Source organism: Sander lucioperca, chromosome 21 (genome assembly GCF_008315115.2).
Source record: "Sander lucioperca isolate FBNREF2018 chromosome 21, SLUC_FBN_1.2, whole genome shotgun sequence".
Taxonomy (NCBI): Eukaryota; Metazoa; Chordata; class Actinopteri; order Perciformes; family Percidae; genus Sander; species Sander lucioperca.
In genome coordinates this window covers 19,651,098-19,723,038 of record NC_050193.1, presented here as the reverse complement: position 1 = coordinate 19,723,038, position 71,941 = coordinate 19,651,098, and the positions used below count along the sequence as shown (strand labels likewise).

General features: G+C 41.3%; 5 protein-coding genes across 5 annotated transcripts in view; 1 reads left to right on the top strand and 4 right to left on the bottom strand.

Annotated features, from left to right (window-relative positions):
* Positions 1-5, bottom strand: part of LOC116060865 (nuclear factor of activated T cells 2 interacting protein) — a 14,588-nt gene extending 14,583 nt beyond the window's left edge. Inside the window, exon 1 of the mRNA XM_031314625.2 lies at positions 1-5. This exon is cut by the window's left edge and continues 72 nt beyond it. The gene's annotated coding sequence lies outside the window, so the exon portion shown is untranslated.
* A 3,388-nt stretch (positions 6-3,393) lies between these two features.
* LOC116060873 (NLR family CARD domain-containing protein 3-like) lies at positions 3,394-9,788 on the bottom strand. The gene is made up of 6 exons (XM_035996542.1): positions 9,752-9,788; positions 7,797-9,594; positions 6,210-6,383; positions 5,241-5,414; positions 5,067-5,113; positions 3,394-3,994 (listed from the first exon to the last, which is right to left on the bottom strand). The coding sequence occupies exons 1-6, from the start codon at positions 9,786-9,788 to the stop codon at positions 3,462-3,464; spliced, it is 2,763 nt and encodes a 920-aa protein (XP_035852435.1). The 3' UTR covers positions 3,394-3,461.
* A 7,658-nt stretch (positions 9,789-17,446) lies between these two features.
* Positions 17,447-40,544, bottom strand: LOC116039038 (protein NLRC3-like). The gene is made up of 12 exons (XM_035996531.1): positions 40,477-40,544; positions 38,823-38,945; positions 38,586-38,735; positions 28,867-28,989; positions 28,605-28,709; positions 28,359-28,437; positions 27,969-28,197; positions 26,060-27,821; positions 21,768-21,941; positions 20,761-20,934; positions 20,587-20,633; positions 17,447-18,926 (listed from the first exon to the last, which is right to left on the bottom strand). The coding sequence occupies exons 2-12, from the start codon at positions 38,909-38,911 to the stop codon at positions 18,391-18,393; spliced, it is 3,468 nt and encodes a 1,155-aa protein (XP_035852424.1). The 5' UTR covers positions 38,912-38,945; positions 40,477-40,544; the 3' UTR covers positions 17,447-18,390.
* A 387-nt stretch (positions 40,545-40,931) lies between these two features.
* Positions 40,932-48,942, bottom strand: si:ch211-106h11.1 (volume-regulated anion channel subunit LRRC8D). The gene is made up of 5 exons (XM_031295129.2): positions 48,667-48,942; positions 46,725-47,084; positions 45,013-45,591; positions 43,225-43,475; positions 40,932-41,432 (listed from the first exon to the last, which is right to left on the bottom strand). The coding sequence occupies exons 2-5, from the start codon at positions 47,055-47,057 to the stop codon at positions 41,051-41,053; spliced, it is 1,545 nt and encodes a 514-aa protein (XP_031150989.2). The 5' UTR covers positions 47,058-47,084; positions 48,667-48,942; the 3' UTR covers positions 40,932-41,050.
* Positions 48,943-71,142: 22,200 nt separating this feature from the next.
* The window catches only part of LOC116046750 (zinc finger protein Gfi-1b-like), a 10,909-nt gene continuing 10,110 nt past the window's right edge, over positions 71,143-71,941 (top strand). Inside the window, exon 1 of the mRNA XM_031295156.2 lies at positions 71,143-71,349. Within this exon, the coding sequence (XP_031151016.2) occupies positions 71,265-71,349 (85 nt within the window). The 5' untranslated portion in view covers positions 71,143-71,264. The remainder of the gene's footprint in view (positions 71,350-71,941) is intronic.

Sequence of the window (71,941 nt, the reverse complement as noted above, 5' to 3'; positions counted from 1 at the left end):
TCATTACATTTTCCACTGGATGTTATATTGACGGATTTCATCCATTGTAGTACCGTAAGTGGATATATTCTAAGCCGTCCTTTGTATGGCTTATAAACGCTGTAAGCTGTTCCTAAATGTCGTTTTTCTTTTCTGTAGCCTTTTTGCTTAACGTGTACTTTTTAACTAATACACCCTTTTTTGTTTTTGGGTGTTATGTTTTGTTTATGTGATTCTTTATCTGTCATGTGCAGTGACACCGTGTGTATATTTAACCTATTGATCCATATTTTCTTTCCTCTACGAGCGTTTTGTATGTTTTCTTATGAAGGATTTTTCCGCTGTCGGGTGTTGCGTTCAGGTACTATGGGAAAATACTAAACACGAATGAAGGAGCGACGAGATGTTTCTTCTTTAGGTTTTATCGGCGGTTGGTGAACCAGGTTATAGATCCATCACCGCCAGATAATGAACTGGAGTTTGGAGCAGAAAAACTAAACTAAACAAATAACTTAATTCCATCTCTACTACTCTTAAAACTGTGTACTTTCCATGATGTTTTTATCCCAGCAGATTCCCTAATGTACCAACGAGAAGTTTGCAGTTGTAGTTTATTAAGTACATTTACTCAAGTACTGTACTTTGTAAAAAATTGAAGGTACTTGTACTTTAAGTATTTCAATTTACTGCTACTTTATACTTCTATTTTTTTTATTGAAATAAATCTGAGGGAAATGTACGCTTTACTCCACAATAGTAAAAAAATAAAAAATAAAAAAATATTTCACTTCACATTGTTTTTATTCCGCTCATGGAAACAGACACATTTTGTAATCAAAACACAGATTATTTGCTATATTATTATAGTATTAATATTTGTCACTAGAAACTGAATTTAAATCATTTAAATTTGAATTGTTCAACTTAAATAATTGCATTTAAAAACTAAATCTGAATGGCACAATTTGAAATTAGTTTGGAACTGAATTGCAGTAAACTAAATGTAATTATTAATTAAGAAATGTAATTCCATAACGATTTGAAAATTAAACATTTATCAGTAAACTGTAAGAAGGGAAAATAAATGAACCTGTAAATAATGATATAGAGCTTTTCTAGTTTTAAGGAGTACTCAAAGCTCTTTAACATAGCACTGAATCCATTCACACATTCATACACTGTGGCTGAGGTTCAGTGTCTTGCCCAAGGACACTTCAACACACTTCAACTGCAGGGATCGAACCCCCAACCTTCCGACTGGCAGTGGACCACTCAACCACCTGAGCCACAGCTGCCCCAAAAAGCAAACGTATGAACAGGAATAAGTGTTGGAAGAAGTACTCCTTTATTCAAGTAAAAGTAATAAAAACAACAATGAAGTAAAAATACCAACAATACAGCAATGTAAAATTCTGTAAACAAAGTAAAAGTCCTGCAAAATGTAAAAAGTATTACAGTAAAAAATATTGCTGTGTGTTGCGGTAACGTTTCAACACTGACAGGCACTTACAAAAATCTTAATCCTCCTGTTGTCTTCCTAGAAATCTAGACCACCCTAGTAGCAGCAAATGTAATTTGCAGCCAGGTTCGTCTAGCAACTCTCCGTTGGCTTGCGAGCTGGAAAAACCAAACTCTAGTCAGGCCAATCACATGGTGTATAGAGTGGGTGGGCGGGGCTTATGGCTGCTGCTGCTGGTGAACAGCGGTCTCTGGAATCGTCTTTGGCCGCGACTCTGGAAGACTTGGAGTTCAGCTTTTCTTTGAGAAAAGAACAAAGAACGGCTCTGAGGTCATTCTTAAAAAAGGAAGACGTGTTCAGAGTTTAAAGTTGAATCTATCAACTAGCGTTGCTCTGATTGGTTGGAGAGCTATCCTATTGGTGCAGAGGGAATTTGAAAGACAACCATTTATCCCACCCCTCGGATTGAGCCCTGCCAATGGGGAGTTCCCAGACCCAACATCTGGATGTGGGGCTGGCTGGTCAGGCTAGTCTTTGGGTTAAATTTGACCCATTATCAAAAAGTGTCTATAACAGAAATTTGGGTTTCTTTCAACCAAATTGCCTAAAATGTACATGGATGGTTCCATTTAACCCTCTTCTCAAGTAAAAAGAAGGATCAGTTCACTACTTTCATTGAATTTTATTTTATAATTTTATTCAATTTTATAACATATTTCTGCTTTTTATCTAATAATTAGGTTTATTGACCGTGAATTCCAAGAATAAGTGTAAAACTCGTGGTATAAGTTGGTAGTGGGAAAAAAGCGTCAAACAGAAAAGAAACAAAAATGTTACAAGTGGGAGTACTCCTCATCGGCCTTCAGCAGTCTCTGCTGCTGCGATCCTCCAACAGAGTAACCAGCTTCTCAAGCAAGTTGTCCTGCTCTTACCATCACTGGGCTGGGGGACGGAGGGGATGTCTGGGAGGTCTGGGGGACGGAGGGGAGGTCTCGGGATGGCTGGGAGGTCTGGGGGACGGTTGGGAGGTCTGGAGGATGGAGGGGATGGTTGGGAGGTCTGGGGGACGGAGGGGATGTCTGGGAGGTCTGGGGGACAGTTGGGAGGTCTCGGGGATGGCTGGAAGGTCTGGGGGACGGAGGGGATGGTTGGGAGGTCTGGGGGATGGAGGGGTGGTCTGGGGGACGGAGGGGATGGCTGGGAGGTCTTGGGGATGGCTGGGAGGTCTGGGGGACGGAGGGGTGGTTTGGGGGACGGAGGGGAGGTCTGGGAGGTCTTGGGGATGGCTGGGAGGTCTGGGGGATGGCTGGGAGGTCTGGGGGATGTAGGGGTGGTCTGGGGGACGGAGGGGAGGTCTGGGGGATGGAGGGGATGGTTGGGAGGTCTGGGGTACGGAGGGGAGGTCTGGGGGATGGAGGGGATGGTTGGGAGGTCTGGGGAATGGATGGGATGGTTGGGAGGTCTGGGGGATAGAGGGGAGGTCTGGGAGGTCTGGGGTACGGAGGGGAGGTCTGGGGTACGGAGGGGAGATTTGGGAGATGGAGGGGAGGTCTGGGAGGTCTGGGGGAGATTGTCGACCTCACTACCTGAAGATGACGTTGATGATGAAGACTGGAGGTGGGCTAGGTGCAGGTGGAATGTGTTTTTTCTGTCTTTTTTTTAATATTTTAGCCTCAGTTGTTCTGACTTGAATATAAAAATTCATTACAACACAAATCTGATATCAGAGAAGGTCTTAGTACAGCTTCTATCCATGGACACCGATTTACCAAAAACTTAAAGTAACATCACATTCACTTTGCTTTACACAGTGTATCCTCAGGTAAAGAGAGTCAGCTGATGACAGGAATCATAAAGTGTTTCTAGTTCAACAGTTTAAAAGAGATGAAATCAGATAAATGAATGTTTAGTGTTTGAGTCTGAGACAGAATTCACAGAGCAGATTGTGTGTGATGGTGAACAGACTGAACTTTGATTTCAGCAGCTGATCTTCAGTCAGTGTTTCTGTCCACAGGAGAGACTCTCAGTCCTGCAGAGGACACAGAGACACTGAGGAACCAGACCAGACCATAAACCCAGGATAGAGAGGCTGAGTGAATGTGGTGTTGAAGGTGTGGAGGTGGATCAGTGAGTCAGAGGAGACTGAGTAGAAGGACAGAGAGCCAGCAGGACAGTCCACATACACTGCTACTCTACCAGAGACAGAGGAGGAAGTGAGGGCTGTTCTTCTGTTATTGTGCCAGACAAAGTAACCTTCATCATAGCACCTCAGACTCCAGGACTGATCATTCCCTCCAAACACACAGTCTTTACTGTCTCCTCTCCTGCTGATTCCTCTGTAACTCACTGATATATAAACCACTCCTCTCGTCTCAACCTCCCAGTAACAGCGACCAGTCAGACCATCTCTACACAGCAGCTGAGACCAGGAGTAAAATCTGTCTGGATGATCAGGATATGATTGATCCTCTCCCACATTTGTCACCTTCCTGTTGTTGTCAGACAGTTTGAGGTTTCTGTGTACTGTGTTTGTGTCCAGTTCCAGTTCACAGACATCTGATGGAGAGAACAAGACACAATACAGCTGCAGGTTATCATCTGATGATTTATTAACAACTTTACTGACAATTACTGAAAGAAAAACATTTAAACTTTTATTTCATATTCAGCTATGAATGATGTTTAACAACCTTTTACTTCAACAATCCAGTTATAACAATTCATTCAGTTTATAAATCAATCTGATGGTGATTTACATATTTACAGCTGTGTAGACTGAAAACACACAATCACAACAAACAATGTTTTATTATTAAAATTCTGCCTCTTAGCCTGTTTTCCATTTCCACCTGATCACCTGCAGCTGGCTCTAAAACCATGTGTACGCTGGTCTGAAGTCAGTGTGACGTGTACACCTTCTGTTTATAGAAATAACAGTTTATGTGTGAAAGTATTTGTAGTATTTGTGCGTATGTGTCATACATCTGGTCCCAGTTCTCCATTCAGGGAGGAACTGGAAGGTAAATCCACCTCAAAGTCAGTTTGGGACAGTGATAGTGCTATTCAACCGTGTCAATTTAATTTAACTTTTCTCCACTAGAGGGCGGTGTTTACCAATGTAAGCCTCTATGTAGAATATTCAGTGGCAGTTCACGTCTCACGAGCTGGGTGTCTCGTCTCACCCTAGTGTTTCCCAATGTAAGGGGGCTGCATAGACAATGGAAATTAATTTAATTAATTAAGCTTCTATGTAGAATAATGTCACTGCCATAACGGCTTCCTATTGTGTTAAAGTATTAGTGGATGTGTTTGGTTTAATATGGCTAATGTTCATACCAAGAATCAGCAAATACAGTTCATTAAACTTCATCCAGTTTAATAACAGTCAAAAGAAACAAAGTTAGCTTTCTGTTGGATAGACTGTTAATGAAATATATTTATTATTTCTGTTGGCTCACTTTGTTCAGTTTGTTGCGTTTGTGGATTTTAAATTGATTGATTGATTTTTCCAGCCACACTGACAGAAAACAGATCCTGACTGATCGTCATCGTACTTCAGTCAAGAAACTATAAAATCTAGTGTAACATGCAGCTGAGTTCTCATGAATCAAACATTAAACACACTCACACTTCCTCAGACCAGGTCTCAGCCACTGCAGTCCACCATGGTCAGTCCTGCAGGAAGAAACAAAGTCAAAATCAACTTCATACACCGTCACTCAGATCCTCCATTAAACATGAACCAGAGTTCATCAGTTAGGGACAGAGAAACAGTGGGAGAGCTGCTGTTGTCTGTCCATACCTGAGAATTTCCAGTCTCCAGTTTGGATCTTTAAGTCCAGCTGACAGCAGCTTCACTCCTGAGTCTCCTGGATGATTGTAGCTCAGGTCCAGCACTCTCAGATGGGAGGGGTTGGAGCTCAGAGCCGAGACCAGAGAAGTAGAGCCTTCCTCTGAGACCAGACAGCCTGACAGACTACACACACACACACACACACACACACACACACACACAGGTCACACCTCTAAAAATGTTTTCAAATGTTTCATGTTAGTCGTATACAGCTGTCCACTGTTTAAAATGACTGTCACCAACACTAATGGAGCGTAGTGTTGGTTCAGGCAGATCTCTTTCCCATAGAAACAGATGCACAGCCTGTTGACCAAATGCATTGGTCCCTGCATAGTCCATTCAACATAACTGTGAATACTCTGAAATTGCACTGTCAGCACATAAACATCAGTTAATTTAAAATGTATTGCCAAATACCAAAATGGTGTCATTGTACAGTATATATACATATGAACCTTACTGTATATCCAAGTCCAGTTAATGTGCCCTGTTGCAACTATTAGGTGTTTGAAACCATTGCACCTCCACAGTGACATCATGCCACCAACACATCCGTTCTCAATGAACTGACTACCTGGGGGTGGAGTTATGTGTCTTACTATGAAAGGTTTGTACATGCAGAGTCATTCAGTTAGTGTGTCCATTAAGAAAATAAATGAATGATATAGAGCACTGCTGATTCTGTCTTCATTGAACCAAAGATGTTTAGCAAAATACCGTGAACCAAGACAATACACTGTTGCCACGCTCCTGAGTCATTAGAGGACTAGAGGACTGGGAGCTGAGAACTGAGAACTGAGGACAGAGCTTCACATCTTCTCTCTGAAAGGTTGGCCTGTAGTCAGTCCATTTAATAACACATATATAGAGAAAATAACAGCTCAGAGGGTCATGGTTTTCAAATAACTGAACACTAACCTGAGGGTTTCCAGTGTGCAGTGTGGACTCTTCAGTCCAGCCGACAGCTGATTCACTCCTGAATCCTGCAGGCTGTTGTTACTCAGGTCCAGCTCTCTCAGACTAGAGGACTGGGAGCTGAGAACTGAGGACAGAGCTTCACAGCTTCTCTCTGACAGGTTACAGCCACTCAGCCTGAAGAGGAATCAGCAATACATAAGAAAACAATTACAAACAATGTTTGTTTTAATAAGGAAGACATCAGATTTAACCCATAAGAACCCGGACCTATTCCCCCTTAAAGGAAAATTATGGGGGGCATAACACAGACTTAATAGACCACATAGAACACATTTCTGAGATTTTCTTTTAAATAACCCTGTGTAGTGGCAGGGATCTGAAATGTGACATATTTGTCACATTGGGCTTAGTAATTTTTTTCCTCATTTCCCCTTTCATCAGCTTGTCTTTTTGCTTAGTTTCACAGATTTGTCTTTTAATTTGCTGTTTCACAACATATCTCAACATTGTAACTTTACTTACTTACTAGAATCTTAATGGGTGCTTATGGGGGAGAGACGTAACTTCAACTTTATAATACTGATGAAAACACTGTCTGAATATTTCTTTTAACATTTGATTTGACTTTATTTATTGTACACCAATGCAATCAAATTAAGGATCACGTTATGCTTAACATTATTATACCTCAGCATAGTTAACATTAGGGGTCATGTTGATGATGTTGTTCACCTTTTAAAAATGTAACGCAGTAACAGTTACTCAGAGTACATTTATACTGCCCTACTTTTTATTTGAATTTAACTAAATTTGTACAAATGTATTTTGAATGAGTAAAATGTCTTTATTAAAGTAACAGTACTTTTACTTGGGAACTATATTCTAGTACTCTTCTGACTTATACATGCAGACACAAATAAACAGATGCAGCTTCTTGTCCAAATACTTGTCCCCTTAAATATGAGGTCCAGCCATAATTCCTGCATAGTCCATTAAACATAGCTGTGAATACTCTCAAGTTGAAGCTGACAGTCTGCACGATAAGCACATAATCATTGTATGTTTTCAAATCCAGAGCCAAAATAACAAAATGTTGTCATTGTCCAAATACATTTGGACCTCACTGTATATCCAAGTCAAGTTTATGTGCTGTAAACCAAGACATTACAATGTTGACAAGCTCCTGAGTCAGCTCTCTCAGACTAGAGGACTTCTAAACCTCATTCACTCTTTTAATCTTGTTTAGTCAGTCCACTAAATTATTAACATACAAAGAAAATAACATCTCAGAATAACTGAACACTAACCTGAGAGTTTCCAGTGTGCAGTGTGGACTCTTCAGTCCAGCCACCAGCTGCTTCACTCCTGAATCCTGCAGGTTGTTGTCACTCAGGTCCACCTCTCTCAGACTAGAGGACTGGGAGCTGAGAACTGATGACAGAACCTCACAGCTTCTCTCTGACAGCTTACAGCCACTCAGCCTGAAGAGGAATCAGCAAAACATAAGAAAAGAATTACAAACAATGGTTGTTTTTTTCTGAATGAAGATGAACTCTATTTAATCTGGATAGTTGTGTGTGCACGTACAGAGTTTTGTTGGAGGCTTTGACCACTGGCAGCAGCCTCAGAAGAGTCTCCTCTGAAGCAGAGTATTTCTTCAGGTCAAACACGTCCAGATCTTTTTCTGATGATAGTAAGATGAAGACCAGAGCTGACCACTGAGCAGGAGACAGTTTATCTGTGGAGAGAGTTCCTGAACTCAGGGACCGTTGGATCTGCTCCACTAGAGAACCATTATTCAGTTCATTCAGACAGTGGAACAGATTTATGCTTCTCTCTGCAGACATATTCTCACTCATCTTCTTCTTGATGTACTCAACTGTTTTCTGATTGGTCTTTGAGCTACTTCCTGTCTGTGTCAGCAGACCTCGTAGGAGACTCTGATTGGTCTGCAGTGAAAGACCCAGGAGGAAGCGGAGGAACAAGTCCAGGTGTCCATTTGGACTCTGTAAGGCCTTGTCCACAGCACTCTGATAGAACTGTGATGGTTCAGGTTTGTTTCTAAGTAGAAACCACCGCCATGATATTGTTTGTTCTTCTGTCAGCAGGTTGACTCCAGAGTTGGTGAATGTCAGATGGACATGAAGAGCAGCCAGAAACTCCTGAACACTCAGATGGATGAAGCTGAACACCTTGTCCTGGTACAGTCCTCTCTCCTCTTTAAAGATCTGTGTGAATACTCCTGAGTACTTTGAGGCTGCTCTGATATCGATCCCACACTCTGTCAGGTCTGATTCATAGAAGATCAGGTTGCCTTTCTGCAGCTGCTCAAAAGCCAGTTTTCCCAGAGACTCTATCATCTTCCTGCTCTCTGGACTCCAGTGTGGATCCGTCTCAGCTCCTCCATCATACTTGATGTTCTTCACTTTGGACTGAACTACCAGGAAGTGGATGTACATCTCAGTCAGGGTCTTGGGCAGCTCTCCACCCTCTCTGGTCTTCGACACGTCCTCCAGAACTGTAGCAGTGATCCAGCAGAAGACTGGGATGTGGCACATGATGTGGAGGCTTCGTGATGTCTTGATGTGGGAGATGATTCTGCTGGCCTGCTCCTCATCTCTGAATCTCTTCCTGAAGTACTCCTCCTTCTGTGGGTCAGTGAACCCTCTGATCTCTGTCACCATGTCAACACACTCAGGAGGGATCTGATTGGCTGCTGCAGGTCGTGTGGTTATCCAGAGGCGAACAGAGGGAAGCAGTTTCCCCCTGATGAGGTTTGTCAGAAGCACATCCACTGAGGTGGACTCTGTAACATCAGTCAGGATCTCAGTGTTGAGGAAGTCCAGAGGAAGTCGACACTCATCCAGACCGTCAAAGATGAACACAACCTCTTCAAACCTGCAGATTCCTGCTTCTTTGGTTTCACTAAAGAATCGATCAACAAGTTCCACCAAGCTGAACTTTTCCTCTTTCAGCACATTCAGCTCTCTGAAGGTGAATGGAAATGTGAACTGGATGTCCTGGTTGGCTTTGTCTTCAGCCCAGTCCAGAGTGAACTTCTGTGTTAAGACTGTTTTCCCGATGCCAGCCACTCCCTTAGTCATCACTGTTCTGATTGGTTCATCACTTCCATGTGGGGTTTTAAAGATGTCTTCTCGTCTGATTCTTGTATCTGGTCTGTCTGGTTTCCTGGATGCTGTTTCAATCTGTCTGACCTCATGTTCATCATTGACCTCTGCAGCCCCTCCCTCTGTGATGTAGATCTCTGTGAACATCTGATTCAGAACGGTTGGGTTTCCTGCTTTAGCAATCCCCTCAAACACACACTGGAACTTCTTCTGCAGGTTAGTTTTGAGTTTACGCCTACCACCTGCAGCAAGACTTCCTGAATGAACACACAACAAAGAAGATTATTAAGTCAAAAAACATATTTCAACATTTCTCAGAGAATGAGTATATGAATATATTTTGGTCCATCTCTTGAGACATTAGTAAACGTCCCATTTATCCAGCATGTTAAATCTTTAGAGAAATCCTCTTACTGCTCTGCAGACGGTCAGCCAGCTCCTCCTGCTTCATTCTCCTCAGGAAGTGCAGTGTGATCTTCAGAAATGCCTCTCTGCTGCTCCTCCTCTGCTCTTCATCCTCACCGTCCAACACCTCCTCATCCTCCCTCTGACTTTCTAAGCATTCTGGGTAATCTGGACTCAGAACCTTCTGGATCTTCTTCAGCTCATTCTTCACAAACATCCCGATCTCCTCCTCCAGCAGCTGGAACAGAAGATTATATGAATGACAAATCAAACTGAAATCATAGAAGCAAACATCAGATCCATGTTGGACAGACTGGTCTGAAGAGTGCAGCATGAAGACGATTGTGAACAGAATAGATGTAAAAGTAGTTGTTGTTCATGTCCAGACCATAAATATGGAGTCCAGGTGTGTTTGATGCTGCTGGGCAGACTGACCACTGGGAACCTCTGAGCTCTCCTGGTCCACTCTGTGGAGGAATCAGGAAGAATTAGCGTAATTCCTCAAATAAAAGCCGGGGCCTTTCTTTACCAGAACTGCAGAAGGTACCGGGCTTGTATTTGAATCAGGCTTTTATTAGAGGCAGGCCTTTATTTCTAATTCCCCTGTTTGATAAGTATAATTGTTTTAAATGAAAAGCCATAGCGTTCCAGTGGACAGAGATCATTCATTTTTTAAGAAACATTTGCAAAAATATCACCATATATATATATTGACGTACTGTATATACAGTATATATCTATGACCATATACAACAACAGCCAGAAGAGCGACAAAGCAATTTGGCTCATAATTAATCACACCATTGTGTCAGTTTGAACCCTGTAAATGTACCAGGTATTTTTTCAAATACAGGAACTTCGGTATTGCTGGTAGATTACAATAAAAGCATACAGTAGTTTTGTAAAACACATTGCTGGTTTGCAGCACACCAGTATCTGATTAACGTTACAGACGGTAGCTATTTGTTTCTAGCTCCAGGCTAACTTTTTTCCTTCCACCTCCAGCTAGCTAGCTCTGCTCTTGTCAGCTAATCTTGTTAGCTTATCCTTCTGTTTCTTCCAGTATCGGATTCTCCTGGCGTCAATGTCAAAATGTATTGCAGCTTTTTCACCCGAGTTTTCCTATGCATACTTTAAAACTCTTCGTTTTGTTGTTGAAAAGTCCGTCACTAGCACCAGAGCCCGTCATTCTCTGCTAGCACTAAATGAGACCCGTGTTACATCCAATGTAGCTACTGCCATCTATTGGCACCTGTACGTTACTACAAACTACACCTGGCTGAGTAACACATACAGCCATATTAACTAAAATACCGGTAGGACAATAATACTTTACATGAGTAGCATAATCCAGAAAAACTAAGTGTGGAAAAAAGCATGAATATATTGTTGAATCTGTTAAATTATATTGCTAGAAATGTACATTATGATGAACTTGAATGCACGTTATATGAGATTATCCACACAAATATTTCCCCGGCCGTATTTTAAGGCTGGCCTTTATTTGTCCGTGTTGTCCATGCCTCCGGCCACTATCAGAGGCCCGGCTTTTAATTGACTACTGGTTTTTATTTGAGGAATTATGGTAGCTCACATTATGTCTGTCCACACAGAGACAAACACAAGGTAAAGGTCCATGAAGTGACGTTTGGACATTAACAGTGAATCAGAGGACTCCCTGTAGTGGTAAACGTTTACTAGTCCTGCTGATTATCAGTTTGAAATCCTCACCTTTGATCAACAGAGTGGCGTCCATCTAAAGGAGGACCCATAGACCAGTCACTCTTCATGGACACACAGCTGGGTTCAGGTTCTTCCAGGTTCCTCCTGATAGAAACACAAGATAAATTCTGCACTGGACCCACAACACACTGAGACAAAACCTGACAGTGGTTTAATACATCGTCTGTACAGTATATTTGTATCCAGGTAGTTCTTGTTAACATTGTGTATGATCCATGATCAATATTTAATTTAGACATGTTTTATAGCTAGGGCAGCACAGGCTTGAATATGATGCTGTGGGGTGACCATTATGGTGGAATAGTAATGCTAATGTCTAATAAGAATAATATATGCGAGGACTTCCAGATGGTAGAACTAGATTGGTCGCCCTTGACAGTATTGTAGCTACTTAAGATGTGTTTTGGTCTCGTCTTCTCACAAAGGATTTTATTCTACGACCGGTCAAGACTAAATTGCCTAAATATTTTCTGATACATTTGTGTTTACATCAACATTAGCTAATGTCAGCTCCAAAATGTACCACCAAAATGTACCAAATTAGGGCCTTATTAACTATTAGCATCTTTCCCTGGTATATATTCTGTACATCACTCAGCACTTTACTGATTTTTGCACTTCTGGTTAGAAGCTTAATGACATTTTGTTGTCTCAGTACCGGTACTCTGTGCTATTACAATAAAGTTGAATCTAATCTAATAATAAGAGGAAGAGATGTTGTCTCAAAGCAGCGAGTTTCAACTGAGAGTCCTTTTCCTATATTTAGGTTTCAAGTTATTTATCGTCAAATGCACAACGATGACAGTGAAGCAGTCGTTGGCAATAAAATAATAAAAGTTCTCAGGCTCCCTCCAGTTGTGCTCAAACAAATATGTATAAAAAGAAAATCAAAGACATAAAATAGGGCAGTTAATGTAAAATATAATATATATTGTAGAAGACAGGTGTACACCAAAAATAAACAACGTGAATAAACTGTAATTTTACATTTGACTATTTGTTGTAAACTCTGAAACTGAGACTGAGTTAAAGTGAGCTGACAGGACACATGCCGTCACCGTCCATTAAAAGACTTTTTAAAAACATCTAAAACCCAGAGATCTCACAATAAATAACAACACATCATTTTGTTTTCATCATCAGTTTGAAATCTTCACCTTTGATCAACAGAGTGGCGTCCATCTTTGAAGTCTAAAGGAAGAACCATAGACCAGTCACTCTTTATGGACACACAACTGGGTCCAGGTCCAGGTCCAGGTCCAGGTCCATGTTCAGGTCCAGGTCCAGGTCCAGGTCCAGGTCCAGGTCCAGGTCCAGGTCCATGTTCAGGTCCAGGTCCAGGTCCAGGTCCGTCCTGCTTCTCTGGGCTGAAGCACAACACACACAGAGCTTTGAGTGTGAATAATGATGGTGGAGTGATCTGATTGGTGGACAGTTAGAGATGGTCCTCTCACCTCTGAGCTTTGATCTGGCTGTCATGTTCCCCACACAGAGTGGCTTTAGAGGGAGGGACTCCCTCCTCTCTGTCCTCACACTGACTCATAGCAGAGTCCACACCTTCATCTGGAGAGGAAACACTGAGAGCAGCAGTCCAATCATCAAAAAAGCTAAATATCAGCAGCTGGTGCTCTGATTGGCTCCTTCTCTCTGTGTCATATCAGTGTCAGTTGAATCCTTTTGGCTTGTTGGACTGTTGCTCAGACTAAAGAAGCAGTTAGAAAACATGACTGAACTCTGGGAACTACTGAGGGCCTTTTCTCATCACTTTATCACATTTCATTCACTCAACACAGAGAACTGATCAACACATGGATCAATAGTGGTTTGTTATTGGACAGAGAAGATGCTGCTGGTTCTCATTGGTCAGTGGTGAGGACGAATCAGAGCAGAGGAAGCTGACATCAGCTGCTCTACTTCTATCAGTCCACTAGATGGCCTCATGGAGCTGTTTGGAGGATTTTACTGCTTCATGGAAATCAGAGCTGAATGTCACTTTGTGTGGCGGCCATCTTTGATCCTGACATTTGGATGATTTAAGAGAATAAATCAGAGAAGCTGCAGAAATCAGCTGGAGGAGGTGGAGTTACTCACTGTGACCACTGGAGGTATTTCCACTATTTTTACAATCCATGGGCTGAATGTGCTCTAGCTGTTTGCAATCTCCCTTAACATTTCCATGGTAACAGTGAGCTCCACCAATTAGAGACATCGCTGATACGCTTAGGATTGTGGGTAGTGTAGTACTTCTCCATGACATCATGAATAAAACATGTTTTTCTTAAAACTTGGTTGATTTCATACACACTTCTGGCTTCTACGGTAGTATAAACCTCCGTTTCACAATCTCACAGCTCGTGGTCAGTCTACCTCGGATGGTTTAGACATTATGGCTGATAATCTAAATCCTTACAGAGAAAATCAATGGGACTTTCACTTCTGGAATCACACTGTTGACATGTGAACTAACCGCAGACAGTTGGCTGTCCTGCTGTTATTACAGACACGTGAACTAACTGCAGACAGTTCCCCCAATGCTGTGGTTCCCAAAACTTTTTCACATGAAGGACCCTTAAACTGACTCAGATTAGACCACTGACTGATAGAATTTTTGCTTTTAGATGTTTAATTACAGAACGTCTATGAAATCCATAAGCATAATAGTCACACATACGGTCATTGTCTTACTTATGGATAGAGTTATAGTTCAAATTCATTATTCCCCTTTTTGCTGGGGACCCCCAGAACCTCCCTCAAGGACCCCGGACCCCACTTTGGGAACCACTGGTCTAATGGACTCACAGCAGCGCTATTATAATATTATATAATTAGAAATACTGGAACAGATATTTGTTCTTATTTTAAATAAACAGGAAACATTTACATATAAACATACTGCCAATTATATTAACTAATATTAATATTTACTTATTAATCAACATTGCTGGATGGCTGTCTGCAGTTAGTTCTGTTCTTTAACCCCTGTATGACTGAACTTTATGATTATTATTAAGGCTTGGTGTAATGATGCCCCACTACAACTAAATTACATTTTGTTAAAGAACAACAATGACATGTAATGTAACAAAAAAGGTAAGAAGCAGTACTTACAGTTTACAGACGTCTCTCTGTTGCTTTAATGTGTGTCATGTTTCCTTCTGTGATCAAAATCAAGTTTTTATTCTCAGTTCCCTCTTTCCATCTGGGGCGCGCCCACTAACACATGATTAAAGCAGGACACTCAGACAGCTCAGACCTCTGCCAAGCCATGATCTATTTCACGATGTTAACCCACTTGAGGGGAAGTTCACATGACTTCCCTCAATTTGGGAAAACATTTTTTTTTTATTGCTCCGACACCAGATGAATGCAGCACAATGCTCTCTCATCTCGCAATGTTATTGAAAGTAACAGAATGTTTGTATCCACCCCGTTATTCGGGTCCTCTCCAAAATGTAATGGGTTCTTCCTTGGCCCATGCTCCACCCTTAAAGGAACACGCCGACTTATTGGGACTTTAGCTTATTCACCTTAACCCCCAGAGTTAGACAAGTCGATACATACCCTTCTCATCTCTGTGTGTGTTGTAACGCTGTCTGATGGCCGGAGCGGCAGCAGGCCAGCACATAACATGCAGGTGAATAGTTCCAGTAATCCTACTGCTCCGAATTGTGACAAAAGTGACAAAATAACGCCAACATGTTCCTATTTACATGTTGTGATTTGTAGAGTCACAGCGTGTACAAATAACAAGGTCACATGACACACAGCCATCTTCTAACTGTAAACAAACCGGGAACTATATTCATTCTGCTACTTGGGCGGAGTGAGACAGGCTTGATGCAAAGCAAATCACTCCGCCCAAGTGGTAGAATGAATATAGTTCCTGGTTTGTTTAAGGTTAGAAGATGGCTTTGTCTCATGTTGAGGGCGGGAGGGCTGCGGACCGCCGGAGCTGGGACGCAGTCGGAACGCAGCCGTTCCGTAGTCAGTGGAAATACACACATTATACACACAATACACACAAATACACACATTGACTTTAATGGAAACCTAATGACTCCGCCGGCGTTCCGGAGCGGATCCGCAGCCGTTACGCATAACACATTACATATGTTAAATATGAATCTGAATTGTTTTTATTAACAAGTATCTTTACACAGGCGAGTGGAATTGGTGAAATAAAGAAGGTATTACTGCGTCTTCACGTCGGGTGAAGTCCTACTTCAGCACGCAGTCATTTTAAATATACATAGAATAAAACATCTACTCTTTTGATGGTCAAAAAACACAAACAATCACAAAACTCAAACAACTAGTTAATACATAGATCATTAATCAGCAACTATTTGGCTTATTTATTTTAATCAGTGAATTTAAAACAGGTTCATGAACATATTTGTTACAGTGTTTAACATGTTTTTTGTAATGTCTACCAAAAGAAACCAACGATCAGCAGAACCATCAATGAGGTTAATTTGTTTCTTTGCGTGGCCGGGTTGGCTCAGTGGGTAGAGCAGACGCACATATATTTAGAGGTTTATGCCTCGACGCTGAGGTCCAGAACTTGACTCCGACCCGTGATGATTTCCTGCATGTCTTCCCCCTCTCTCTCCCCTTTCTCACCTGTCCTGTCCATTAAGCCACATTTAGTTCAAACTTATTACTTTAATTCTACTTGAATTCATGTCATGGAAATGTATCTGTACCAAACTCTTGCATTGTAAATTGGGTCTGGACGGCCTGTCCATGGTGAGTATTTATAAACCTAACTCACCCTTCGTGTTGCTCTTTTATTTTTTTAAGGTAACTTCCCTGTTTCCTGTCCAGCCAGTGTGGCTAACTGTGGCTAGCTTGGTGCAACTCTCCTTCTGCTCGCCGCTGTGAACGATGTTCTTTTTCTCCAGAGACATTTCCAGGACAGGACACCGGGCAGCAGCCGGGACGTATCGACTGCTTGTCCGGTCAAGATGAATATCTTCTTCTCCCATTACGGTCCTGAATGCTGCGAGATAAACACTGAAACATGTCTGTTTAGTTCCATCTCCCCCCACCAAACTCCATTATACATCTAACAGTATAATGTTGCTGGACTTACAGGCATGTGTAATCATTGTTAAACATGACAAAGGAAGAATTATGACCAAGAAAGTCATAAAAAATCAAGTCCAGGCACTCAATGTTGGTTACAAAAAGTGATAAAAGGCCTTTATTAAATAGGGAAAGACATTAAAAAATACACCAATGTGTGTCGGCTTGAGCTTTCCTCAGGGTGTAGTGACACAAAGGGAACATCAGAGTGATTCTAGCTTGCAGGTGTGTATAGGTGAGAGCATGATATGCTCACCCTGGCCTCCAGGGGCATAACACCACAAACCCAATACACAACACCTGGTACACAAACCCAATACACAACACATGGTAAACAATGCAGCACTAAGGCCCCCATCTTCTATCAAGCAAAATGCAGAGTATAGCCAGCAAAACATGGCAACATAAACTTCAGTGTTTTTACAAACATATAAAGGAGGATGGATGGATGAATTAGGAGGATGAATTACAAAAAAATTGTTAAACATGAATTTAAGTTTTTCTTATGAATCGTTGCTGCTTTCTGATAAATTCTGTCACGGGTACAATGTCAGACTCAAATGCTCGACTCAACACGGAGTAGAAGGTGAGTTTGTTTATTAAAATATAAACAATCCAGGCAACGGTACAAATCCAACAGGCTGAAGACGTGGTCGAAAATACAGGCAATAGATCAGGAAACACTGGAAACAAACACTAGAAAACGCTGGAGAGTGAGACACACGAGGAGTAACAACAATCTGGCAAAGGGTAAGTGGACAATATATATATATATATATATATATATATATATATATATATATATATATATATATATATATATATATATATATATATATAGGGGGAATGGGAAGACAACTACACACAGGTGAATCACCTTACAGCGGGGGCAGATGAACATAAAAGGCGGGAAACAAACAAAGACAGGAAGACAAGTGACCAGGGATGTAACCAAACAGTGGATTTCAAAATAAAACAGGAAGTCCATGAAAACAAACAGAAAACATGAAACCAACTAAAACACAGAAACTTGACAAGGACAAAAACATGACAAATTCAGCATAGCTTTATTTAAAGAACACTTTTAACAGATAGAATCATAATGTGCTTTACATCAAAACATACAAGAAAATACATATTCAAAACTAAGTAACACAAAACAAAGGGAAGTACAAGTAAAGAGTAATTCATAAAGAGCAGACAGTTTAACTGCTGTACTTCCCCAGGTCTTGTCTTTATAATCTGTATTTTGTTTGTCAAAGAGGACACTATGCTGCGAGGTCTAATAGAGATAGATGGGCTCGAATGTTTAAATTGACATGTGATTTATTGGCAAAAATGATTAATGTTTGGTCTGTAGTGTGTGATGGTGAACAGACTGAACTTTGATTTCAGCAGCTAATCTTCAGTCAGTGTTTCTGTCCACAGGAGAGACTCTCAGTCCTGCAGAGGACACAGAGACACTGAGGAACCAGACCAACTCACTACACAATACATGGTACACAATGCAGCACTAAGGCCCCCATCTTCAATGAAGCAAAATGCAGAGTATAGCCAGCAAAACATGGCAACATATACTTCAGTGTTATGTTTACAAACATATAACGAGGATGGATGAATTACAAAAAATATGTTAAACACAAATTTAAGTTTTTCTTATGAATCGTTGCTGCTTTCTGATTAATTCAACATAGCTTTATTTAAAGAACACTTCACAAATAGAGAATCATAATGTCCTTTACATAAAAACATACAAGATAATACATATCTATATATCTATCTATAACTTTCTGTCTTTCTGTCTACAGGAGAGACGCTCAGTCCTGCAGAGGACACAGAGACACTGAGGAACCAGCTGACCAGAGCAAAAACCCAGGATAGAGAGGCTGAGTGAATGTGGTGTTGAAGGTGTGGAGGTGGATCAGTGAGTCAGAGGAGACTGAGTAGAAGGACAGAGAGCCAGCAGGACAGTCCACATACACTGCTACTCTATCAGAGACAGAGGAGGAAAGGAGGGCTGTATAGCTGTTATTGTGCCAGACAGAGTAACCAACATCATCGCACCTCAGACTCCAGGATTGATCATTCCCTCCAAACACACAGTCTTTACTGTCTCCTCTCCTGCTGATTTCTCTGTAACTCACTGATATATAAACTCTTCCTCTCTTCTCGACCTCCCAGTAACAGCGACCAGTCAGACCATCTCTACACAGCAGCTGAGGACAGAAGTAAAATCTTTCTGGATGATCAGGATATGACTGATCCTCCTCCACATTTGTCACCTTCCTGTTGCTGTCAGACAGTTTGAGTTTTCCGTTTAATGTGTTTGTGTCCAGTTCCAGTTCACAGACATCTGATGGAGAGAACAAGACACAATACAGCTGCAGGTTATCATCTGATGATTTATTAACAACTTTACTGACAATTACTGAAAGAAAATCATTTAAACTTGCATATCATATTCAGCTGTGAATGATGTTTAACAAACTTTAACTTCAACAATCCAGTTATAACAATTCATTCAGTTTATAAATCAAGCTGATGGTGATTTACAGATTTACAGCTGAAAGTGATTCAAAGTGATGCAATTCAACCGTGTCAATTTAATTTAGATTTTCTTCACTAGAGGGCGGTGTTTACCAATGTAAGCCTCTATGTAGAATATTCAGTAGAAGTTCACGTCTCGTGAGCTGGGTGTCTCGTCACACTCCTAGTGTTTACCAGTGTAACGGGGCTGTATAGGCAATGGGAATTAATTTAATTAATTAAGGCTCTATGTAGAATATTGTCACTGCCATAACGTATGGAGAAAATATTTATTCATAATTCAAATTGAAAGTCCAAAGAGAAAACGAAGCAAGATCAAATTAAAAATATTATTATTTTACTATGCTACTTGGAAAAATCAGGCCATAATTAAATTTAAAAAAGAAAAAGGAAACTGAAAAAGCAAAGTTGAAATGTAAAATGATAATTTGAAAATGTAAAGTTCAATTTAAAAAGTCAAATTTAAAATGCAAAGCTTAAATATAAGCTAAATTTATTTTTTCTATTTGAGATAATGATAATAATAATTTAAGTATTTCTATTTAAGCTTTTCCATTTCACATTTTGAGTTTCATATTTGATGTTGTTGTCATTCAATAAAAGATTTCAAAGATTTCAAGTTTAAGCATTTATATTTAAGCTTTGCATTTCAAATTTGACTTTTTACATTGAACTTTACATTTTCAAATTATTTTACATTTCAGCTTTGCTTTTTCAGTTTCCTTTTTGTTTTTTAAATTTAATTATGGCATGATTTTTCCAAGTAGCGTAGTAAAATAATAATATTTTTAATTTGATCTTGCTTCGTTTTCTCTTTGGACTTTCAATTTGAATTATGAATAAATATATCCTCCATAATAATGGCTTCCTATTGTGTTAAAGTATTAGTGGATGTGTTTGGTTTATGATGGCAGCCTTTGTAAATGTATAATACTATGATATTATGGCATTTTGAGCACTTTAGTTTGATATTAAGGTAAATTGAGTAACTTAGTTAATTTGTTCAGTTATGAATATGTATAATTGTATCCTAAGAATGTGAAGCATACTTATTGTTGGATTGTATTTAATATGCACTAACTTTGTGCTTTCATTTCTGTTTGCAGAGCCTCAGGTTCACAGATTTAGTCTGAAGTGAATAAGTTCCCTGTGCATTGCTGTGCCTTCAACCTAACACAATAAAGTGCAGTAAACTGATACTGGGGTCCTATCAGATGCCTTCTGACCGATGTACTGAAGCTAATGTTCATACCAAGAATCAGCAAATACAGTTCATTAAACTTTCTCCAGTTTAGTGACAGTCAAAAGAAACAAAGTTAGCTTTCTGTTGGCTAGACTGTTAATGAAATATATTTATTAGATCACTTTGTTACGTTTGCGTATCATCTTACTTCAGTCAAGAAAATGAAAACATCTAGTGTAACATGCAGCTGAGTTCTCATTAATCAAACTTTAAACACACTCACACTTCCTCAGACCAGGTTTCAACCACTGCAGTCCACCATGGTCCGTCCTGCAGGAAGAAACAAAGTCAGAATCAACTTCATACTCCTTCACTCAGATCCTCCATTAAACATGAACCAGAGTTCATCAGTTAGGGACAGAGAAACAGTGTGAGAGCTGCTGTTGTCTTTCCATACCTGAGAATTTCTAGTCTCCAGTTTGGATCCTTAAGTCCAGCTGACAGCAGCTTCACTCCTGAGTCTCCTGGATGATTGTAGCTCAGGTCCAGCACTCTCAGATTGGAGGGGTTGGAACTCAGAGCTGAGGCGAGAGAAGTAGAACCTTCCTCTGAGACCAGACAGCCTGACAGACTACAGACACACACACACACACACACACACACACACACACACACACACACACACACACACACACACACACACGTCAGTACTCTAAAATTAGTTTCATGTTAAGTCATATACATCTGTCCACAGTTTAAAATGACTGTCGTCAACACTAATGGAGTGTAGTGTTGGTTCAGGCAGATCTTTTTTCCATATAAACAGATGCAAACCAACTAATGCTTTGGTCCCCTAAAATATGGGATCCGACCATAATCCCTGCATAGTCCATTCAACATAGCTGTGAATACTCTGAAATTGCACTTTCAGCACATAATCATTAGTTCATTTAAAATGTATTGCCAAAATAACACAATCGTGTCATTGTACAGTATATATACTGTATACATGAACCTAACTGTATATCCAAGTCCAGTTTATGTGCCGTGTTGCAACTATTAGGTGCTTGAAACCATCGCACATCCACAGTGACATCATGCCACCAACACATCCGTTCTCAATGAACTGATTACCTGGGGGTGGGGTTATGTGTCTTACTATGAAAGGTTTGTTTATGTAGTCCTTCAGTTAGTGTGTCTATTAAGAAAATAAATGAACGATATAGAGCACTGCTGATTCTGTCTTCATTGAACCAAAGATGTTTAGCAAAATATCGTGAACCAAGACAATATACTGTTGACATGCTCCCTGGTCAGTCCTAGAGGACTGGGAGCTGAGAACTGAGGACAGAGCTTCACAGCTTTTCTCTGACAGGTTGGCCTGTTGTCAGTCCATTTCATAACAGATGTATAAAGAAAATAACAGCTCAGACGGTAATGGTTTTTAAATAACTGAACACTAACCTGAGGGTTTCCAGTGTGCAGTGTGGACTCTTCAGTCCAGCCGACAACTGCTTCACTCCTGAATCCTGCAGATTGTTGTTACTCAGGTCCAGCTCTCTCAGACTAGAGGACTGGGAGCTGAGAACTGAGGACAGAGCTTCACAGCTTTTCTCTGACAGGTTACAGCCACTCAGCCTGAAGAGGAATCAGCAATACATAAGAAAACAATTACAAATGTTTGTTTTGATAAGGAAGACGTCAGATTTAACCCATAAGAACCCAGACCTATTCCCCCTTAAAAGGAAATTACGGGGGGCATTAGGGCTGCACAATTAATCCAATTTTAATCATGATCACTATTTTGGCTTCCCACAATCAAATTCACGTGATCGAGCGATATTTAAAATGCGTCATTCCATTCATAGAACGCTCCGTATCAAAGTTTTTTTTTTTTTTTCTGTTTTCTGTCTGATCACGTGCCTCCATGAGCCAATCAGAGCTGTTCCCTGTACTGCACAGATTAGTTTAGATGTAGACAGTCACAGAGGACAAGGTAACGTGAGGAAAATTCCACAACAGATAGCAGTCGGTCACGAGGTTTACCAGTTTACCAGTAAACGCAACATTTTGTCCCATCACAACAGCAGTGACAAGTGCTAGTTTGAGTCTTTTAGCTCATAGCTTTAGCAGCAGACTGTTGTACGTCCCGCTGTTGGAATCCTCTACAGTGAAATACAGTCACACTACACCATTTAGCTGTCAGCATTTTAGCCGTGTTTAATCCTTAATCCAGTTACTACTGTAGCATGTGGTAGGCTAACGTTACTTGCTGTGTAACGTGTTATTAGTGTTTCGATATTTTTTTTCCCAAGAAAGTATCGATTTTTAAGCCGCGAGTATCGACACATAAGTCCCATTCAAATCCCCCGTGTTTACCGTTGACAATATAAAAAGGTGTTTACCCCATACCCCGTTCGCGTTGCAGGAAGAGCGATTTGGTCAGCCAGCTGCTAGTGTCGCTGTAGAGCAAGTTACCCGTACTAACTTTACACAGACGCCGACGTCTATGGGCGCTAACCGCTGACACACAGAGCCGATTATCAGCCGTTGGACCGTCTGGCGAGGTCAGTGACTCGAGTCTGTTCGGTGTGTTCCGTGCCGTCGTCCGTCCGAGGAGCCGTCGGCCTTCATTTTGGCTGATTTGACATGCTCAGTCAGAGACAGGGCAGTCGGGACTCACCCGGAAATGGCGAGCGGATGTCAAAATCTGACGAAAATCTTTTAAACTAACCTTTGTTGATCTGAAATGAAGGCAGATTCAGCAACTACACGGCCTATTTCTCTCTTAAAATGTTTTCAGAAACACGTTTCGGTGAACTTTTTTAGTACAATATGAGATCGTATTCTGAACGAGCCGCCATGACAGTCTGGCTGTGAGTTTCCGGAGAAAAAAGAATCACGTGAAGCGTTCGTCCAATCAGCTGCCGGTTCTCATTTTCTGGGAAACAATCAGTCTGTTAATGGAAATAATACAGAGCAGCGCTGCCTGCTGCTATGGAGACGTATCACGTTTCGCGCACGCGCAGAGCGTACGCTCAAGTTAGCGTTTCTTGGGTGTGTTCTGAGGAGAAGCCAAGGTACTATGTTTACTTACCTGGTGGCTAGACTGGCTACCTCATATGTTCAGTGTCAAGCTAAAAAAACTGTCAAAGAAACTGTTCAGAACAGGCCACTTGCTGCACTTTTTAACTCTCCATTGTTAATTGCAATACTGCACTTTATTTACTTTTCAAAGGCTTGTAAGCTTTCAATAAATGGAACTCATTTTCTCAACACATCTTTGATTCATTTTGTCCAGCATTTGCAAGCTGTAGACTCTCTGTCCAGTCAGAGACATATATTATGTAATTGATGTTTTAGTTTTCAGTTCAATTAATTAAATCCAAGTAAATGGAACACTCACAAGATGTCACCAAAATTGCTGTCCCCTTTAAATCTTTCAGAAAATGATGTAAGTGTATCGAATTATATCGAATCGTATCGTTGGCTGAATATCGTGATATATATCGTATCGTGAGCTGAATATCGGGTATCGTATCGTATCGTATCGTGAGATTAGTGTATCGCTACAGCCCTAGTTTAGAGTAATTTTTTTCCTCATTTTCTCATTCATCAGCTTGTCTTTTTGCTTAGTTTCACAGATTTGTCTTATAATTTACTGTTTTACAACATATGTCAACATTACAACTTTACTTCTGAACTTTGACATCAAAATCTTTTTTTAGATCCATCAAGTGAGAGTGAGTTGTACTCTTGACTATGTGTGGCCTGTTGACTTCCATAAATCCGTTGTCTGACCTGCTCCAGCAACAAGATTTGTCGTGAGGTTTAATTGTACAGTAGTATGAGATCAGGGTTACACATATATCGTCATACCACTTGCCAGTGGCAATGCTTTCCTCTTTCCCCACCCTTTCATCAACAGATCCTCTGCTTCTCTGAGAAAGACTAAAAGAAAACTAAAATTACATTATAATATGATGGATATAGGGTAGTAAAATCTTGTTTGTTGGTTTCCTATATATATATATATTTACAAAAATGTTATTAATTTGACATGATTTTTTGTTTACATTTGGTTCAAAATGCTTTGAATTGAACAATACAAAATATGTTAGTTCAATATTATTGAATCAGCTAAATGAATTGAGCAGATCATTATAGTTTTTCTTATTGTGACACGTGTCACATTAGGTTTTCCATGACTCTTTAAAGGTTAAAAACCCGATGTGACAAATATGTCACAACAATATTTACCTAATGTGTTTTATATCAATTTGTTCAACAAATGTGGACAGAACAGGTTAATGTTAATATATGAGTTGTTATGTAAGCATTAGAAACTTTAAATAAATCTTACCTTAGAAACAAAGAAAAATGCTTTAAAAAATTGGCTAGTTCTGTCAAATCTGTTAACGATGCACACAGTCATCTTGGAAATGTTGTAATGCATACACAAACTGACAAACTGTCACATGACCACTACCAGGATGTTCCATCAGTGTCACTAAGGGGCTCCATGAGTTAAAATCAAGGATAAAGCTGAATGAGAAACTTTCCAGAACATTTAAAGAGTGTGTAACACGTGTGTCACAGTGGGTCCTTATGGGTGAGAGACGTAACCTTAGAGTAAAACATTGTTTGTGATTCTGTGAGAATGACTGATTGTTATTTTGCTCTGTTGCAGAACCTCGCCAGTCAGTGAAGTTGCACTTGTTTGTCATTCTTCTTATTGACAGTGCAAACAGATGCAAACAGCTGAGCATTTCTACATTCACTTATGACTGTCAGAGTGGAAATGAGTCTCCTATATGTGCGCCCAGCTCCATTAATAAAACAGAATCAGCCATACGTACAACTTAAGGGGTCATGTTGATGATGTTGTTCACCTTTTAAACATTTAATGCAGTAACATTTACTCAGAGAACATTTATACTGACCTTCTTTTACTTGGAATTTAATTAAATTTGTACAAATGTATTTGTAAATGAGTAAAATGTCTTTAAAGTAACAGTAGTTTTACTTGAGTATAATATTCTAGTACTCTTTCCACCTCTGCCTGACTCATACATGCAGACACAAAGAAACAGATGCAGCCTCTTGTCCAAATACTTGTCCCCTTAAATATGGGGTCCAAACATAATTCCTGCATAGTCCATTCAACATAGCTGTGAATATTCTTATGTTGAAGCTGAGAGTCTGCACTGTAAGCACATAATCATTGTTTGATTTCAAATCCAGAGCCAAAATAACAAAATGTTGTCATTGTCCAAATACATTTGGACCCAACTGTATATCCAAGTCAAGTTTATGTGCTGTGAATCAAGACATTACAATGTTGACAAGCTCCTGAGTCAGCTCTCTCTGACTAGAGGACTTCTAAACCTCATTCACTCTTTTAAACTTGTTTAGTCACTCCGCTAAATAATTAACATACAAAGAAAATAACATCTCAGAATAACTGATCACTAACCTGAGAGTTTCCAGTGTGCAGTGTGGACTCTTCAGTCCAGCCGACAGCTGCTTCACTCCTGAATCCTGCAGCTCATTGTTACTCAGGTCCAGCTCTCTCAGACTAGAGGACTGGGAGCTGAGAACTGAGGACAGAGCTTCACAGCTTCTCTCTGACAGCTTACAGCCACTCAGTCTGAAGAGGAATCAGCAAAACATAAGAAAACAATTACAAACAATGTTGTTTTTTTTCTAAATTAAGATGAACTCCATTTAATCTGGATAGTTGTGTGGGTACGTACAGAGCTTTTTTGGAGGCTTTGACCACTGGCAGCAGCCTCAGAAGAGCCTCCTCTGAAGCAGAGTATTTCTTCAGGTCAAACCCATCCATATCTTCTTCTGATGACAGTAAGATGAAGACCAGAGCTGACCACTGAGCAGGAGACAGTTTATCTGTGGAGAGACTTCCTGAACTCAGGGACTGTTGGATCTGCTCCACTAGAGAACGATCATTCAGTTCATTCAGACAGTGGAACAGATTGATGCTTCTCTCTGCAGACAGATTCTCAGTGATCTTCTCCTTGATGTACTTGACTGTTTTCTTATTGATCTGTGAGCTACTTCCTGTCTGTGTCAGCAAACCTCGCAGAAGAGTCTGATTGGTCTGCAGTGAAAGACCCAGGAGGAAGCGGAGGAACAAGTCCAGGTGTCCATTTGGACTCTGTAAGGCCTTGTCCACAGCACTCTGGTAGAAACGTGCTGATGTTTTTTGTTCTTCTGACAGCAGGTTGACTCCAGAGTTGGTGAATGTCAGATGGACATGAAGAGCAGCCAGAAACTCCTGAACACTCAGATGGATGAAGCTGAACACCTTGTCCTGGTACAGACCTCTCTCCTCTTTAAAGATCTCTGTGAACACTCCTGAGTACACTGAGGCTGCTCTGATATCGATGCCACACTCTGTCAGGTCTGATTCATAGAAGATCAGGTTGCCTTTCTGCAGCTGCTCAAAAGCCAGTTTTCCCAGAGACTTGATCATCTTCCTGCTCTCTGGACTCCAGTGTGGATCTGTCTCAGCTCCTCCATCATACTTGATGTTCTTCACTTTGGACTGAACTACCAGGAAGTGGATGTACATCTCAGTCAGGGTCTTGGGCAGCTCTCCTCCCTCTCTGGTCTTCAACATGTCCTCCAGAACTGTAGCAGTGATCCAGCAGAAGATTGGGATGTGGCACATGATGTGGAGGCTTCGTGATGTCTTGATGTGGGAGATGATTCTTTGGGCCTGCTCCTCATCTCTGAATCTCTTCCTGAAGTACTCCTCCTTCTGAAGGTCAGTGAACCCTCTGATCTCTGTCACTATGTTAACACACTCAGGAGGGATCTGATTGGCTGCTGCAGGTCGTGTGGTTATCCAGAGGCGAGCAGAGGGAAGCAGTTTCCCCCTGATGAGGTTGGTCAGCAGCACACCCACTGAGGTGGACTCTGTAACATCAGTCAGGATCTCAGTGTTGAGGAAGTCCAGAGGAAGTCGACACTCATCCAGACCGTCAAAGATGAACATGACCTCTTCAAACCTGCAGATTCCTGCTTCTTTGGTTTCACTAAAGAAGTAATCAACAAGTTCCACCAAGCTGTACTTTTTATCTTTCAGCACATTCAGCTCTCTGAAGGTGAATGGAAATGTGAACTGGATGTCCTGGTTGGCTTTGTCTTCAGCCCAGTCCAGAGTGAACTTCTGTGTTAAGACTGTTTTCCCGATGCCAGCCACTCCCTTTGTCATCACTGTTCTGACTGGTACTTCTCTTCCAGGTGGGGTTTTAAAGATGTCTTCTCGTCTGATTCTTGTATCTGGTCTGTCTGGTTTCCTGGATGCTGTTTCAATCTGTCTGACCTCATGTTCATCATTGACCTCTGCAGTCCCTCCCTCTGTGATGTAGATCTCTGTGAACATCTGATTCAGAACGGTTGGGTTTCCTGCTTTAGCAATCCCCTCAAACACACACTGGAACTTCTTCTGCTGGTTAGATTTAAGTTTACGCCTACCACCTGCAGCAGGATTTCCTAAATAAACACAACAAAGAAGATCAATAAGTCAAAGAACATATTTCAACATTTCTCAGAGAATGAGTATATTTTGGTCCATCTCTTGAGACATTAGTAAAGGTCCCATTTATCCAGCATGTTAAATCTTTAGAGAAATCCTCTTACTGCTCTGCAGACGGTCAGCCAGCTCCTCCTGCTTCATTCTCCTCAGGAAGTGCAGTGTGATCTTCAGAAATGCCTCTCTGCTGCTCCTCCTCTGCTCTTCATCCTCACCCTCCATCACCTCCTCATTCTCCCTCTGACTCTCTAAGCATTCTGGGTAATCTGGACTCAGAACCTTCTGGATCTTCTTCAGCTCATTCTTCACAAACATCCCGATCTCCTCCTCCAGCAGCTGGAACAGAAGATTATATGAATGACAAATCAAACTGAAATCATGGAAGCAAACATCAGATCCATGTTGGACAGACTGACAATCCACTGGTCTAAAAAGTGCAGCATGAAGATGTTTGTGAACAGAATAGATGTAAAAGTAGTTGTTGTACATGTACAGACCATAAATATGGAGTCCAGGTGTGTTTGATGCTGCTGGGCAGACTGACCACTGGGAACCTCTGAGCTCTCCTGGTTCACTCTGTGGAGGAATCAGGAAGAATTAGCTCACATTATGTCTGTCCACACAGAGACACACACAAGGTAAAGGTCCATGAAGTGATGTTTGGATGTTAACAGTGAATCAGAGGACTCCCTGTAGTGGTAAACGTTTACTTGTCCTGCTGATTATCAGTTTGAAATCCTCACCTTTGATCAACAGAGTGGCGTCCATCTTTGAAGTCTATTAAACCACCGATAGACCGGTCACTCTTCATGGACACACAGCTGGGTTCAGGTTCTTCCAGGTTCCTCCTGATAGAAACACAAGATAAATTCTGCACTGCACCCACAACACACTGAGACAAAACCTGTCAGTGGTTTAATATATCGTCTGTACAGTATATTTGTATCCAGGTAGTTCTTGTTAACATTGTGTATGATCTATGATAGTTAGAGATGGTCCTCTCACCTCTGAGCTTTGGTCTGGCTGTCATGTTCCCCACACAGAGTGGCTTTAGAGGGAGGGACTCCCTCCTCTCTGTCCTCACACTGACTCATAGCAGAGTCCACACCTTCATCTGGAGAGGAAACACTGAGAGCAGCAGTCCAATCATTCATCAGCACATCATCACCCATTCATCCCTCACATCATTTCTCCTGGTAAAAAAGCCAAAAATCAGCAGCTGGTCCTCTGATTGGCTGATTCTCTCTGTGTTGTAAACCAGTGAAGTCGTTCTAACGAGATCTTGTTGCTGAGAGTGAAGTTTGATAAAGTTTCATGTCTCTGAGGGAACAGTTTAAACTTTGACTGGTTTCCAGCAGAGATTCTGACACATTGACTCTTTCCTGAACGCAGCGCTGGAAGAAGTATTTATATCCTTTACTGAAGTAGAAGTACATATACCACAATGTAATCTGACATTTTATCTTTGCTATTTAACTAATTTTCACTGTTGGTTTTATTGTGAAAGTTTGTAATGTTTTATCATGATGTTAGACATTTAACTTTAATTTTCATATTTGTTTTTGGATTAATATTGTTTTCCAGTCAGTGTGTGAATCACTTTGCAGCTTTGTATTCATAATAATTATATACTGTGTTACAAATAAAAGTTAAGTAAAGTATGAATATAACTATATTATATTATAGTTAAACTGCATGTAAGATTTAATTTCATTACTGATTAATCTGCTGATTATTTCCTTGATTAATCCTTTAGTCTAAAAATGTGAAAAATGTCTGTTATGTTTTCTCAGAGTTCAAGGTGACATCGTCAAATGTTTTAGTTTAAAAAAAAATTGTGCTGGTGCACCTAAATAAAAAAAGTTAGGCGCACCAGTGCAACCAAGGCAAAAAGTTAGTCTGGAGCACTGAAGACTTTGTTTGTTTGATTTGGCTCCCCGTTAGCTTCAGCATGAGCTAGAAGCGAATCTTCCTGCGGTCTATTTTGTGATAATACAGTTTACAACATCACATTAAACACAACACACACATTAGACATTTTTCACAAACAACTCATATATTAACATAAAAACAAAGAAAAAAAGACATTACACTACTCCGAATTAATCTATTTTTTAAATAATAAGTGATAACAAAAAAGCCCCTATAACTGACTCCCTACAAAGAATTAGTGTTAGATGTTGAAGCTTCTTTGGAGGTAGTATTCTTTAAGTGGTTGTTTAAAACTGAACTGAGTGTTTTTGTTGTTTAATATTATTTGGGAGTAAGTTCCATTCACATGTTGCTCTGTATGTGACTGAATGTTGAAGTGATTTGGTTTTCACTTTAGGCAAAATAAAATGTGCAGCTGCATGCCTCGCTGGGTAATGATGTGTATCTGTAGGCCTACTAAAGGCTTTCAGGCATTTTAGGAGTAAAAGTACTTAGTTACTTTGCATACCGGGCCCTTCAGACCCACTGCAGTCTGCTGAAGTCTCTCTGATCCTCACTTCAGCTCCTACACTTTATTTTGAAGGGATTCACCGGAAATGTCAGCGTGTTACTGTGTCTGTCTTTACGCTGCCGCGCCCAGAGGTTTAATACCCGGAAATTAGAAAGTTGTCACGTTTAGTAGAATAATAAAGTCATCAGTGATCCACTGTTTCTAACAAAGACTGAATTATTGATTCCAATCATCAATAATTCGACAGCATGTTGATTTATGTTGAGTTGTCTCCAAACACTGTGATCAAACACCCAGCGGCGGCGACATGTGTGTGTTTACTGCGCAGTAACTTCAGCACAGCTCCGGACTCACATCCCATCATAAACAGCCAGAAAAACAAACCGTGAAGTGTAAAGGTGACAGAACACTACTTACAGCTGATTCCCAGTCAGAGACTCTCCAGAGAGGCTGCGGAGAGAGCGTCGAGTACTCCGGGAAGTTTTCCGTTCAGTGAGGTTAGTTTCGATTTCAGACCGATGACGTCACTGATAACGCCCAAAGCCCCTAAACACAGCTGAGAAATTAATGTTCCTGAATAACACGCAGAAAGTCTCCCCTGACCCTCTACACCAGCCATTCTGTTATTTAGCATTTCAAGCAGGTAACATTACATTACACATACACAGGTAGAGCACAAACCCAGCCCCCTGTGGTTGCATCTCTATTCACATGCCGGGATTCTGTACAGCTGCCCGAGCTCCACACACACAGCTGAGCCCAGATGTGTGTACGTTAAAACACGCAGCACCTGACTGGGAACGATACAAAGAGGATTACCAACGGCCGCTGGGCAGATCAACTCACGCTAGTCTGGTTACTGTAAGTAGGCTACAATAAAACCTTTGTGAGTAAAAAGTCAATACTTATCAATGCACTCACCTGTATAGACAGGCATAAACATATAGAAAGCAAATTTCAATCTGCTCTGTCTGCTCAGTCCACCGCGCTGTTTTACGCGAACACAGCTCTGCTCTGCAAAAAGAGAATTTTTTTACAAACAAGCTAAAACAAAAGCTGTCTAACTGTTTATCTTAATTTGCTGGGAATTTTGACAAATTCTTATAAACTTAACTGCTGGCTGAGAGCCATCCTCTCCGCTGGAGCGGTAAAACTATGGATGTATTATAAGACCAAAACAGACGCACGTGGCTACTTAATATGCACGTGAATTACGCGATCGTTATGTTCGCGTTCTTCATTGTTGATGATGATGCTGGTTGTATTATTTTGCAACAGCATCGTTTCATTGCAAATGGGGCATACATGAGGAATGCTAGCCTGCTTATCAGTCCATTCATCATAAAGCTGGGCTTTTCCACGTCAACTTTCCTTTCTGCTTCAGCCTCTTTGACAGTGACATTTTTACCTGATAAGTTTCTTTCTGCAAGCATTTTCCACCAATCAGGATACTGCATACTATAACCATGTTTCCTAATCACATACTTTAACCATCACTCCTCAGTGAACTGCCTCCTAGTCTGAGATCTTTGTCTAGTTAAAGAGCCAGTTATAAAAAATAGCATTATTTCAGCAAGAAAGTGAACATTTCAAACAAGAATAGGCGTATTAGGTATAAATTCATTTTATTTTCTTTATTTGAAAGTCCGGCCCCCAGAGTGTCTTCTTAGAAAAATTCTGTCCCTTGGAAAAATGTAGTTGATGACCCCTGACCTACATCCTTTTTCTAGTTACACAAACATATTCACTGCCTTCTGCTCAGTTAAACCACTTCCGGTTTTAGAACACTAATATTAACCCTGCTGCCATTATAATGAAACCATTATTAACCAAATGGTTGATTATACACATGTGATGCATAACAACTACTTTGTTATTATGTTACGCAATCATAGGCCTACTTATCAGTAAATAGACACTATACCGTGTTGACTGGCGGGGGGAGTAGGAAATTTCGTTCTCAATTTAACATTTTAAAATGTCTGTAAATATTTATCTGTTACTTTTCTAAATCCACATGAACCACTCTTCACATCGGCACAAATTAAATCTACAACACTAGTCTGGCTATCACCAGACCAAGCTCCATCTTTTAAGATTGAACATTAGTCTGGGGAGTCTGCTCTGGTTTTTCTACTGCACAAATGACTCTGTATGCCATTGGATAGTCCTTCAACCAATCAGCAGGCATGAAAACAGGTCAGGGGTGAAAAAGGTGAGAAGGATATTACCCCTCTAGGGGGGTCCGGGGGCATGCTCCCCCGGAACAAAATTTTAAATATTCCATATTTTAGAGCATCAATCTGATGCATTTTGAGATGCATTTTTTGCCAAACTGGGGAGAGCTGGAGAAACTTAACTTCAGCCATGAGCAGGGCTTAAAGTAAAGAAAATCCTGAGCCTGAAACTTTTTAAAGTTAATTTGACTGTTAAAACAGTTAAAGTCCTTCTGACATTACACACTAATAAAAGTCATAATTTTTAAAAACTAAAACGTTTTGGATCAATTTTTACTTCTTCCAACCATATGTTAAATTAAGAGTCAATGTAGATTTACATATTGCTATAATATCATAATCCTACAATGAATCATTGTGAAAACAAAACTTTCTAGATGTTGTGTATCTTTGGCCAGGTCATCATCAAAAAAGCGAATTAGTACATTCATGATTTTGTCCATGTTGATATTAGCTGCTTTATTTACATATATTAAAAACTTTGCATTGTTTATCTTTTCATATAGCTAGACGTCTAAACTCTGGGACAAGGCCGTGATGTTTAAATAAGTGCCATGCTAATTCCAAACAGACAGCTTTGTCAGGGCAGTTTGAGCTTCAGATAGCTTTTATACAGTGGCCATTGTTAATGACTAATCATGTTCCTCTATGAACGTGCACACACATATTGTTTGTATCACGGTCGGTCAGTGAAGGAGCAGTCGCAGTGGTAGATGTCGTTGCCAGTAACTTACTCGTATGACAGAGTGCACGGACCGAAGCTTTGCGACTAGCATCTAATGACTAGCAGCCCTTTCTTACCGCTGCTGTCGTACAGTGTCTTCCTTGAACATGCGCTGCAGAAGCACCCGGCTCCCTCAATTTGAGGCACAGAGTGCTAAACAGCTTCCCGTCTCCACCCTTTTCCTCTTGTCATCTATTCGTGCCCAGCGCCATTAGTTTTTAACTCCTTTCTCAACTAAAGCTGTATCTACATGCTCCAAGTTTGATAAACTTTGCCTCCATTTTTTTTAGCCGCGTTACCACAGAGACCACACCGGCACCGCACTCTCGCATTTGGGCAAAGACGGTGGAAGTTCGATGATTGGTTAAATCCAGCACTCGCGCTCCCTTCTGGCACGCGCACCTGTTCGCAGTTCACTGAAATTTACTCACTCTATTCACTCTATTTAATCTGGATAGTTGTGTGTGCACGTACAGAGCTTTATTGGAGGCTTTGACCACTGGCAGCAGCCTCAGAAGAGTCTCCTCTGAAGCAGAGTATTTCTTCAGGTCAAACATGTCCAGATCTTTTTCTGATGATAGTAAGATGAAGACCAGAGCTGACCACTGAGCAGGAGACAGTTTATCTGTGGAGAGAGTTCCTGAACTCAGGGACCGTTGGATCTGCTCCACTAGAGAACCATCACGCAGTTCATTCAGACAGTGGAACAGATTTATGCTTCTCTCTGCAGACAGATTCTCACTCATCTTCTTCTTGATGTACTCAACTGTTTTCTGATTGGTCTTTGAGCTACTTCCTGTCTGTGTCAGCAGACCTCGTAGGAGACTCTGATTGGTCTGCAGTGAAAGACCCAGGAGGAAGCGGAGGAACAAGTCCAGGTGTCCATTTGGACTCTGTAAGGCCTTGTCCACAGCACTCTGATAGAACTGTGATGGTTCAGGTTTGTTTCTAAGTAGAAACCACCGCCATGATATTGTTTGTTCTTCTGTCAGCAGGTTGACTCCATAGTTGGTGAATGTCAGATGGACATGAAGAGCAGCCAGAAACTCCTGAACACTCAGATGGATGAAGCTGAACACCTTGTCCTGGTACAGTCCTCTCTCCTCTTTAAAGATCTCTGTGAACACTCCTGAGTACACTGAGGCTGCTGTGATATCGATGCCACACTCTGTCAGGTCTGATTCATAGAAGATCAGGTTGCCTTTCTGCAGCTGCTCAAAGGCCAGTTTTCCCAGAGACTCTATCATCTTCCTGCTCTCTGGACTCCAGTGTGGATCCGTCTCAGCTCCTCCATCATACTTGATGTTCTTCACTTTGGACTGAACTACCAGGAAGTGGATGTACATCTCAGTCAGGGTCTTGGGCAGCTCTCCTCCCTCTCTGGTCTTCAACATGTCCTCCAGAACTGTAGCAGTGATCCAGCAGAATACTGGGATGTGGCACATGATGTGGAGGCTTCGTGATGTCTTGATGTGGGAGATGATTCTGCTGGCCTGCTCCTCATCTCTGAATCTCTTCCTGAAGTACTCCTCCTTCTGTGGGTCAGTGAACCCTCTGATCTCTGTCACTATGTCAACACACTCAGGAGGGATCTGATTGGCTGCTGCAGGTCGTGTGGTTATCCAGAGGCGAACAGAGGGAAGCAGTTTCCCCCTGATGAGGTTTGTCAGAAGCACATCCACTGAGGTGGACTCTGTAACATCAGTCAGGATCTCAGTGTTGAGGAAGTCCAGAGGAAGTCGACACTCATCCAGACCGTCAAAGATGAACACAACCTCTTCAAACCTGCAGATTCCTGCTTCTTTGGTTTCACTAAAGAAGTAATCAACAAGTTCCACCAAGCTGAACTTTTCCTCTTTCAGCACATTCAGCTCTCTGAAGGTGAATGGAAATGTGAACTGTATGTCCTGGTTGGCTTTGTCTTCAGCCCAGTCCAGAGTGAACTTCTGTGTTAAGACTGTTTTCCCGATGCCAGCCACTCCCTTTGTCATCACTGTTCTGATTGGTTCATCACTTCCATGTGGGGTTTTAAAGATGTCTTCTCGTCTGATTCTTGTATCTGGTCTGTCTGGTTTCCTGGATGCTGTTTCAATCTGTCTGACCTCATGTTCATCATTGACCTCTGCAGCCCCTCCCTCTGTGATGTAGATCTCTGTGAACATCTGATTCAGAACGGTTGGGTTTCCTGCTTTAGCAATCCCCTCAAACACACACTGGAACTTCTTCTGCAGGTTAGTTTTGAGTTTACGCCTACCACCTGCAGCAAGACTTCCTGAATGAACACACAACAAAGAAGATCATTAAGTCAAAAAACATATTTCAACATTTCTCAGAGAATGAGTATATGAATATATTTTGGTCCATCTCTTGAGACATTAGTAAACGTCCCATTTATCCAGCATGTTAAATCTTTAGAGAAATCCTCTTACTGCTCTGCAGACGGTCAGCCAGCTCCTCCTGCTTCATTCTCCTCAGGAAGTGCAGTGTGATCTTCAGAAATGCCTCTCTGCTGCTCCTCCTCTGCTCTTCATCCTCACTGTCCAACACCTCCTCATCCTCCCTCTGACTTTCTAAGCATTCTGGGTAATCTGGACTCAGAACCTTCTGGATCTTCTTCAGCTCATTCTTCACGAACATCCCGATCTCCTCCTCCAGCAGCTGGAACAGAAGATTATATGAATGACAAATCAAACTGAAATCATAGAAGCAAACATCAGATCCATGTTGGACAGACTGGTCTGAAGAGTGCAGCATGAAGACGATTGTGAACAGAATAGATGTAAAAGTAGTTGTTGTTCATGTCCAGACCATAAATATGGAGTCCAGGTGTGTTTGATGCTGCTGGGCAGACTGACCACTGGGAACCTCTGAGCTCTCCTGGTCCACTCTGTGGAGGAATCAGGAAGAATTAGCGTAATTCCTCAAATAAAAGCCGGGGCCTTTCTTTACCAGAACTGCAGAAGGTACCGGGCTTGTATTTGAATCAGGCTTTTATTAGAGGCAGGCCTTTATTTCTAATTCCCCTGTTTGATAAGTATAATTGTTTTAAATGAAAAGCCATAGCGTTCCAGTGGACAGAGATCATTCATTTTTTAAGAAACATTTGCAAAAATATCACCATATATATATATTGACGTACTGTATATACAGTATATATCTATGACCATATACAACAACAGCCAGAAGAGCGACAAAGCAATTTGGCTCATAATTAATCACACCATTGTGTCAGTTTGAACCCTGTAAATGTACCAGGTATTTTTTCAAATACAGGAACTTCGGTATTGCTGGTAGATTACAATAAAAGCATACAGTAGTTTTATAAAACACATTGCTGGTTTGCAGCACACCAGTATCTGATTAACGTTACAGACGGTAGCTATTTGTTTCTAGCTCCAGGCTAACTTTTTTCCTTCCACCTCCAGCTAGCTAGCTCTGCTCTTGTCAGCTAATCTTGTTAGCTTATCCTTCTGTTTCTTCCAGTATCGGATTCTCCTGGCGTCAATGTCAAAATGTATTGCAGCTTTTTCACCCGAGTTTTCCTATGCATACTTTAAAACTCTTCGTTTTGTTGTTGAAAAGTCCGTCACTAGCACCAGAGCCCGTCATTCTCTGCTAGCACTAAATGAGACCCGTGTTACATCCAATGTAGCTACTGCCATCTATTGGCACCTGTACGTTACTACAAACTACACCTGGCTGAGTAACACATACAGCCATATTAACTAAAATACCAGTAGGACAATAATACTTTACATGAGTAGCATAATCCAGAAAAACTAAGTGTGGAAAAAAGCATGAATATATTGTTGAATCTGTTAAATTATATTGCTAGAAATGTACATTATGATGAACTTGAATGCACGTTATATGAGATTATCCACACAAATATTTCCCCGGCCGTATTTTAAGGCTGGCCTTTATTTGTCCGTGTTGTCCATGCCTCCGGCCACTATCAGAGGCCCGGCTTTTAATTGACTACTGGTTTTTATTTGAGGAATTATGGTAGCTCACATTATGTCTGTCCACACAGAGACAAACACAAGGTAAAGGTCCATGAAGTGACGTTTGGACATTAACAGTGAATCAGAGGACTCCCTGTAGTGGTAAACGTTTACTAGTCCTGCTGATTATCAGTTTGAAATCCTCACCTTTGATCAACAGAGTGGCGTCCATCTAAAGGAGGACCCATAGACCAGTCACTCTTCATGGACACACAGCTGGGTTCAGGTTCTTCCAGGTTCCTCCTGATAGAAACACAAGATAAATTCTGCACTGGACCCACAACACACTGAGACAAAACCTGACAGTGGTTTAATACATCGTCTGTACAGTATATTTGTATCCAGGTAGTTCTTGTTAACATTGTGTATGATCCATGATCAATATTTAATTTAGACATGTTTTATAGCTAGGGCAGCACAGGCTTGAATATGATGCTGTGGGGTGACCATGATGGTGGAATAGTAATGCTAATGTCTAATAAGAATAATATATGCGAGGACTTCCAGATGGTAGAACTAGATTGGTCGCCCTTGACAGTATTGTAGCTACTTAAGATGTGTTTTGGTCTCGTCTTCTCACAAAGGATTTTATTCTACGACCGGTCAAGACTAAATTGCCTAAATATTTTCTGATACATTTGTGTTTACATCAACATTAGCTAATGTCAGCTCCAAAATGTACCACCAAAATGTACCAAATTAGGGCCTTATTAACTATTAGCATCTTTCCCTGGTATATATTCTGTACATCACTCAGCACTTTACTGATTTTTGCACTTCTGGTTAGAAGCTTAATGACATTTTGTTGTCTCAGTACCGGTACTCTGTGCTATTACAATAAAGTTGAATCTAATCTAATAATAAGAGGAAGAGATGTTGTCTCAAAGCAGCGAGTTTCAACTGAGAGTCCTTTTCCTATATTTAGGTTTCAAGTTATTTATCGTCAAATGCACAACGATGACAGTGAAGCAGTCGTTGGCAATAAAATAATAAAAGTTCTCAGGCTCCCTCCAGTTGTGCTCAAACAAATATGTATAAAAAGAAAATCAAAGACATAAAATAGGGCAGTTAATGTAAAATATAATATATATTGTAGAAGACAGGTGTACACCAAAAATAAACAACGTGAATAAACTGTAATTTTACATTTGACTATTTGTTGTAAACTCTGAAACTGAGACTGAGTTAAAGTGAGCTGACAGGACACATGCCGTCACCGTCCATTAAAAGACTTTTTAAAAACATCTAAAACCCAGAGATCTCACAATAAATAACAACACATCATTTTGTTTTCATCATCAGTTTAAAATCTTCACCTTTGATCAACAGAGTGGCGTCCATCTTTGAAGTCTATCAAACCACCCATAGACCAATCACTTTTCATGGACACACAGCTGGGTCCAGGTCCAGGTCCAGGTCCATGTTCAGGTCCAGGTCCAGGTCCAGGTCCGTCCTGCTTCTCTGGGCTGAAACACAACACACACAGAGCTTTGAGTGTGAATAACGATGGTGGAGTGATCTGATTGGTGGACAGTTAGAGATGGTCCTCTCACCTCTGAGCTTTGGTCTGGCTGTCATGTTCCCCACACAGAGTGGCTTTAGAGGGAGGGACTCCCTCCTCTCTGTCCTCACACTGACTCATAGCAGAGTCCACACCTTCATCTGGAGAGGAAACACTGAGAGCAGCAGTCCAATCATCAAAAAAGCTAAATATCAGCAGCTGGTGCTCTGATTGGCTCCTTCTCTCTGTGTCATATCAGTGTCAGTTGAATCCTTTTGGCTTGTTGGACTGTTGCTCAGACTAAAGAAGCAGTTAGAAAACATGACTGAACTCTGGGAACTACTGAGGGCCTTTTCTCACCACTTTATCACATTTCATTCACTCAACACAGAGAACTGATCAACACATGGATCAATAGTGGTTTGTTATTGGACAGAGAAGATGCTGCTGGTTCTCATTGGTCAGTGGTGAGGACGAATCAGAGCAGAGGAAGCTGACATCAGCTGCTCTACTTCTATCAGTCCACTAGATGGCCTCATGGAGCTGTTTGGAGGATTTTACTGCTTCATGGAAATCAGAGCTGGATGTCACTTTGTGTGGCGGCCATCTTTGATCCTGACATTTGGATGATTTAAGAGAATAAATCAGAGAAGCTGCAGAAATCAGCTGGAGGAGGTGGAGTTACTCACTGTGACCACTGGAGGTATTTCCACTATTTTTACAATCCATGGGCTGAATGTGCTCTAGCTGTTTGCAATCTCCCTTAACATTTCCATGGTAACAGTGAGCTCCACCAATTAGAGACATCGCTGATACGCTTAGGATTGTGGGTAGTGTAGTACTTCTCCATGACATCATGAATAAAACATGTTTTTCTTAAAAGTTGGTTGATTTAATACACACTTCTGGCTTCTACGGTAGTATAAACCTCCATTTCACAATCTCACAGCTCGTGGTCAGTCTACCTCGGATGGTTTAGACATTATGGCTGATAATCTAAATCTTTACAGAGAAAATCAATGGGACTTTCACTTCTGGAATCACACTGTTGACATGTGAACTAACCGCAGACAGTTGGCTGTCCTGCTGTTATTACAGACACGTGAACTAACCGCAGACAGTTCCCCCAATGCTGTGGTTCCCAAAACTTTTTCACATGAAGGACCCTTAAACTGACTCAGATTAGACCACTGACTGATAGAATTTTTGCTTTTAGATGTTTAATTACAGAACGTCTATGAAATCCATAAGCATAATAGTCATACATACGGTCATTGTCTTACTTATGGATAGAGTTATAGTTCAAATTCATTATTCCCCTTTTTGCTGGGGACCCCCAGAACCTCCCTCAAGGACCCCAGACCCCACTTTGGGAACCACTGGTCTAATGGACTCACAGCAGTGCTATTATAATATTATATAATTAGAAATACTGGAACAGATATTTGTTCTTATTTTAAATAAACAGGAAACATTTACATATAAACATACTGCCAATTATATTAACTAATATTAATATTTACTTATTAATCAATATTGCTGGACGGCTGTCTGCAGTTAGTTCTGTTCTTTAACCCCTGTATGACTGAACTTTATGATTATTATTAAGGCTTGGTGTAATGATGCCCCACTACAACTAAATTACATTTTGTTAAAGAACAACAATGACATGTAATGTAACAAAAAAGGTAAGAAGCAGTACTTACAGTTTACAGACGTCTCTCTGTTGCTTTAATGTGTGTCATGTTTCCTTCTGTGATCAAAATCAAGTTTTTATTCTCAGTTCCCTTGTGGTGTCTTAAATAGTAATGCTGTGATGCTGTATGAAGAGGAATCCGCCGACACTGATCTTGATTATAAAAAGGTTTATTACAAGCAAAGATTCAGCATCAATTTACAAACTCCTGCAGAAAGCTTGGAGAACGACCAACTCAAATTCTTCCAAAAGTCGTTCTGCCTTTCCTTTGTGTGAGCAACGTATATCCTATGGACCAGATATGTTAACATTCTGAGTTTTAAATTTTCTTTTTTGTATTTGTTTAAAATCTGCGGAAAATCTGCAGAAAATTCTGCAGAATTTTGGGTCCCCAGATTCTGTGTGGTCCTGAAGTCATAGTTTTTCCCTCACCGCTGTCACACCAAATGCTTGCTCATGGGGGGAATTGTTGGGTCTCTGCAAGTTATGTGAGTGTTTTCTAGACCTAGAAGTGTCCTGAGATAACGTCTGTTATGATTTGACACTATAAATAGAATAGAATTGAAATGGTATTGATTTAAAACTCACCTGAGTGATGTCATGTTGGCCACCTGTGCAGTAAACCTGGCATCTGTGATGAGCTCCAGTTTGAGGACCTGAAGCTGGCTGAGGGTGAAGAGGGCCGGAGGGAGGCGAGGCAGGGCCACCAGCTGCAGTCTGCAGCAGCCGTCTGCATCCACACTCGTCATGGCACGCAGCTTCTCCTCCCCCCAACGCCTCTCCAAGCTTTCCTCCAGCAGCCTGCTCTCACTCACGGGGGACAGAAAAACGGACAGACGCTGGGCCAGCAAAGGGTCATACTGGTCTAACATATGTAAAAGAAATGCCAGGTCGTTTCTCAGGTCGGGAACATCTCGCAGGGAGCACAACTCCTTCAGTGAGTGGAAAGAATACTGGCGTAGAGAGCTAAGTAGGGCACAGACAAAAAAAAAAAAAGATTAAAGCCACCCAAAACACAGAATTACACTCAATCCTATTATCAGGACTGTATATGCTAAATCTCATGGGCATTATTCTGTTTAAAGGCCCTTTGAACAATCCAATGAGTAACTTTAGCAAAACATTTTATTTTATTTTTTCAGTTTATTTGTCAGGGACAATATAACATATGGCCAGTGGGGTAGTCTTATGTATTGTCGTGGGTATACTATACCAGATTTTTTTTTCCTGGCTCAGAATGGGCCAAAAGTTGACCCCAAGGTAACGAGGACAAAAATAAAATAGGCTCCTTATTTTTGTCTTAAATGTGTGGTGAAGGGAGGATACTGGCGTTAGTGTAGGCGGAGCATTTGGGCCCTGTCGCTACGCACACACTACGCACACACTACGCACAGACTACGCACACACTACGCACAGACTACGCACACACTACGCAGACTACGCACACACTACGCACACACTACGCACAGACTACGCACACACTACGCACAGACTACGCACAGACTACGCACACACTACGCACACACTACGCACACACTACGCACACACTACGCACAGACTACGCACACACTACGCACACACTACGCACACACTACGCACACACTACGCAGCGAGGAGCGGGTCAATGAAAGATGAGAGAAGTCTCTCTGCATGTTCTGCAGTGTTAGTTTAGTTTGCTGTCACATTACTCGACCCCGTATTTGTGAATACAAATATCTGAAGTGAAAGTTATGTCACAAATATATGTTGTTGCGTATCATTGCACATTTTTAAGTGGGTATATGGAAATCCTGGAGATTTCTTAGTGGGTATACTACGTATACCTGCGTATCACGTAGACTACACCACTGCATATGGCCATTGTTACATCTAAAGTGCAAGCGATGCAATGTATGTGGGACTTCAAGCCGTAGGCTAATTTGCAGTCCTTGTCCCTGGTTAGGCTTTTAGAAATGACACATGGTCAAAGACTATAAAATAGACATACAAACTAACAATTGAAGCAGACAAACAGGCAGTCACAGATGCATAAAAAAACAAATAAAGAGTAAAGCAAACATGGACCAGCAGCCACATACAGTACATGCACAAAGACAAACGATAGAGTAGACTGAGGCAGCAACCTAGATGGTTAACAGCTGACTATTAAAGCAAACCAACAGGCAAACAAGCACAGACAGGCAGACTTATGTAAGAAGTAAAGTTACATTAAAGTTGCGTCCACAAAACCGAAACAACGAGCTGAAAGGCACTTAAATAGAGAGGCAGAGTAGAGAGATAATTCTCTGTGGGTTCATCCTTACAAGCAACCCCTTCCACATTACATGTAGTCATTTTATCGTTTGTTAATGTATGAATATTGATCAGTGCAGCTTTAAAGTTTCAATCAAAATATACAGTATTTAGGATTTATTTTTTTAGGCATATAACATTAACAGTGAGCATCAAGATTTCGAGGCACAACTATAGAAAACGAAAAACAACTTTACAAAGCAACCTTCAATATATCCTTCTTTCACATTCAAAAGACCTTTTTTAACATACTGCAAAAAAACACATAAACATCGGCCACTGCCTTTGGTGATTGCCATCTTATTTGCCGATAGGCCAAAGCAGTCAACGAGGCGAATGTCAGCCGATATCGATGTTGTGCTGACGCATTGGTGCATCTCTAAATACTAATCTTTGCAGGGAGGCACGTTTTTAGGTATTGTTACAGCACCAACACACTCTGCATACTGTACACAAATGCACTAACCTGTGTGAAATCCAACTGAGGGTGTAAAGGTTCAGCAGGCCGTACAGCCCCAGTAGGGTCAGGTAAGCCACCAGCAGTTTGCGTAGGAGGGAGGAGAGCACGTGGATACACTCAAAGGTCGTGTAGCCCACCAAGGCCTGCTCCTCAGGGTGACAGGTGTGGGTGAAGGACAGGGAGCTGAGAAGAGGGATGCTGTAGCTCAAGATCAGCGTCACCATCAGCAGTTTCAATATTGTCTGAGCCAAGTAGACCTGAATAGATAAAGAGGGGTATCATGAATACACTGCCATTGTTCGACCAAGCCTGATCAAGCATTAAAGCGTAAATCTCGCCAAAATGCAACCTAGGGTCTTTTTGTGAATGTACCCGAGTCAAACTTTCGTTTAAAAGCATATTTAGGACAGAAGCGTCACTTTTAAGATTTACCGTATTTTTGTTTTTCGGTCAAATGGCCTTTTGAATGGGAGTGCTAGCGGCACTTTTATGCTAGCCTCAAAATAGCTATTTTTAAACCACTAAGAAGGCTCAACACAACATGAGACTTTGCTCCAAGTATCACCAGGAGCTCTACACATGATCTCGAGCATTGACAACATTGGTTGTGTTCAGAGTTTACTAAAAAGAAAGGTTTTAACAACTCACCATAGCTCTGTTGTTACCACCGCTACCACCTCGGCAGTCAAAACAAGTTGATATCAAAACAAGTAGCCCCAGATTTAGTAAATCCCTTGGTCACCGGTGGAGTTAAGGTGTAGAGCCCCTTCAGGCTAGCAAGCAACACGCTGAAAATGGCAAGTTTTAAAGAAAATTTGGATCGTGCAACAAGGCAGATCTGCTTGGTTCTTTCGGGGAATGATTTACAAATAATATGTTTAGGGCATTTCCTCTCTAACTGGGAGGTTTTGGGACTGATTGGTGGGATTGTTGTGGACGAAGTACACACGGAGATACACTGGTAAGAGCCAATGAGGTTTAACCATGTATCAGCTAATTTAAATAGCTCAGGAGTGTTGGACTGAGTACCCAGGGCCCTGATGTGAGGAGGGCCCAAAAAGATGCTAAAATGAATAGCTGTGGATGCGGGGAAGGGTCCATAGAGAATGCCTTTCTACAGGGCTCAACATTTTGTGCTACGCCCCTGGCTTGTGGGAACAGTTAACTTCATTTAATATTGTATGTGGCGTTTTCTGCAAATGTTCCACCAGAACAAGTTCCTTCCTGAGACTATTTAGCAGAGCCGCCATCGCTGCGTCCGGATCTTAGCGCCACCCAAGACGACTGTGATTGGTTTAAAGAAATGCAAACAACCCAGAGCGTTTTTTTCTCCTATCCCAGAATGCATCTGTGGTGTAGTCAGACCTTCCTCCACAGCGCTGTGGAGATAGAGCTGACAATGCGAGACTACATCACATCATAACATTTACTTTTTAGGACAACCAGTTAACCTAACAGATAAAAGACAGGATAGATAGATAGATAGATAGATAGATAGATAGATAGATAGATAGATGGACGGACGGACGGACGGACGGACAGACAGACAGACAGACAGACAGACAGACAGACAGACAGACAGACAGACAGACAGACAGACAGACAGACAGACAGACAGACAGACAGACAGACAGACAGACAGACAGACAGACAGACAGACAGACAGACGGATGGATGGATGGATGGATGGACGGACGGACGGACGGACGGACAGACGGACAGACGGACAGACAGACAGACAGACAGACAGACAGATAGATAGATAGATGTCCTCTAGACTAGAGGATCTCTCACCTTATAAATGACATCTGAGCTTTCGCTGTGGGACCGAAATTTCCTGACCCTTTCGAACAGCGCCCTGGTCTGTTCCCCATCACTTTTATCCAGACTGATTACCTGCCTGGGACTGTCAACCACGGCTGAGGGCTTGGTAGGAGGAAAGTGCACCTGGGACCCGAGGGACGTAGACGACATGGTGGAGTTACAGGAGAGCGTGGAAGGGCACGGGGAGGGAGGGGTGGCAAAGGACCTCTTCAAGAGCGGGCTGTCTGTGCCGGAGTCAATGCTTGTTCGTCTTGTGCGTGTTACGGAGGGTGAAGATGATGTTGAAGAGAGCGGAGGTTGGGGTGGTGGTCTTTTCTCCACCACTTCCATCTCCTGGATGCTCTCCTGGCGGGCGGCATGAGACAGGACCTGAGATGTCCACGGTGACTCGGAGCACTTTGCCAAGATGGCCAGGAAGTGCTCTATGCGGGCGGAGGTGTGGGGGAAGTGGAGCCAGAAGGAGCCGCTGGCTACCAGCACTAGAGACTGCAGCATGGCCATGTAGGGGAAGAAGCGGGAGCACAAAGGCAAAGCCTCATGGTAGCACACCTAGACACACAGATAGATAGACACTAAAACCACGATAATTACATTTTTTGTTCATTCTGGGGCAGTGAGAATAAGTTGTGAACACAACATTGTATATTATATTATCATCCTTTAAGCAAACTTGTTAGCAAACAGTTTCCTATTTACACATCATCTTACACAGCAAAGTCATAATTTATTTGAAGTTGTGTCTCTGCAACCCGTCTCACTCCCAACTTGTCACATATGGCCGCTGTTTGCGTCCCGCGTGAAAGCAAAAGTTGTCATATTTTCAAGATGTGTATGTTACTTAAAAGGCGCAGCACAAAGCCCGACGCAACTGTCTTTGCTAGTTTAAGACCGACACAGTTGTCAGTTTCCCGTCCAGCGCCCACGTCGTTTAAATAGCAAATGCACCTGCGGCCATCTGTGGCCCATGGGCGTGCTGGTTTTACAGGGAGGTGTGTTCAGGTGCATTCTGGGAGTATTGCTATCTTGAGGCAGCGGGAAGTGATGGCACCATTGACCAACAAAAACCTGGTCTAAAGTCAATAACGCAGCATTTCATTGTTATTTTAACAGAGCATTAGTAAAATGCTCCTAGGCTCGTGCACAGCGCGCGCACACTATGCTTGTTACACACACAGGGACGCACAGCAGCACACACACACATGTAGAAGATTACAAATAAAAATATTACGGTGCAAATCCTCCATCATAATAGCAATGCTCCAAGGTCCAAACGCACCTGGCTTTTAAAGGGAATGGGAGATGATCTCTGATTGGTTGATTGCATGTTACGCCCAAAACACCCCTCTGATTAATGAAGACACTAAGTACAACCCTTTAGAACCATGCACCCGGCGCACGGACCCTTTTTTCCGCCGTCAAACTAGCAAAAGTGGATTTGGACACGCCCTAAACACACCTGTGTCAGGCGCTTCACGCCGTGCGCTTAAATTGTTAAAATAGGGCCCTTTGTCTCTTATGAGTGAAATTGCAGGGGGAGGGGTTAGACGAAGCCCCATAGAGCTGCTTTAAAAACTTTGGAATCTTTTCAACATTACCAACCATGCCTTTAACAGTCAATATTTTTATTTGGTTCAACTGTTCTGTTGAATTTTCAATGACAAATGAAACTAGTATGACAGTACCTGGCTTATGTAAACGTACTGCTGGTAGACCAGATGTGTGCGTCGACCCCGGGCTGTGGAATGAAGATTTGGGCCGATGCTGCGTTGAACATGGTTTGGGGGCTTTAAAGATGGATTCAATGCAGCCCCGCTAGTTGAGGTATTTGCAGTAACAAGTGGATCCAAAGGCATGCACACCACTCGGTCCCTGGACAGCTGCTCGGTACAAGCCAGGACAGATGCCATCAGCATCAGGACCACCAGGTAGTCCATGAAGACCTCCCACCAGGGCTTTAACAGTTTACTCCTACTTTGATGCTGGTTCAGAGGCGCTAGCTCCGACAGGGAAAACATGGCGACCTCTGGCTCCGACAAGGATGACTGTAAAAGAAATTGTTAAAAGGTGAAGAAAGGTCTGAGCTATGCACATAAACTGATGTAATGATGTACAAAAATGAGTCTGGCCTTCATTGTCAGTGTCGACAGGTTAAAATCAACCATTGAGATAGCAAGCCAATTGCTGAAAATGGCAAGTTTTGAAGTAAATTTGGATCGTGCAACAAGGCAGGACTGCTTGGTTCTTTATGGGAATGATCGTAAAGATTTATAAAGAATATGTTAGGACATTTCCTCTCTAACTGGGAGGTTTTGGGACTGATTGGTGGGATTGCTGTTTACGAAGTACACACGGAGATACACTGGTAAGAGCCAATGAGGTTTAACCATGTATCAGCTAATTTAAATAGCTCACGTTACTGTATTGTGTCAACAGTTAACTTCATTTAATATTGTATGTGGCATTTTCTTTTGCGGAGTGCAAATGTTCCACCAGAACCAGTTCCTTCCTGAGACTAATTTAAATAGCTCACGTCAGGGGTGTTGGACTGAGAACCCAGGACCCTGATGTGAGGAGGGCCCAAAAAGATGCTAGAATGAATAGCTGTGGATGTGGGGAGGGGCCCATAGAGAATGCCTTTCTACAGGGCCAAACATTTTGTGCTACGCCCCTGCTCACGTCACTGAATTGTGGGAACAGTTAACTTTATGAGGAGTTTTCTTTTGCGGGGTGCAAATGTTCCACCAAAACAAGTTCCTTCCTATTATAGACTATTTAGCAGACCCACCGTCGCTGTGTCCGGAGCTTAGCACCACCCAAGACCATTGTGATTGGTTTAAAGAAATGCAAACAACCCAGAGGTTTTTTTTCTCCTATCCCACAATGCATTTGTGCTGTGGCCAGACCTTACTCCACAGCACTGTGGACATAGAGCTGACAATGCAGAACTACAAAATCTGTGACCGGTCAAATTCTTTGACATAGAGGGTCAACACATGTGATGGCACTTATCAAAATGTGTGAACTATCTAAATACTGTACTACAGAATCTGACCACGGCCTGATCCAGGAACATCTTGATCATGTTAGAGAATAAGAGGATCCTTTTCTCACCCAAAAACACATTTTCCAAATAAGCTTCTTAATGTAAACCATGTGGAACGACATGAAAACAATATTTTCTGCCAGAGTCTGAGGAGTTGTTGTTGTTTATTTCAGAAGATATTTCTGTATTTGTGTGTTCTTTCCTTGCTTTTGAAAAAAGTTATGTCACACTTTCTTCTGCAAGTCTTAATAAATAATAGCAATACAGTTTATTTTCCAAACTTTATCTTGGTTTTTCGATATTTAGTTATGAGTATGAACCAAGTTTTCAGGGGCTTTAAGCAAGAGTTTCAAGTATGTTTCAGGGAAAATGTTTCAGTGTTTAATGGAAATTCCACACAAGAGGAAATAAAAAACAAAACATGTTTTAGCTTTCATATCACATCAAAATAAGGCCTACACACATCTGCCAACATTTCTATTGTAGGCAAAATCTCTAGAGTATGCTTTTTTGGCAAAAACACAAATCACAACCAAACAATTTATGTTATTTTTACAGCTCAGAATTTAACTTTCACCTACCTCAGTAAATAACTTGTTGTTTGTCTCTGTCTCTCTGTCCTCTGATCAGCTCACAGCAGCCTCACACAAACTTTATTCCGGCGCTGTCTGGTTCTGCTGTGAAAAAAAACTTACAACAAACTCCTCCTTAGCTGGCCGACAAGCAGCTTTTCAACGGTTGCCATGGCAGTGGATGAGTGGCTGAAAAATTTAATTCAGCTATAGAAGCCTGTTCAAGACCCACCGAGGGGGGGGATGCCTTTACCCTTTAACTCCTTCAGCCCTGACTCTGAGGAAAACATCAGAGGAATATTAGACAAAAATCACAGTCACGAGAAAATATATACTGATTATTAGAAAAATGTATTACTCACCGGCCACTTTATTAAGTGCATTTTGCTAGTTGGACCCTTTCGCCTTCAGAACTGCTTTTATTCTTCATGGCATAGATTCAACAAGGTGCTGGAAACATTCCTCAGAGATTTGGGTTCTTGTTGACATGACATCTGCAGATTTTCGGCTCCACATCTACAATGCAAGTTTTCCTGTTTCCACCAAAACCCTAAAGGTGCTCTGTTGGATTGGAAGCGTGCCTATATGTTCCCACAGCCCTATGTTCCCACATTTCTAAGCATTTTTTTTCCACTGAAAATTAGGCCCTATGTTCCCACAGTTCCCACATTTCTAAGATTTTTTTCCAAACTTAGGCCCTATGTTCCTAACCCCTAACCCACCCTAACCCTAACCCTTGAAGGGAAATGTAGGAACACAAGACCTAATTTTGAAAATGTCCTACAAATATGGGAACATAGGGCTGTGGGAACATAGGGCTGTAGGAACATAGGGCTGTGGGAACATTGGGCTGTGGGACCATAGGGCTGTGGGAACATAGGGCTGTGGGACCATAGGGCTGTGGGACCATAGGGCTGTGGGACCATAGGGCTGTGGGACCATAGGGCTGTGGGAACATAGGGCTGTGGGAACATAGGGCTGTGGGACCATAGGGCTGTGGGACCATAGGGCTGTGGGAACATAGGGCTGTGGGAACATTGGGCTGTGGGACCATAGGGCTGTGGGAACATAGGGCTGTAGGAACATATGGCTGTGGAAACATAGGGCTGTGGGAACGTAGGGCTGTGGGAACATTGGGCTGTGGGACCATAGGGCTGTGGGAACATTGGGCTGTAGGACCATAGGGCTGTGGGAACATAGGGCTGTGGGAACATAGGGCTGTGGGACCATTTAGCTGTGGGACCATAGGGCTGTGGGAACATTGGGCTGTAGGACCATAGGGCTGTGGGACCATAGGGCTGTGGGACCATAGGGCTGTGGGAACATAGGGCTGTGGGAACATAGGGCTGTAGGAACATATGGCTGTGGAAACATAGGGCTGTGGGAACGTAGGGCTGTGGGAACATTGGGCTGTGGGACCATAGGGCTGTGGGAACATTGGGCTGTAGGACCATAGGGCTGTGGGACCATATGGCTGTGGGAACATAGGGCTGTGGGAACATAGGGCTGTGGGAACATTGGGCTGTGGGACCATAGGGCTGTGGGAACATTGGGCTGTAGGACCATAGGGCTGTGGGACCATAGGGCTGTGGGAACATAGGGCTGTGGGAACATAGGGCTGTGGGACCATTTAGCTGTGGGACCATTGGGCTGACCCCGTTGGATTAAGATCTGGTGACTTTGGAGGCCATTTGAGAACAGTGAACTCATTGTTGAAGAAACCGGTTTGAGGTGATTTGAGCTTTATGACGTGGCGCGTTATCCTGCAGGAAGTAGCCATTGGAAGATGGGTACATGGTCATAAAGGGATGGACACAGTCAGCAACAATATTCAGGCAGGCTGTGGCGTTTAAACAATGCTCAATAGTTATTAAGGGGTCCTAACACATTCTCACTCCCAAGAGCTTGAAGCGTTTGTACAAGCGTGGATCCATGCTTTCATGTTGCTTATGCCGAATTCTGACCTGACCATCTTAATGTCGCGAGACTGATCAGACCAAGCAACTTTTTTTCCAATCTTCTGTTGTCTAATTTGGACAGCTTGTGCCAATTGTAGCCTCAGTTTCCTGTTCTTAGCTGAGGAGTGGCATGGGTGTCATCTTTTGCGGCTGTAGCCCATCAGCTTTTTAGTTTAACATCTTGTGCGTTCAAAGATGCTCTTCTGAAAACCTCAGTTATAACAAGTGGTTATTTCTTGCCTAGTCTATATCCATGATGTTCCGGTGCCGCCGGAAATGTCCCTCTTTTCGGCCGGGTGTCCGTCCCCTTCCTCTGTCTCTGTGTTGGCGTTCTAACCTCCGGTAGATTTGTGAGGACTATGGTTAACTGCTCCTCAGATCTCTGCAGGGTAAATCCAGACAGCTAGCTAGACTATCTGTCCAATCTGAGTTTTCTGTTGCACGACTAAAACTACTTTTGAACGTACACATGTTCCACCAAAACAAGTTCCTTCCAGCGGCTATTTAGCAGAGGCATTGTGGCTCCGTCTGGCGCTTAGCCCCGCCCAAGATGATTGTGATTGGTTAAAAGAAATGCCAATAAACCAGAGCACGTTTTTCTGTTGTGTGGACTAGCCAGACCTTCCTCCGCAGTGCTGTGGAGGAAAGTCTGCCGATGTCAGGCTGTTTCTGTCAGCTCGAAGAAACTTGGCCATTCTCCTCTGACCTCTGCCATCAACAAGTCCTTTTTGTCCAGAGAAACTGCCACTTACTGGATATTTTACTTTACAACATAGATATGGTTTTAAATGAAAATCTCAGGAGATTTTTGAAATATTTAAACCAGACCATCTGGCACATAGCTACTTAAATCACCTTTATTTCCCATTCAGATGCTGGCTTTAAACTTCAGAAGATCATCTTGACCACGTCTGCATGCCGAAATGCATTGAGTTGCTGCTCTATGATTGGCTGATTAGATGTTGCGTTAACGAGCAATTTCAATTTTAGCTCCTAACGATCACAAAAACAATGTAATCGACAAATACTATTATTATGCACATTACGTTTTGCAAGTAAACTCTTACTTTGTCTTGGTTCTAAATGACAAAAAAAGTCCAAAGGGAAAAGTATTAAGGGGAAATATACATATTTTTCAAAAATAAAATGTGTATATATATATATATATATATATATATATATATATATATATATATATATATATATATATATTTCTTGAAGCTGCACTTTCATATGGCTGTGTGTAGTTTTGCTTATTTAAAGCTAATGTACTTGCACCTACTAAATGACATGTAATGTAATTATTTAATGTAGATTGTTTAACTGTTTCACTGTTTTTTAAGTTCAATAAATGCAACATCTTTCCAAAACTCAATAACTAATCGTGTTAAATAATCGTGATTTCAATATTGAACATTAATTGTGATTATGACTTTTTCCATAACTGAGCAGCCCTAGTTGAACAGGTGTACCTAATAAAGTGGCCGGTGAGTGTATATACAGTATGTAAAGTTACAAATATTGCAGCAGGTTGAACTTTTTGTAGCCAACTATTGGGTAGTTTAATCTCTAACGTTTTATCCTATTTCATAAACTCATTCAACATATATTCCTGGCACCCTACAGAAAATGTTTTGCAGCATTGTACCTAGCATTATCCAGCAGGGGCTGCTGAAGTGTGTGAGTTACACACAACAGCAGCATGAATCCACAGCTGTAATCCAGTTGATGTTTCAGCTACAAACCACAAAGTGCCACATGTAAGTGCAATTTTTTATTTTATTTTTTAGAACAATCATCTTTTTAGCCAAGGTGCAGTCAAAAGAGATGTGTTTTTAGCCTGCGGCAGAAGATAATCATGACAATAATAATTTATACTTTATAAATCCTGCAAGGGAAACTACAATGTTTCCAACCTAACATGCTCAGACATGTCAGAGTGAGGGGGCTGCAGCTATCGATGGATAGGCGCTCCAAGTAGTTGGGGGTTCATGCCTTGCTCAAGAGCACCTTGGCAGTGCCCAGGAGGTGAACTGGCACCTCTCCAGCCAGTCCACCACCATACTTTGTGTGAATTAATAAAGGATGTTGAATCTTGAATCTTTTGGTCCTACAGACTTAGCTACTGCCACACAAAATGTGTAGACTTCTAGACATAGGTGTAGATTTTGGTGGGGATGCAGGGGATGTGTCCCCCCCCACCCCTCAATATTTAGAAGAGGTAGATTTGGGTGTTTGGTGTTTAAAGCCCTCAATGTCGTCTTCCAGGCAGCGTTGCATGGAAGGCACTAGGGTTAGACAAAGAATTTCTAATAAGGGAAGAAGGTCTGCTCTCTCGATACTTCCGGCTTCTGAACTGGTTGCAGTTCCACCAGAGTTCCATATAGGGGGCGCTCACAGGCCAGTGCAGAATGAATGGGACTCTATGGAGCTATACCCCTCAAAATTTTTGCACTGGACCGCGATCACCCCCAGTGTAACGCTGGTGGAACTGCAACCAAATTCGGTACAATGGGGCTGAATAGGGAATGGAAAGGCTTTCCATAGACCGGCTCTGGGTTAGGCAAGGATTACGGTTAGGGTTAATGTTAGAGTTAGGTGCCTTGAAGTCGACGATGGGGGCTTAAAACACCATCGAGCGTAGATTTGTCCCCCTCAAAAATTTGACAAGCCACTCCCCAAAAGAGGTTACCGTTCAGGGGGCTATGAAACATGTAAATATTCTTCTTACCTGTAAATATGTTTCCCAACGATTAAAAAAAAAAACATTATAGTGGACCGTACCATCCTAACCTTGCAGCGCAGGTGTCGTTTCTCTTTTTTTTCAAAACTTTGAACTCGGTTTGGGATCTGTTTGATCCCAAAAATTATCCTGATCCCATCAGAAGGGTGGATTCAGTTGTGATTTTTCGAGCCAAATAAAATCAGAGAGTTTTTTTTAAAGTGAATGATCACAAAATCAATGTTTACTGACGATATATACTGTAAGAGCCAATTAGTACTCTTGGTATAAATAGGAACCAATCTTTGGTTCCTCAGGTGCAACCGGGAAGCACATACAGTTTTTGACCACACGGACACACAGACACACGCACACCAACGCCACACAAGCATACACAAGCAGTAATTTGTCTGGAAACCCAACGAATATCTCATGGAAATAAATTGAACCAATGGTGTTAACTGCAAATATGACTTGGACTTTCATTGATCAAAAAGGTAAAAAGTGCGTCAATTACTCTACCTGTAGAAGAGCACCTCAGGGGCTTAAAGCTTGGGTTTAGCCTCTACATATGGAACTCAGCGAAAATTCTGACAGGAAGACTTCTAACTAATCATGTTTCTCTCTCTCCTAAACCGAACAGATGCCCACTTTAGCTAACCAATCAGAAGAGGCCCTGAATTTCTCAAGCCAATCACAGCATGACATCCCTGTTTTAAACCTGTCTCTCTCTCTGCTGCCCAGTTGTCATTTCAGGCTAAGAACAGCCCTCCTCCTCCCCTTGCTCCTCCGGCCTTTATCCCGCACGGCTCCCGGTTCCTCCTCCGACCAGACGGCATCGGCTCTTCGGTTCGACATTCGGGTTCCTCACACCGCCATCAGTGTCTAGACTCCATGGGGGGATCAGCTTTTGGCCTTCTAACCCCCTAAATATTATCATTTTTTAATGATGGAGTCTAATCTCCAAAGACTGTACATGTCATATTATGTTTTCGTACAATAAATATTTGCATATCTGCAACGAAGTCTCTCCTGATTGAAATACATTTCTTCATATTTTAAGCATATATGAAGCATGTCACATCTAATGAGATATGGACTATTGGATAGTATTGTCTTTGTTTTGTTATTTAACAAAATTAGGAATGTAAAATGTTTCTGTTCCTTAAAATTAAAACAAACAATGGCTATTTGTGGCCACCGGTATTTTGCCTACCTGTTGTTCTTTGCTAAGCCAGTGGGCTACACTGTTGGCTCCATTTAAGGCTCTGGTAAACAGGATTTGATAATCCTGAAATTTGGTATTTGGATCCCAGTGATCCAATCCAATGTTCCTTTAAAAAACTGGCAAAAAAGTAACATGGATCAGGTGATCCTTCATAGCAAAACATGGGATTTCCAAATCCGGATCAATACGATCCAGATTAAATTCTTTGAAAAACTGGACCCTGAACATAGTCATACTGAGAAATCCAAAGAGAGTTGTGTGGAGCTGAGGAGTCTTAATTAGCTTTGTAGCAACTCATTTGACAACGGCTTGAATGTAACGGACGTTCATTAATGTCAAAAAGTTACACACTAAAGCTTTAATGAACAAAACAGGGGTGTCGAGAAAAAGAAAAGAAAAGAAAAAAAAGATGTGTTTTGTGCAGAAAAGGCAAAAATTGTTGCATAAAACCCCCCCCCCAATGTTGAAACAAAACCTACGCCATTGCTTCCAGCTGTTCTGATGTCAATGGGGAGCTGGTTTCACCATTTAGGAGCCAGGACAGCAAACAGTCGGGATTTCGTTGAGTGACTAGGTGTCCCTAGCAGTGAAGGAGCAGCAAGTCGATTGGCCGATGCAGAGCAGTCTCTTTATGGATGGATGTGTTCTTCTGTATCCAAAAAGGCCAAAGGTTAAAGAGGTCTGATGACCCAGAAAGTAATTACTGTGAATTGATCTTCTTACACATTGAGTGTGAGTGTGTGTGTGTGTGTAAACTCACGGGAGGGCCATGTGTAACTCCAAGTGCTGTTTCCTTTGTATTTGGGCCAAGAAGAATCTGGAGCAAAGACTCAAACTGACAACAAACCACAACGGGATCTACTCTACACAGCTGGTGTGTGTATTTTCTGTGTGTGCGTACTGTATGTGCAATATGTGTGTTTGTGTGTGGAGTGTGGTAGTTGCAGCAGTAGTGGTATATGAGTGAATGAGATTGACATTACCTGTTGCCATGGAGAAGATAAAGTGTAAAGATGTAACTTTGAGGGACAGGGACAGTTCTTTAAATAATGTATTATCACCATGTCCTGGTACAAAGTCAAGCCCACTTTTTACTGTACAAGGATTACTGTGTTTTTTTGAGACTTGTTAAAGATAAAATCAGCAACAGAGGACACCTGCTGCAACTGAGCGTACTCCTCAGTATCTGATGAACAGCATAAAGAATCACAGTGCAATGTCTCACTAATAGCCTAACTGCATTTAATTCTGTTTTTGAAGCCTTTATATTACATGCAAGGCTCTGAATATGCAGGGTTTCCCCTAGAAAAGTATTAAGCCGGTGGCAAGTGTCTTTTTTTTTTTACGAAGGCACGTCAGGGACCAGTCACAGACTGATGGCAGTATTAATGTAGAGCCCAGTAGTTTCTGTGATAACAGAATCATGGACAGAATCGCGAAATTGAGAATTTAAAAAAGCTATAAGACAGATTCCAAAGGGCCCTAGTTTAAGTCAGAGCTAAAAGCTAACAGGACTTTTGAAAATATGACTGCGTCTTAGTTTCCAACTGTTTTAAAAACGCCCTAAAATACATTAAAAAATACTTCCCCACCCCTCCTCCACGCAGTCGCTAGTTGCTGAATTGGCTTTGTAGCATGCGTCCAGCGCACGGACCCTTTTTTTCTGCTGTCAAACTAGCAAAAGTGGATTTGGACACGCCCTAAACACACCTGCCCCAGGCGCTTCTCGCCATGCGCTCAGTGTTGCCAACTTAGCGACTTTGTCGCTAGATTTAGCGACTTTTCAGATCCCCTTAGCGACTTTTTTTTCAAAAAAGCGACTAGCGACAAAACTGGCGACTTTCTGTAGAAAAGTCGTCAGTATTGTCCAGCGAGCACGCAAGGTTTTTCTCTCCTGTAGCCGCCAAAACAGTCTTCTGTTCTGTGACAGAGGAGCAGCGGAGCAGCCTCTCCACTCTCTCCTCATGTGCAGCAGCACTGCTCACAGTGTGCAGGTAGTTAGAAGGGGAGGGGGGGGGACAGGGTGTGGGGGCCGGTGTAGGTAGGAGAGACAGCGGGATGTGATGGGAGAAAGACGCCGCTGAGCTGGCCTGGACCTGGCCTGGACCTGGGCAAGCCAGCCTTCTTTGAGAATTCTTTATCGATCTTTTTCCCTCCCTTTGTAGAATAACATTTTTTTTACTTCAAAGATCGGCTACCTAAGTAATAATTATAAGGTAAAATAAATTCCTGCATTGAATTTGTGATTATTTGGCTAAAGAGTTCTATTTCTTTCTATCTACCTTGCTGACACAACCACTAAGCTTTATACAAATGATTGCGTAATGACGTCAAAAATGTGCAAATGAGCGTATGACGTCATCTAGCGACTTTTAGCGACTTTTGGAGCTGGTGCTAGCAACTTTCATTGGAAAAGAGTTGGCAACACAGCATGCGCTTAGATCTTTAAAATAGGGCACTAAAAGCTATATTTTGCCAGAAAAATTATGTTGGCAACTGTCTCATAATAAATACTCAAATATGTTTTAGTATTGCTTCATTCATGTACATTTAAAGTTTTCAGATAAGATTTTTTTACATCTGGGTGTGGGACAAGGGCGGCTTGGAAGTAGGCGCTTGCGACGAGGTTCGTAAGCATCACTGAAGTTAAATCAAACCCCTGAGGGTAATATTGCGATTATATAACAACAGTTACCAACAAAATAAAAGTTATAATCAAACTGTATTTATATTGTGGGGCAATTTGCTCTTAGCTTTGTAGAGATCGTGAGATTTCCCAACTTGAATAATTACCGCAAATATAAACACCAAACTGCTTTGCTAGCTCTATCCTGTAATAACTTAGCCTGGAAATCCAGACCCAAATCTGAAAGACAGACAAAATAATAAGATAACCTTATCACTACTCCTAACTTTCAGCACCAGTGATGGCTAGCTAAGGTGTGATGTCTGTCTGCCTCGGGTATGCTAACATTTACTTCTGGTTATTTTCATGTAGTTTTGGAAATTTTCATTAAGTATGCTTTTCTAATAATTATTTAGTATAAGTCGTAAGACGTTAGAGGGTGTGCACTCTCAAAACAAAGGAAGGCGAAGCAATGTGGCACTGGTATTTGTTATTGTCACACTGACTGAGCTAACGATGCTAGCCATACATTGTAGAATAGTTGAGACTTAGCGTAGCCAGCTCAGCCAGCTCTCGCAATCTTGACTGGCTTCTTTGTCCGGACAGGACAGGCAGAGGAGCAGGAATGGAACTGTCGTGAAGGAATAGCATTGGAAATAAGTGTTACCCGGCGTTTAAAGCCTATATTGAACCAACGCATGTCTCCAGGCTCATAGTCTTCTGCAGTGAAATGCTCGCTGCATAATGACGGCTGTGTTAGTCACAGAGACAGCAGTAAAATCTGCCCGCTTCGTAGCCACAAACCACCCAGGCACGAATCAGCCGTTTGTTCTTGGGGAACTTGTGGACCCTCTGACCTGTTTTTGATGAATTCGTACATCCCGTACAAACACAATAGTTTACCATTCTCCAATATAGCTGCTAGCCTCCCAGCCGGCGGGAAACTCTACTCTTGGAGTCCTTCTTATGACGTCACGCCCTGCCTAGTGGAAGGGAGGACAAGTGCTTAAAACCACTGTTAAAAGTACCAACTTTTCATATTATATTCAGCATTTTGGTATCAAAAACCATACAAAACAATGGTGGGCGGTTCTAATCTTTATGTTTAATAAGCACATTGCATTAACTTCATAAAAATGTAACCTGCAATTTACACTTTAAAGGTCTGGCAATGAGTAATGAAAATGGCCCAACTTGAGGGGCGGCACTAAGCATGCATTTGAAAATCTCACTGAACGCAAACACTACGACCAATCACAACAATACACGGGGTGACGTATCCAGAGCCCCATACGCTTAGCTACCAGCGGTCCACTGTGGTTACTGCATTACTTACATGAATACAAATGTTTTAAAACAGTTTTTTAATTCAACTCTGTAATGTTGACACAGAAATGGCGGAGTGATATTTTAAGTGATGCACCAGGAGTGCTGTAAATGGCTCTGGGTGTGCTGTCATGCTGATCTGAGCACGTTCTAAATGTCTAGTTGACCAGATTGTCTGGTCGGATCTACTTGTTGTCAGGGAAATAGTGAGGCTTGGACCCAAAATGCAGAGTTGAGGAATTTAAACACTACAACAAAAAGTGTCCAGAGATAGGAAGGCAAAAACTTACACGAAAATAATCCAAAAGGCATGAAGGCCAGGAAGCAAGACAAGAAGACATGACGCAAGACAAAACGCTAGACCCGGAACCCAAGACAAAAACATACAATTCAAGATCTGACGAGAGACAAAGACAGCACAGAGACTAATGCTGCGTTCCAGACACAATTTTTAGCCCGTAAGTTACGACTCACGACTTGGCAGCATTCCAGGCAAAGTCACCACAAACCCTTCTAGCTAGTGTTAGCGTTAGCTAGCGGCTACCTACCGTTGACGTTAGCTAGCGCTAGCTGATACTAGCGATTTCTAGTCGACAACATATTTTGGGCTTCATTTAATAAACATAACCTGTAGTAGTACACAATCGTATGTGTATTGTTTTGATTACAATGTGCGGAATTATTTATGTTGCCTATTTATGTCTATTTATTTCTATTTCTCACCGTTAACCACCGGCGTCTGTACAGCATCAACAGGGGTCGCCATTGTTGTTATGTGTGTGTGACGTCAAAAACTGTAACTGGGAACGATCTGGTACAAGTTTACGGGTAGTAAGTTATGGGTTTGACTGCCGTTCCAGGGCACTTTCACCGGTAGAAGGTTGTGAAAACACGAGTTACGGGATGCCTGGAACACGGCCTTAATACACAAGCAGTGCTCGAAGTGGGCCGGTACTCACCGGTAAGCAGTACCGGCACTTCTACATTTTACTCTTAAGCATACCTGCACTTTTTCTTGCGTACCGCTACTTCTTGCATGTAGCTGGTACTCTACCACTGACAGAGAAAGCGTCAGTGTCAGAGAGATTGACCCTAACGTTACATAAACTACACTACCCAGAGGGCACTACGTGACTTACCTAAGTTCGGAAAAGCTGTCTGATGCCTGCAGCCTGACCGTAACAGATTTTTCACTGCTGAAAACCTAGAAACTAAAAAGAAGTGTGTCGAGTTTGTAAGTCGTTATGTTAGCCTGACTTACTAGGTACGATTCATGAGCTTCAAACTAACGTTAACGTTGATGTGAGCGGAACAGCTAGCGTTAATTGGGAGTCTGCAGCTACCAACCTTAACGTTACCTCAGTCAATGACACCGACGTCAACAATAACGTGAGTAATGAAACACATGGATGGTTGGTTAAGGGACCATATTATATATTTTTTCTCCACGAACAGCTGGCTCGTTTTTAAAGATAACAAACTGGGCTACAAAACTGTAGCAGCATCCTGTCACATGCTGGCCAGACAGAGAGGGAACTAATCACACACACACACACACACACACACACACACATGACTTGTTTAAATAAATACATACATTTATGTTGTTAATAAATAACAATAAATTGTTGTTGTACCCCTGCTGGAGCTGCTACCCCCGCGACCCGAGACCGGATAAGCGGACGAAGATGGATGGATGGATCGATGTTGTTGTACCAGCAATATCTCCAAATTTAGTTTTTCACTGTAGAAATCTCAAATGTCATAATGATTTGCCAATGCAAGAGAGTACCAGCACCTTTTTTTCCCACTTCAAGCTCTGTACACAAGGTAACGAGGTTGAAACAAGGAACAGGTGACACAAGGACTCAGGAACAGGTGAAACACATCAGCGTGGGACAGACAATCAGACAGGAGGGAAAACACAAGGCAGGAAGTAAAACAAGACACGACAAGGGAGAAAACAGACTACAAAATAAAACAGGAAACTGAAGCATAAACATACACAAGGTAACACGCAACAGAGAACCCAAGAGACAAACAACAAGGAACTGGGGGCTAAATCAACCCAGTAAACTGAAAAAACTACAACAGAAACTCACAATCGTGACAGTTGTATAATATTCTTTTCAAACTCTCTGCAAGAAAGTGCACAAATGCATTTCCAAAAATATTCTTTATACTGTATATCTTTACTGAGAAGCCTTTCATTTTCTAAAAGGGCCAGGGTCAATGATCTCACTGAAAAAGTAAGTGATTGTGTGTGATTGTGTGAGCTTTTTGCATCTCTTTCATGGAAACATGGCTTTAAAAGTAGACAGCAGGGCTGTGGTGTGGCAGGCTGAACATTAGCGGCCAGTATCTTATAAACACCCTCGGTTTCAGAGCTCTGCTGCGAAAAGGGCCTGTGGCTTCACACCTCTTCATTTGCAATATGTATACACACAAACACACACGCTGACACTCCCGTATGCAGGGGTGTTTTGGGTGGGGTCGTGTTATGTGGCAGGATTCACACGTCCATGTCATGAAACAAACATCACAAGCTTGCCACAGACCTCTGCACATTGAAAAGCTGATATCTTTAAACATGAGCAACATTACACACACATATATGTTGTTGCCTATAACTGGTTTATGCTTAACAATCTGTAGCTACTATATGTAAGGATTTTGGACAGGGGAGCTAGTTAAAAAATGGTTTAAAGGTGAGGTTTATTGAATTAAGAAATGTCTTTTCTTAACATTTAGAACAATAGGATCAAAGGGTCAAAGTCTATTCTTAATCGTCACATACACACAGTACAATGTAGTGAAATTATATTACTGCATTTAACCCATCCTAAGTATTAGGAGCAGTGGACAGCTATACATACAGCAGCCGGGGAGCAACTCGGGGTTCAGTGTCTTGCTCAAGGACACTTTGACATGTGGCCGGAAGGAGCCTGGGATTGATCTACCAACCACTCTACCTCCGAGCCACAGCCAACATACAACATGAACATGAATGCGATAATAAGACAATATATCCTCTGCCGTGATGATGTTGCATCCTTTCATCGGCAACCAAACAGAGCGAACATTTGTATTTTGTCAATTGACCATTAAAAAAAGAGATTGGTTATTTAAAAGTGGTGGGTTTGGGGAGGATGTCATGCGAGTGACAATTCTAGTGGCGATTCTCTCTGATCAATCATTGGTCTGCAGGGTTTTAACTCCACCTTCTAGTATCGGCTCAGCTCACTTGGAATCTTGACCAAACTTTCGCCAATGGAAAACCAAAAGAAAAATAAAATAAAATATCTCAACAAGTAGCCTAGCCTACTGGATAGATTGCCTTGAATGCCTTTTACAGACACTCATGGTTTCCAAATGGTACTAACTTGGCGATCCCCTGACGTTTTTTCTTGTTGATTCTGGTTTTTGTTATTAAATGTCTCAACAACTATTGGACAGAATGCCATTCAATTTAATATATATATATTTTAACTGATATATCATGCATTGTTACATCCCTAAATTATAGTCATACATTTGTTTATTATTAAGGCTTGTGGTAATCTCGCATTGCCAGACCGTCTGGCTAGTCCACACAGCATTCTGGGATGGGAGAAAAAAACGTGCTCGGACGGAGCCCTGGTGCCTCTGCTAAATAGTCTCAGGAAGGAACTTGTTTTGGTGGAACATGTGTACGTTCAAAAGTAGTTTTAGTCGTGCAACAGAAAACTCAGATTGGACAGATAGTCTAGCTAGCTGTCTGGATTTACCCTGCAGAGATCTGAGGAGCAGTTAACCATAGTCCTCACAAATCCACCAGAGGTTAGAACGCCAACACAAAGAGGGGACGGGCATCTGGTCGAGAAGAGGGCCAGAGCAATCCCGGAAGTGGAACATCGTGGATATACAGTAGGCTTGTGGTAATACATTTAGGCTCTCTCTCTCTCTCTCTCTCTCTCTCTCTCTCTCTCTCTCTCTCTCTCTCTCTCTACACCACCAATTCTGCAGACGTAGGCAGTGGCTGTCTTGGGTACCATGTCCCTTTGAGGTTCTCACACCCTCTTACCTCTCTGTAACCCTGAATCATGATGCAAATCTCAGAGAGTTGGCTGCGTGTGTGGGAGTGGGGATGCCCATCGGTTGACTGAATTTAAGAAGGTGTCGTCATGTCGTGTTGATAGTTGTTTAGCAAGCATGGAACATATTTATGCAAATGATTTATCTTCATAGACAATGCTGGGGGAGCGCTACATCTGAACACAAAATGCTTTTTCTCAGTAACCTCTTAGATTCAAAGATTTAATCTGAATCTGTGAAGTTTTCAATCTGATAGCGATTGATTGAAAAGAATAGGACGATGTGATAAGCCGTTACATAGAAAGAAGAAATACCTCAGCTGCATAATACTTGTTTCCTGTTCAGTGGGAGGAACACTTGACAGTGTTGTGGCTTCACTCTTGAACATGACCCTGTGATATAGTGTGATATTGAGAGTAGGTAGAGTCCACATTTCCCATGGCGGTCATAAATATAAATTTTGTTGTCTATACATCATGTACTGCAAAGCAATTCCTCTTTTTTCTGTTATTACCGCCTCTCAAAAACTATATTTTATTTCCTTTTGTGAAGTCTAATTTTGAGTAAATTCTAACTCAACACATTTAGCACATTTAGCATTAAAATCTCAATAAGCTATCAGACATTTTTTGGTCTCCTTTCCCTCCCCTAACAAGGAAAAGAAAGTCCTGCACTGTGTGTAACCTTAGAGTGAAGGTTATGCACAGTGCAGGACTTTCTTTTCCTTTTCAAAGAGCCTCTATGCCAACCAAAGTGACAGATAGTTGAAAAGTTGTGAGGAAATGAGTGGGTGGGGGCAAACTAGTGAGATATGAGAAGCTGTCGTCCGTGGGAAAGTGGCACAGCACTGCCTTAGTCGTGTCCTCTGAGTGAAACCTCGATCAGCCACAGCAGAGACACAGATAAACACCAAGACTGAGACTGCGGCCTGAAATGACAATGGCCTGACAATCTGATGCTTCTCTTTCTTTCATCATTGGCGACAATTCATTTGATCTAAATTACGTAATTTACGTAAAGTACTTCAAAACACCCACTCTGTTTTCATGCGTGGCAAATTAAAAAAAGGACATGAATGGGTACACAAATGTCAGCCTTTGTTGGTAAATAATCAATAATAATGGACAATATATCTGATTTGACAAAAATCACTTCTAACTAAATCATTATCTGTTCATTTTTCTGTCATTACTGCAAGAGCTTTGTTGTTGCCTAAGCTGTACAATGGCAGGAAAACCCTAATATCTATTTAAAGTTCACTAACATTAGCTTACTTTTGCCGCCCTAAGATACTAGTCATAACAGGCCCCCCAAAACCACAGACTGTATTGAATTAGCTAAGGTTGTATTTTAATGCTAATGAAATAAACTTTTAACAGAAAAAAAGTTACATAGTCTGACTTTAATGTGTAAAATTGGCCTCTTTAAATTCAATTCAATTCAATTTTATTCATAGTATCTCATCATCAGTTATCTCAAGACACTTGACAGATTCTACAGAGTAGGTCTAGACCACACTATAATTTACAAAGACCCAACAGTTCCAATAATTCCCCCAAGAGCAAGCATTTGGTGCGACAGTGGTGAGGAAAAACTTCCCCTTAGGGAGAAACCTCTGACAGACCGAGGCTCTTAGTAGGCGGTGTCTGACGGTGCCGGTTGGGGGTGCGATGAACAGTGGAAAATATAGTCACAATAAAGACAATGGAACTATGACTAGAAATAGTAGTTGTATTTCATGGCGTAGCAGGGCGTTACAGGGTGTAGCAGGGCGCCGAGCAGGACCCCGGTGGCAGCTGCAACCATGATTTAGGTGCCAACTGCGAGGCGAGAAAACATAAGGACTCCTGGGAATAATCTCCCCAGAGCTAAGTTATTAACAAGCATTTCTGGGGCACGAGTGCACACAGATAGAAAGAGAGAGGAGAGAGAGGAGCTCAGTGTGTCAAAGGAAGTCTCCCGACAGTCTAAAACTATAACAGCATAATTAAGAGCTGGTCCAAGGCAAACCTGAGCCAGCTCTATAAGGGCTGGTAGGTGAATCTGATGACTATGAAGAGAAGCAGAGAAGAGAACGGGTGCCGTGTCTGCAGAAAATACACCCTCCCCCACCGGTCTAGGCGAACGCTGCAACTCCTCACTCCCTAACTATAAGCTTTATCAAAGAGGAGAGTTTTAAGTTTACTCTTAAATGTGGGGACGGTGTCTGCCCCCCGAACCCAGATTGGGAGCTGGTTCCACAGGAGAGGAGCCTGATAGCTGAAGGCTCTGGCTCCCATTCTACTTTTAGAGACTCTAGGAACCACAAGTAACTCTGCATTCTGGGAGTGCAGTGGTCTAGTGGGACAATAAGGTATTATAAGCTCTTCAAGATATGATGGTGCTTGACCATTTAGAGCTTTGTAGGTCAGGAGAAGGATTTTAAATTCAATCCTGGAATTTACAGGAAGCCAATGCAGAGAAGCTAATACAGGAGAAATATGATCTATTTTCTTAGTTCTTGTCAGCACTCTCTCTGCAGTATTCTGGATCAGCTGGAGAGTCCTAAGGGACTTATTTGAGCAATCTGATTGTAAGGAATTACAGTAGTCCAGGCTTGAAGTAACAAATGCATGGACTAGTTTTTCTGCATCGTTTTGAGACAGGATGTGCCTAATTTTGGCAATGTTATGTAGGTGAAAAAAATGCTGTTGTTGATATTGTTTTAAGTGGGCGTTAACGGATGTATATATATATATATATATATATATATATATTTGTTTCTTCTTTCAAAAGTTACATAGTCTTACTTTAATGGGTAAAATTGGCCTCTTTAAAGAGATACGTATGTAAGACACCAGTTTACTGTTGTTTGGATTACTGCTCAAAAGCAAAAGTGAAATAAATGAACATGCTAGTATTTTTTTCATTTGTGTTCATACTTAAAATAAACCTTGCACCTAACCATATACCTAGTTAATATAGTTAGTGTTGGAAACAGTTGTGAAAAGAGATGACGTTTGGTGTAAGGTTGGATGGCAGCTGACAGCTTTCCTCTACACTTACACTTACACACTATACATTTTTATAGGAGGATTTCCTAAATGTTATAATTTAAAACAAAATATTATAAATCCAAAGTAGCATTATTGATGTATATATTCAGCACATCGGGTAAGTCATATCGCACGCACACCACATTCCTCCCATGCATGGTCTGTTAGTCAAGTTTGACTATGCATGGGAGGAATGTGGTACATGGTAAGGTAAGTGAACATCAGAAACAAAGCAATAGGAAAATGAACTTTCGACTAAAGTTGTTCTCCCTTCTTACCCTCCCCCTCCCCCTCCCCGAGTTTCAGGTTCCTAGAAAGGCAGTTTTCTACCACCATCAGGGGAACAAGAAGCCCCTGAACCCCCCAAAACAAATGAGACAGAAACCCACCGAACCCACCAGCCCGTCTCAGCTCCCTGCACTACTCTCGTCTGCTCTCCCTGACAGACCCTGGGAGAAGGTTGCATGCCCCCCACCACATCAACCACAGTGCGCTAACGTGCCTCTCTTCGTGCACATCAAGGCAAACTCAGCTCCATTTTTTTCACGCTGCTGAGACCAGGAGTCAAATGAAATGTTTGCAAAAATACAGCCAGATTGAGAAATGCTTTGGTTTCACTTCATATGTGGCCTGTGATGATTTGATTTCAATCTGTGGTCAGATTCACATTACTTGACAACAGATATGTATATGCAAAATATTTAAGATTTTAAGAATTAATGAATGATTCATTTTATTCAAAAAACTTAAAATACAAGACACAAAGTATTTCACTTTAAGAAAAAGCAAGAATAAGCTAAATAAAATAAATACTCTTGTCCGAAAAGGAGTAGGAAGAAGCTAAATACTTTTCAGGTGCTATACCCTTTTTGAAATGTCCATACCCTTATCAAAGTATTTTCAATCTATTGTTTTTCAATAAACAACCAAACAACCCTATAACCCAAAACATCGTCAAAATTCCAAAAACGTTTGCAGATCAATTAAGCGATCAAGTTCCTATTCCATCATTTTCTTAATTAAATAATTTCTTCATGTACCATCCTTAAGCTACAGTCCATCAGGTATATTTATCAAGAACAATTAGCTTTTAAATAAACTAAAACAAGTTAATACAATATTATGGAAGCCTTTATTGTCACTATATTACAGTGAAAACCACGAAATTGCGAGTACTTACAAGAAAACAATATTGCATACATCCATATAGAGCATAAAAAGAATTACATTCATTCAATCTGTTTTCATGAGTAAAGAAAGCCAATTTTTTATGATTGTTGAAGCAAGAGTGTGTTTGTCTTGTCCAGAAATGGTAGCTTTATAAGCTAGTCAGATTTTTTTAAATTAGGGATTTGTGTATTTGATGATATTATTCTACGGCAGTCCAGCGTCAGTTATTGTGTAGATAAAATATTTACCTTGAAATTCCCTCAAAGGGTTGTATCTTAGTTATGCTATTATAACTCCTGACCGGTGCTGAGGAACTTCCTTCCTTCCAAGGACACAATGAGCTGCTCTCTCCTCTCTCTTTTCACTTGTCTCCTTTTGTGTGCATCTTAGTCCCAGAAATGCTTGTTACTAACCTAGCTCTGGGGAGTTTTCTCCCCGGAGTCCTTATGTTTCTTCTTCACCCAGAATATCGCCTTGGAATAGGGTGGCACCTAGACCGGGGTCTTGGGTGCAGCTGTCGCTGTGGACCTACTACAGTGTCCGACTGCGTCCTGCTGCGTCCAACCGCGTCCACCCAGGCTGCTGTGCCACACTACACCCCATAACGCCCTGCTGTGCCCTACTATGACATGAACTACAACGACTACCATTGTGGTCACTGTTCCACCATCTTTATTATGACTATTATTGCCACCATTCACCACTCCCCCAACCGGTGCCGTCAGACACCGCCTACCAAGAGTCTGGGTCTGTCCGAGGTTTCTTCCTAACAAAAGAGGGAGTTTTTCCTCACCACTGTCGCTATAGCTACTGCTAATGCTTGCTCTTGAGACAACCACTGTAATAGTTGGGGCTTCGTAAACTACAGAGTGTGGTCTAGACCTACTCTATCTGTAAAGTGTCTCGAGATAACTCTTGTTATGATTTGATACTATAAATAAAATTGAATTGAATGATTATTCAGGTTTATTAGATTTAATCTTTCATTAGAATAGTGTCACTAGCACAACTAATTTACTGAAACATTCACACACTCGAACAGTGACGACATTCATTCATTTTATCACATTTTTATGCGGTATATTTATTTTTATGCCTGCCAATCAGGAAAAGTGTAGGGTCGACTCATGTGATCTCGTAGCAATAGTGCAGAATTGAAAGAATCTAGAGTTTATATGATGTGGAATCCTTGGTACGTTTTCTGAGTGAACTTGAAAGGAATAGCCTGCATCTTACCATCCCAACAAAACCCATTTGGTTATAAAATAGTGTTTCAAACAGAGAAACAGCCAAAGCTACATACTGCATTGGATCACGGCCCCGAAGTAATTGTTAAGTAGAAGCGTCATGTCATCTGCATATAGATTGATTCTGTGTCTTTTGTTTAACCCAGCTTTCCTGTTGATGATTGGCCCTGCAAGTGGTAAAATACTGTATCAATACTGTATATGTAGCAAAGTGGAGATTGTGAAGATTATATAATCCAGTGTTTCTCAACGGGGGCAGTACTGCCCCCCAGGGGGCGTTCAGAAGATGACGGGGGGGTGCTGGAAGCAATATTTTGGAAAGGGGGGCGTTTGTTTGAAAGCTAGTTTAAACTAAAGATTCCCGATAACGATACATGTTTACACGTTAAACTACTTGCAAAAAACAGTGGTCTGCTACATTAAAACCTGCCAGTATACAGCACTGCAACTGGACGAGACGGTGGATCATAACTCTTCTTCTCTTCTGTCAGCTTTGTTTGGCGCAACTCCGCGCTGCCTTCATGTAAACGGGACATCAGAGCATCATCTTAAACGAGCGCCGTACTTCAGCATGAAGCTGCGTTCAGATAAAAAAAAAAAAAGCAATCGCCACAGGGTGGTGCGGCATCCTGTTGTGTTCTTTAACCCCCCAATGTAGCACAAGTAGACTTTATATTTCGCAGTTTTTCGTTGGATCTTTTATAGAACGCAACGTTTCCTACTGCACCTGAAGGCATCTTAATTTCACGGAGAAAGAGAGAAGAAAAGAAATGAGCGATCGACTGTGCTTTGTTGTTTGGCAAACATTTAGCTGTTCCCCAAACTCCCAGGCAGTTCAGGGCTTGTGTTTGGTGTTTTAAAACTTTATTGTGAAGCGATAGAGGCAGTGATGTAACTGTTTACTGTACGCAATTCTCACACCTCCACAAAACGCAGCGCGATGTGGGGTTGCGTTTCTCCAAACGTTTTTTTCTGCTATTTACTTGCAAGAAAACCTATACACTTCTAAGCATCAACAAAGGGCTCTCACTAACTTTCAAAAGTTGGGAACTTATTTCCATTTGGAAGTAAATCCTTCTGCTTTTACCCCTTAATAAGTGCAGCTTGTTTTCCGTTGGAACAATTCGATTATAGATTTAGATTTTAATGAAAAATATATTTGAATGTTAAATTGCTAACTGTTTCTGATTGGCTACTGTTAGTGTTTGTAATACCTAATTAAAGTTTGAACGTTACATATCTAGTCGTTCTGATTGGCTGATTTAAATTGAATGTCAAATGGTTGCATTTTTTTTAAACACCTCTAAATATAATTTATATTCACATGGCTTTTTTGATACCTGGGAAACTAATACATATGTTGTTTGTCATTCAATAATATGATTTCTTGATTATTTGTGATAACAATAGTAACAACAATAATAGGCCTAATATTAGGGCGTAATCATTAATATCCGGGGTAACATATGACCATGAATTTTTATTAATGTATATTTGTGACTGAATATATGTATGGATATGAATAAATGAAGGAATTACTGCATCTTTTTTTTTTTTTACAATGGATTGTAAGCTTTTATAATATGGTAATTTGTAATTTGCACAGCTATTTGAGTAGCCTAGATGTTCATGTTCATATGTTTCTCTAACTTCTTTTTAACCCTGTGATGTGTGTCTATGTTGTTACTCTTGCAGCAATTTCTCTCTGTGTCCAAGGCGAATTTCTCCTTAGGGAGACTAATAAAGAGACTTTGACTTTGACTTTGTAACTAGCCTACATCTTATTTGATGGCGGGCGGTTAGGGACCTGGATAATGGATAGGGGGGCTGGCACAAAAAAGGTTGAGAACCACTGATATAATCCATAATTTGGCAACCTGGATTTATTTAGTCATTTGGTTAGACCTAGACACATTCAAATCACTCATCACAACATAGCCTACATCTTTAGATTATAGCCTTCAACTTATAATAGTTTCACATTTCATCTACTGTTAGTTACTGATTTTATTGTTTCCCTTACTTTTAATATGCCTGTTTTTATGTGTTGGTTCTTTTGCTTCACTCTTCATTAGCTGCTGCTAATGCTATGTTTTGGTAAATGTGTTCAGGGGAGCGATGCCTCATATGTTGTTAGGAAGGATAAGGAGGAACTTTGCAAATTGTATTGACAAACCACATACAGCATGATGACTCAGTATGTCTCTTTAACACCTCTTTTGCCGTGGTCAAACTTTACACATTATTCTTAAATGATCAAAGTACAATCAGCCCTTTTCATGTATTCATTAAATAGTACATATATTGTAATACTCATGTACACTAAATATTTGCAATTTCAATTTCTTATGTTTTTAGCACATAATTATGAATTTGTAAATGATATATTACTTTTCATGGCTTGCAAATTATGTGCCAGATAACTACTAATAACTTTGTAATTATCAGTCATTTATAACAATGATTTCTTAATGGTTAGTTTATCATTAATTAAAAGCTTATAAATTACTTATAAGTGGTCATTAGTGTAAAGTCTTACCCTGAAATCTTACTCCAGATCTGCCTTCTTTCCAAGCTGTCACTTCAAATAAAATATCTTCGTCTAACACAAAGCTTACTCAGACTATAGTTCAACTCTTGAGATAAAGTTGGTAAAGAAAGACCAAATCTAAGCTCTGTCCAATCACATAAGGAACTGTGTGGGATGACTGGCTACCACACACACACACACACACACACACACACACACACACACACACAGTGTAATGTGTAATTGCCACTTCAATAGTAAAAGGTCCACATGTTCACATGAGAACGATGAGATATTCAAACTTTCCAAAGGATGTTCGGTGTGTTTATGAGTCAACCCACTTGAACAGTGATAAATACAACACTTGTCTTAATCTGTATTGGTCTTACTGTAAATAAGGTTTCATCTTGACTTTTGGTGTCACCACAATTTTATTCACACTGGGTCCCAAACCTGAAGTGTACAGCCGACTAAACCTTCAGCGAATACAGAGCAACATCTCTGTTTTTATAGACTTTGCTTGTCAGAATAAGGGTAGATATTCGTTTTCAAATAATGTTTTTTTTTAATTATCTTGTAATTTCAATTAATTTGGGGGCATGTTTTTCTGCCCCTCCAATGCCTAAAGACCCACAATCCTCAGCAGTGTTTCAAAATCAAATAAAATCTCTTTGTGTCATGTCATCAGTTGATGGGTGTGAGAAAGAGAAAAGAGGACGTTGCCAGCAAACGAGGACACACAAGAAACACTCAACATTCAGCTGTGCAATACAGAGGTAAGTTGGAATCTTATTGTTATAATATCAATATATTTATACGAATGTATTCATTTTTTTGACTTTTTCTTATGCACCTACAACATGGAAAATTCAATCTACCGGCACACTTTTCACTTCTTCTTTGCAACTTCAAGGCTGTGACTTGCGAAGGATATTATTTATAGATTTATATGAGCAGGTTACTACATTTTTGTATCTTTATTACAGAGGCTCATATAAAATCTCGGTGGATATATACTGGCAAAAAAAAAAGTTGGGGAAAATTACTAGTCTGCTGCGTACTTCTCTTGAGTTGTATCTTTTTAGTTTTTCTTTCAGGCTTTCCTTTTTCTTGTTTACCGTATGATCTGATATAAAAAATCAACCAATGCAGTTGTGAGATATTATTTGCCACATATCTCATGATAAATTAATAAATTTGCAAATTGCAAATACACTTTATTTATATGTTTAATTTAGGTAATGTGGAAAGATAATATTCCCAATTTTAAAATCATTCTGCTGTTCTAAATGTCTACAAAAGGGTACATGCTGCTAAAATGGAAATATAAAAAGTTAACCATATAGTGTCAGTTTAGAAGTCGTCAGA

What these genes read in the sequence shown, in the direction of transcription:
- LOC116039038 (XM_035996531.1), bottom strand. Translation starts at nt 38,911, where the DNA reads ATGAGTCAGTGTGAGGACAGAGAGGAGGGAGTCCCTCCCTCTAAAGCC. An exon ending in AGCCAGACCAAAGCTCAGAG is followed by an intron (nt 28,710 to 28,866) that starts GTGAGAGGACCA and finishes TGTTTCTATCAG; the next exon opens with GAGGAACCTGGAAGAACCTG. An exon ending in TGCACACTGGAAACCCTCAG is followed by an intron (nt 20,935 to 21,767) that starts GTTAGTGTTCAG and finishes GTGTGTCTGTAG; the next exon opens with TCTGTCAGGCTGTCTGGTCT.
- LOC116060873 (XM_035996542.1), bottom strand. Translation starts at nt 9,788, where the DNA reads ATGAAGCAGGAGGAGCTGGCTGACCGTCTGCAGAGCA. An exon ending in TGGAGACTGGAAATTCTCAG is followed by an intron (nt 5,114 to 5,240) that starts GTATGGACAGAC and finishes TTCTTCCTGCAG; the next exon opens with GACTGACCATGGTGGACTGC. An exon ending in GAGACCTGGTCTGAGGAAGT is followed by an intron (nt 3,995 to 5,066) that starts GTGAGTGTGTTT and finishes TCTCTCCATCAG; the next exon opens with ATGTCTGTGAACTGGAACTG.
- si:ch211-106h11.1 (XM_031295129.2), bottom strand. Translation starts at nt 47,057, where the DNA reads ATGTTTTCCCTGTCGGAGCTAGCGCCTCTGAACCAGCATCAAAGTAGG. An exon ending in AGTACGTTTACATAAGCCAG is followed by an intron (nt 45,592 to 46,724) that starts GTACTGTCATAC and finishes CTGTGTGTCTAG; the next exon opens with GTGTGCTACCATGAGGCTTT. An exon ending in GCTCAGATGTCATTTATAAG is followed by an intron (nt 43,476 to 45,012) that starts GTGAGAGATCCT and finishes TTATCTATTCAG; the next exon opens with GTCTACTTGGCTCAGACAAT.